Source organism: Cyrtonyx montezumae, unplaced genomic scaffold, assembly GCF_038088225.1.
Source record: "Cyrtonyx montezumae isolate F1298 unplaced genomic scaffold, pur_monq_1.0 scaffold_25, whole genome shotgun sequence".
Classification (NCBI taxonomy): Eukaryota; Metazoa; Chordata; class Aves; order Galliformes; family Odontophoridae; genus Cyrtonyx; species Cyrtonyx montezumae.
Window position 1 is genome coordinate 10,280,371 of NW_027071992.1, and position 62,535 is coordinate 10,342,905.

The 62,535-nt window shown below is 42.5% G+C and overlaps 3 protein-coding genes across 5 annotated transcripts; 1 reads left to right on the plus strand and 2 right to left on the minus strand.

The window, feature by feature from the left end:
• Positions 1 to 1,675: 1,675 nt before the first annotated feature.
• HMGCS1 (3-hydroxy-3-methylglutaryl-CoA synthase 1) lies at positions 1,676 to 9,468 on the plus strand. Its single transcript, XM_065739945.1, has 10 exons — positions 1,676 to 1,759; positions 4,130 to 4,587; positions 4,968 to 5,093; positions 5,618 to 5,782; positions 6,427 to 6,595; positions 6,722 to 6,892; positions 7,607 to 7,713; positions 8,052 to 8,177; positions 8,488 to 8,651; positions 9,053 to 9,468. The coding sequence occupies exons 2-10, from the start codon at positions 4,140 to 4,142 to the stop codon at positions 9,143 to 9,145; spliced, it is 1,569 nt and encodes a 522-aa protein (XP_065596017.1). The 5' UTR covers positions 1,676 to 1,759; positions 4,130 to 4,139; the 3' UTR covers positions 9,146 to 9,468.
• Positions 9,469 to 12,412: 2,944 nt separating this feature from the next.
• Positions 12,413 to 20,551, minus strand: NIM1K (NIM1 serine/threonine protein kinase). Its single transcript, XM_065739962.1, has 3 exons — positions 20,207 to 20,551; positions 15,041 to 15,309; positions 12,413 to 13,216 (listed from the first exon to the last, which is right to left on the minus strand). The coding sequence occupies exons 1-3, from the start codon at positions 20,493 to 20,495 to the stop codon at positions 12,467 to 12,469; spliced, it is 1,308 nt and encodes a 435-aa protein (XP_065596034.1). The 5' UTR covers positions 20,496 to 20,551; the 3' UTR covers positions 12,413 to 12,466.
• Positions 20,552 to 40,170: 19,619 nt separating this feature from the next.
• Positions 40,171 to 58,415, minus strand: ZNF131 (zinc finger protein 131). 3 transcript variants are annotated; one of them, XM_065739941.1, is made up of 8 exons: positions 58,326 to 58,391; positions 54,699 to 54,837; positions 52,002 to 52,103; positions 51,041 to 51,185; positions 48,728 to 49,091; positions 48,403 to 48,625; positions 44,505 to 44,635; positions 40,171 to 42,393 (listed from the first exon to the last, which is right to left on the minus strand). In XM_065739941.1, exons 2-8 carry the CDS (start codon positions 54,820 to 54,822, stop codon positions 41,731 to 41,733), a joined length of 1,752 nt encoding a protein of 583 aa, XP_065596013.1. In that variant the 5' UTR covers positions 54,823 to 54,837; positions 58,326 to 58,391; the 3' UTR covers positions 40,171 to 41,730. The 3 variants fall into 3 exon arrangements, with proteins under 3 accessions (XP_065596013.1, XP_065596014.1, XP_065596016.1); XM_065739942.1 differs by having other exon boundaries at positions 48,403 to 49,091; positions 58,326 to 58,415; XM_065739944.1 differs by lacking the exons at positions 51,041 to 51,185; positions 52,002 to 52,103; positions 54,699 to 54,837; positions 58,326 to 58,391 and having other exon boundaries at positions 48,721 to 48,809.
• Positions 58,416 to 62,535: the final 4,120 nt, after the last annotated feature.

A 62,535-nucleotide genomic window follows, 5' to 3' on the forward strand; every position in this document is an offset into this window, starting at 1 on the left:
GTTAAATTTACGTTTCAGCTTTCCTTCATCATTTGCAGGATGTAATTTTGAAATGTGCTTTTCTATAGGCACAGTAGAAAAACATAGTTACAATTTTGTTGGTTTCAGGTGGTTGATTTTTTTTCTTTTTTCAAGTACATTATTTTAGATCAATAGCAATGATGTCATGCAAGTCTGTATCATACTATCTTTTACAACATGAAAAGTAAATATGAAAGGTGGTGGAAAGTCATTCATAATCCTGCGCCACAGAAAAAATGGCAGTAGTATGGATTATCTCATCAAACTAGCTTAGTCATTTTGGCACTTTTTCTTGATCTGATAAGTAAAGATTTAATAAAATTCGGAAGACTGCTATTTTCATCTGTGTATGTTGTTGACAACACATACAAACAATTAAAAAAAACCCACCAGCCATTCTGCTTCTACCATTTTGAAAGCATATACAACATTTATCAAATAAAAAGTAATAATAATAAAAAAGCCCCATGCAACAACAAGCTTACAGGTGTGCACAGTTACACTGTCAGGAAGCAGCGGGGACAGGCTGCCCCAAAAGGGCAGGAGAGCACAGAGCTGAGCACAAGAGAAGCAGGCCAGTGGCCTTGCTTGCAGGGGCACTCTCTCACAGCACCCAAACAGAAGAGGAGGGCAAAGCCAATGGCAGCAGGGAGGTCAGGAGTCCAGATTTCCAGATGAGCCCGCTGTGGTGTGGTAGGTGTAAGGGCCAGCTGGGAAGCAAAGCCAAGGGACCAGGAGCAGCAGGGGATGTAGCAGCTCTGAAATGAAGGAGAAAGGTGTCTGAGGAGGCTTTTCACGGCTTCCCGCCACACACCTCTTCTCTTGGCAGTGCCATCCAGGTTACGAGGGCATACTCTGTTGGAGCTGGCCTTGCACGGACAGCTAAACTAAGGTGGTGAGGAAGGGTTTGCCAAGGTCCTGGGTGTGCTTGCAGTCTTGACATGCAATCCTGCCAATTCAACAATACGGCCAGCTCCATCACTCCCAGAATGGCTCCATATGAAGAAGCATTCTGACACTGAAGGCACACGGCAGACTGACATTAGCAGCCCATTTTAAACAAGGAAACATTTAGTTTCCTAACAGGGAGTCTGTTTGCTCTGCAGGCATGAAAGGTACACTGTGTTTACGTGACGTAATTACATCATGGCCTACCGAGTTTGCATTTTGTCACCGTGTTCTTCCAGATGTGCAGATGGCACTGGACTGTGCACCGTGCCACAGGGCCATGCTCCGCGGCCTTCCTGAGGCTCCGGCCGCACGGGGACAGGCGACAAACACGACGCGAGCGGGCGAGCCGCGGTCGCCGGGCCCGGCCGGCCTCGCCCCGTTGCCAGGCAACGGGCTCCTCGCCTCGCCGGGGCCGAGCAGCCGTCCTACTCTCACCCGCGGTCGGCAGCGCTCTCCCATTGGCTGCCCGCGCGCTGCGCTCGGATTCCATTGGGCGCCCGCTGCCTCTGCCGTGTGCTGATTGGCGCGCTGCCCTCTGGCCACGCCGCGTCACTTTCTCACACCATTCCCCCCGCCCTCTCCCGCGGCCGCAGGCAGGACGGAGGGCGGGACCTGTGCGGCGCCAGTCGTGATTGGTCAACGGAGCTGCCGCTCAGGCCGCGGGCGGGAGCCCGGGCGGCGGGGCAGTTTAAAGGCGCCGCGTGCCGGGTACCCGTGTCTGCTTCTCCTCTTGAGTGTGTGTGAGCGCGCCCAGCGATAGCGGAGCCGGAGCCATCGCCTTGTGCAGGTGAGAGCCGCGGGGCCGGGAGCCGGTCAGTGTAGCTGGGACGGGCACTGTACGGCGTCCGGAGCGGAGCCCGGGGCGGGGGGTGGTTGGAGGGGAGGAGGGAGTTGCCGGGTGCGGGGCTGATGGGGAGCAGGCTTGCGTTCTGGTTTTCTATCTTTCATAGTGCTTCCTGCCTTTTAGAAAGTTTGTAGGAAATGCGAACGGCGAATTATAGATGGAATGTTACTCATAAAGCCACTAACAGCAGCGGGAAGCTGTATTTCTGTGTCTGGCTACGCCAGCAGAAAGTTATAGCTTTTCATGCTGCTTGCTCCCTATGCGGTCTTCGTGGGATGTAAAACAAACCAAAACCAACCTTTGTATTCCTTTATATTAAAGCATCTTAGTTTCTATTTTTTTTTTAAATGGTTCTTTGGCCTTTTCAACATCCAGTGAACAGCGGTGACTCAGATTTTGTGTAAGGTTTGTCCATGAGGACAAAAAACTGTTTGACTTAGATCTTGTACGCTGTTTTTCTTAAAAGCACTGACTTGCTGAAGATGCCGTGCATCCTGCTTTCAGAGCGAGAACACAAAGCAAGGTTTTCACATTGCGGTGCCTCCTGATGGCCCCGGCTGTCTCTTTGTTGCGTGTGTTTGGTGAGCTGCTGCAAGGACCCGGCAGCTTTAGCCTCTGTTTAGTTCTTCTGCAAAAAGCCTTTGGATGAGAGAACTGCAGAAGGTGTTTGGGATTAAATGCCGCTTCTCATCTGTGATGTCTGCAGAGGGCAAGCATAGCGACGGTGCTTTCTTCAGCTCTCAACAGTGATGTAAACTTTTCTGGTATACTGAACTTTTGAGGATCATCTGCCTGTATCACAGGCTGTGTTGTACAGCTGTGACATACCTAGTCCATTACATGCTGTTATCGCTTTCTCAATCAATGTAACTTCAGTGAAGATGTCCCCTGGGAACTGAGGGCAGGATGGGACTGGTGCGGAGCTGCTGGGGTGGTCATGCTGGGCAGCGGGGTCCATCTGTGTGCTGTGAGGTGGCCAGACGCAGCACGGGCTGGCTGGGCAGGGCGTGATGCCCGGTGCCCGTCAGTGCTCAAAGGCATTTGTGCAGTGCCCTCAGTGGCAGGCTGTGACCTGCGCCGAGCCCAGAGGTGGTCAGGCAGCTGCACTCAATGCTCTGAGTGGGTGCCTTCCATCTGAGCCGCTCCGTTCCGTCCCGAAAGGCAGCACGGAAGCGCACCGGCTCCTCCTGGCTCTGGGGCTGCAATTCAGCCCGGCCTCACCTAGGCAGCGCAGACCTCGCGTCTGCTCGTTCACAGCTCCTCACCGCTGCCAGCGCCTGGAGCAGGCACTGGAGACAGCAGCGCTCGAGCCCAATAAATCTGACTTTTGAACAGCTCTGCGTGCGGTGAGCGATCCCGGGTGAGCATGCCCGTTCCCCGCTCACAGGGTGCGCTACCCCCGGCCGCAGCAGGCGGGGCGCGCCAGCCCCGCTCCTCCCGAGCGGCGCGCTCCCGTTCTATCGCAGGGGCCGCGCAGCCGCAGCTCCGCGCATGCGCGCGTCTCCCGTTGGCAGGAGCCGCGCATGCGCCCGCGCTGGCAGCCGGCCATGGGCTTCCGCAGTGTGTAGGTACTGGGGCCGCGGGGCACCGTCTGCTTGTGGGGAGCGGGGCACGGCCCGGCCGCGGCAGGAGCGGAGCAGACGCGCGCGGCTCTCTCCGCCCGGCGGCGGCGGCGGCCGCCGCCCGCGGCCGGGTCCCAGTAACCTTGAGGCCGTGGGGTCGGGTCGGGGCGGCGCGTGTCGCGTTCCGTCACGGGCTCGGCGCGGCGCGGTGATGGCAGCGGGGCGCTCGCTCATCTGTTGCGCCGTGGGGACGTGGCGTGTCGCGGCGCCCCGGCCCCGGGAAACAAAAGCAAAAGCCGACGGGCTGCTGCGGGCAGCGGCAGGGGGACGGCCCGCATCGCTCGGCGTAGAGCGGCGTGCGCGAGGACTAACGGTGATTCCGTTGTGTATTTCGCTGCCGTGCGGTATCACGGAACCGTAGAGGCTGGAAGGGACCTCTGGAGGTCATCCAGTCCAGCCCCCCTGGCAAAGCAGGCTCGCGAAGAATATCTAGCTCTAGTGCTGAAACTGTATTGTCAAAAAAAAAAAAAAAACCAAGAAAACTTCTTAATGTAAGATGTTATAAAATGCACGATGATGTTTACTGTATGCTCAGACAGAAATCTCTGAGGCTTGCCTTTGACAAATGAACTTGCAGAATACCTAAAACTTTGCCTTTCCTGTAAACCTACAGAAGGATGAAGCGTATGGAGTAGGTCGCTGGGAATGGATGCAGGTAAATGAGCTGTTTGTGTTTCTTCTTTGCTTACAGATCTGCCACGATGCCTGGGTCTCTTCCAGTGAACGCTGAATCCTGCTGGCCCAAAGATGTGGGTATCGTCGCACTGGAAATCTATTTTCCCTCTCAGTATGTCGACCAGACAGAGCTGGAGAAATATGACGGTGTGGATGCAGGCAAATACACCATTGGGTTAGGCCAGTCAAAGATGGGCTTCTGCTCTGACCGAGAGGATATCAATTCCCTCTGCTTGACTGTGGTTCAGAAGCTTATGGAGAGGAACAGCCTTTCCTATGACTGCATTGGGAGACTGGAAGTTGGAACGGAGACAATAATTGATAAGTCAAAATCGGTGAAGACTGTCCTGATGCAGCTGTTTGAAGAATCTGGTAATACAGACGTAGAAGGAATTGACACAACCAATGCGTGCTACGGGGGCACTGCTGCTCTTTTTAATGCTATTAATTGGATCGAGTCCAGCTCTTGGGATGGTAAGTTCAGGGTATTTTCTTTAAAAGTTGCATCATTCTCTATTACAGAGCAGTCTGCCTGTAATTACAGCATCTATGCTTAGATGTATAAGAACCCAGAGGGCAAACTATTGTAATTCTTCTGGAGTCTTAATTGTTCTGGATGTTTGCCACTAATTAATTACATACAAGAGATAACAACATGGGTAATCACCAGATAATCACTTTTTCCTATATGTTTTCCTTCACTTTTACTGCCAGTAAAGTGAAAGGAGTGAAAGGATTGAAGAGAACCTTAATCCTGGAGTCATATCCTCCATAATCAAAGGCTCACAATCCCTGATGAATGTTAAAGCCTAGATCCTTGGCTAATTTTCTCTCTTATTTCTGTGTTTTTACAGGACGCTATGCACTGGTTGTTGCTGGAGACATTGCTGTGTATGCCACTGGAAATGCCAGGCCAACAGGTGGCGCTGGTGCTGTTGCTATGCTAGTTGGTCCAAATGCTCCTTTAATTTTTGAGAGAGGTTAGTCCTGTGAAAAAATAAATACTTCTTCACCAGATACTGGAATCATTCTAAAGCCTGTTCTGTTCTTTTATCTGGGTTGTTTGAGGGCTGGATTAACTCCCACTAATGTCAGAAATTGCACTTAGTCTCCTCTTGATTTTGCTCACTTGGCAAATATGAGAATTCTCACTTCTTAATGTGAGAAGCAGCAAGAACCAATCAAAGGTGCTTCTATCTGTTTTTAACTTGGGGAATCTTCAGTTAAGATTGAGGGAGAATGGGCTAGAGTTGAATAACAGAGCACCCTATTTTCAAAAAGAAATGATTTGTTATCCTTTTGTCGTGTTCAATTGTACTGTGCTTGAGTAGCAGACAACTGAAATCTGTTTCTGAAATATTACCTAGAAGGGTCTGAAGTGCTAAGAAAACCTGTTTATTTGGGGCCAGATAGTACTTGCTTTTCATATTTGTTAAGGTATGTATTCAAACTGACTCCAAGATTAATCAAGTAACCTTTGGCTTTGTCAAATTGTCTCCATCAGGATTGCGTGGAACCCACATGCAGCATGCTTATGACTTCTATAAACCAGATATGGTCTCTGAATATCCTGTAGTTGATGGCAAACTGTCTATACAGTGCTACCTCAGTGCTTTAGACCGCTGCTACAGCGTTTATCGCAATAAAATCAATGCCCAGTGGCAGAAAGGTACGTCACCTCTGAAGGCGTTATTGTAATTACATGGGTAATGTTTTCAAATCTTAGCATTCTGTCTTGACTGTTGTCCCCCAATGTGGTTGAAATGCATGCCTTTCACCTAAGAAAATATTATTTCTATTCCAATATACTAGGCTTGCTAATAGACAATGAAGAGTAGTCTCTTCAGCCTTTTGTTGTTGTATATGTAAAAACACTTCTTAAGGACATGTTATTTTACCCAATCCTCTTAAATTTCTGATGTTAATATTTAAATGTCAAATAATGATGATTATTGTTCTTATTCAGGTGCATTTAGTAGTTGCTTCACCCATACTAAGTAGCATAGATTTTAAATTAGATGAAGCAGAGTATTTCTTACTTTCAAAACGCTTTGCTGAAATACTGAGTTTCTTAAAAGCTTATAGCTTTTTCTTCTAAAAGGCCAAATGTTTGTTGGTGCATGAGATCAGTGAGAGTTAGATTTTTAAACATAAGTTTTGGCAGTGTTTTAAATGAGCCTGCCAGCAAGAGTTGGAGTTTTGCCTTTTGTATGTTGACTTATTTTTGATGATTGGATTGTGCCATCCAGCTTTTTTATTTTAATAGTTGAGTGCATAAAATAAGTTGTAACACAAATTTCCTGCCACTTCCAGAGGGGACAGACAGACGTTTCACCTTGAATGACTTTGGATTCATGATCTTTCATTCTCCCTACTGTAAACTGGTACAGAAGTCTGTGGCAAGACTATTGCTGAATGACTTTCTTAGTGACCAGAATGCAGAAACGGCTAATGGTGTTTTCAGTGGTCTGGAAGCTTTCAGGTGAGAATGGCTGCTGTGCTCCTTCTTCAGATGGTGTTAACTTGCAGAGGTGTTTTTCCTTTCTGTTGTTTGTTTTAATAACAGTTTCTGACCTCTCTCTCTTTTTTTTTTTTTTCCCCCAAATAGGGATGTAAAGCTTGAAGATACGTATTTTGACAGGGATGTGGAAAAAGCCTTTATGAAAGCTAGTGCAGAGCTCTTCAATCAGAAAACCAAAGCTTCATTACTCGTGTCCAATCAGAATGGAAATATGTACACGCCTTCAGTCTACGGTTGCCTTGCTTCTCTTCTAGCCCAGTAAGCATAACCTTGGAAAACCAAGTCATAGCTTTCTGTATGTAGGCATTTTTGTTTAGGAAAACCCTTTGTAGAAGTACCACGTAGCAAATTTTTCCAATAAGACTGCATTCATTGTCAAGACTGTGTTACAAAATTATTCTACACTATTAGTTCATGTGACAAGTACAGTCAAAATTTCTGTCAGAAGCCAGTCTAAAGCACTGCTTACTGCTTTTCTAAGTAGGATCTCATTTTTTAATGTGGCATACCTTTTCCTAGCCTTCCTTCCTGCCCTGCTCCAAGCAACCCAGTACCATGTTTGTTTGTTTGTTTGTTTAATCACTGAAACTCAGTTTATATGTAACATTATTTTCTAAACCTCTCATTTTGTATCCTCTTTTCTTTTTTTTTTTTTTTTTTTTTTGCTACTTTGCATTGCAAGATGTGATGGTTCCTTTTAGGGTGTATGTCACTTATGAGTGAAAACTGATTGCCTTCTAGATAATCACATTCTGAGCATTTCTTTGCTCTTTTTGCTTAGGCAGCTTTGAAAATCATGTTGAAATTCTCCTTTAAGAAGTTAGATAAATGTATGCTGACTCCCCAGATTTTGTATTGTAGAGGATACAATCTGCTGACTGCTTTTTCTAAGTCAACTGTACATCCTGGTAATTTTAAAACTGGCACCTTGGACTTAACTCTCACTTTGACCAACTGTTGTTTGATTTACAGGTACTCTCCAGAGCACCTTGCAGGACAAAGAATCAGCGTGTTCTCATATGGCTCTGGTTTTGCTGCTACACTGTATTCCATCAGAGTTACACAGGATGCCACTCCTGGTGAGTGAAAGGAGATGCAGATTAACTCCTTTGCACAGCTCACCTTAGGCTGCTTTGTAGTGTAACCCACCAGCCTAAGTAAACCTTTCAAACAGTGCTTAATGACAGTAACGTAAAATATTCTGTAGAGCAGGGTCACCTTTAAAGTGTGTCCTTAGGCAAATAGACAGCATTTTCAGACGCTAAAAGTGTTTTGCTCAAGTCTTTGTGAATATTTCTAACTAACTAGAAGTTCAGCTTCTATAATGCAAAATATCTTGAATGGTTGTGCAGTGCTAATGTGCTAGTGTGCAGCACTTAGCGTTGGTGCTACCATACATTATAGGTTTATGTTGTAGGTTCTGCACTGGACAAAATAACTGCCAGCCTTTCTGATCTTAAAGCAAGACTTGACTCAAGAAAATGTATTGCACCTGATGTCTTTGCTGAAAACATGAAGATTAGACAGGAGACACATCACTTGGGTAAGAACTTCATAAATATAAATCATTACTAATCCTACAACAAAATACTTACTACATAATTTGCATGCCTTTAATTCTGCACTTTGTGTGTAGAATGAAGCAGATGTCAAAGTCTTTCTGTAGAAAGCTTATAGTTATTTTCAGTAGTTTTTATTACAACCACATCAGGCAAATAAATACAGATGTAAACTTGGTTTTCCTGTCATTCTACTTCCAAACTGCAGCACCTAATGGCCTGTGTTGTATAAAACACTCAACAGGAGCCAGCAGTATGTCATCGGCTTTTTTGTTTTGTTTTGTTTTTTTACAGCCAACTATATTCCACAGTGTTCAGTAGAAGATCTCTTTGAGGGAACATGGTATCTTGTGCGTGTGGATGAAAAACACAGAAGAACGTATGCACGACGCCCAATTATGGGTGATGGACCCCTGGAGGCAGGAGTTGAAGTTGTCCACCCAGGCATTGTTCATGAGGTGAACACTGAGCGCTCTTTTTAAGTTTGATATAAGTGGTTTATATGTTTGTCTCAGCATGTGCACATACCTGAAAGAGAAAGGGGTTTAAAAAGTTCTTTCAAATACTTTGTACAAATATGTAACATAGAAACCAGAATTGTAAAAAAACAAACAAACAAAAAAAAACATTTGAACATTTTAAAAAGCACTTTTCTTCCTAACATGAATGAAACTGCACGAGAATGAAACAAGAAGAAACAGACTCTATTCACACACTCATTTGCATGACCGATTTGAATGACTTAAGACCAAGCCATCAAGCATAGCATGAATGTTTTTTGGAAGTTGGACTAGCCATGAAGTATGAATGTATGTGAACTAGAAAACTGTATTTAATGCTTTTTTTCCCTTCTTCTTAGCACATCCCAAGCCCTGCTAAGAAAGTGCCAAGAATCCCTGCAACAACAGAATCTGAAGGCGTTACTGTTGCCATTTCCAATGGGGAGCATTAAGATACCTCTGTGAGGTGGGAAATGGAAAAGGGTGTGAGGGTAGGATGAAAGAGAGAACAGATTGCAGTAGTACTGAAGTTTCATTATGCAGTAGTACTTAATTGGAGCATGAAAAAACTGTTTAAACTCCTTGAAAGGATTTGTCATAATACTGTGTGCTGATATTTATAGTATTTTCAGAACACTAAAATCATTAATATACTGGGGATAGAGTGACTTGCTAGGGGCTTTGTGGATTCCTTAACATGTCTGAATTTTTTAATTGCTGAGTAGTAGTTGTAGTCTATTACAAGGTCTTTGTATGTAGGAAAAAAAAAAAAGAATCTTCTGCTTGCTTTTCCCATGTCAAATGACTTGAAACCTACGCTGTTAATTTCTACTTGTACTCAAGTGTGGCAAAAGTCTGAGCTTTTAATGTTAGGGTTCTCAGTGCCTTGACAGTAAGAAGTCAGTCTTCTGAAATACTGCACTTCTCTTTCCCTTGATCACCTTCCCTTTCTTCTCCCAGTCTACCTCTCCTCGCACCATTGCTTTGGAAAAGGTATAGAACCAACGTTACTGGAATAAAATTACTCTTCCCCCCGTCAATATGACTGGTTCAAAAACTACTAGGCTGATGGTTTCACCGCAAGAAACTCTGTAACTGACTGTGTTAGTTACTTTGTAATTCCACCTGCTATCCATTTTGTGTGTTTTTTGCCTGCGTTATGAGTCACAGCAGCCTGCAGGGAAAGAGGAATTACAAGGGAGACTAGACAGTTGTTCTTCACAAGAAAGAGCATATTTCTTCAACAGTCAGATTTGGCACTTTTTCAGGACTATCAAACTGCAATAGAAATATTTTAAGGAAGCAGATTTTTAAAATGAATCTTCTAGATACTATTAAAGCTGCTTTAATTGGTAAACTAAAAAAAAGATCATTTTGGATGACCTGAACCTGGAACTCTGACCTCTTGCTGTTCTTTATATAATATCTTTCTAAGAGACAATTTCTAATTTTGAATTTGGCATTGTACTTTGAAGTTCTTCTCACTGTTGGTGGTGTCGTAGATGTGGGGTCTTTTTTTTTCTTTTCTTTCCCAATATGCACGCTAGAAACTATCCATATTGCAAGTGGTAGATACACATTACTTATGGGGATTATATTCTGGTAGCTTTTTAAAGCCCAGATAAGAAATAAACTATGACATGAGCCTTGTAAGCTTGTAATATATATTTAATTGAGCTAATGTACAGAATGAAGTTTTGTTGAACTTTATTTCTTTGCTAATTCTACAGAGCTACATTATCTGAAAGTAGCAAAAGGAAAAAAAATCATCTGTTTAAATCACAATCTTTTTTGTGTAACAAAGTATTTGTATTATCTGTCACTCACTAGGATTTGGTAACTTGCTGTATTTGTACAGTCAAGCCTTGGTAAAATAGATGTTTATAATTTGATGGATACTAATCTGTTTGTTCTGCTGAAAGTGATGGAACAATGATGCATGACAATAGTGTTTGCAAGTATTTTGGTTTAGGTTGCCCACATGAAACTTGTCCTGGCACCAGAAAATAAAAATGCTATGGAACAAAAAGTCCATTGCTGGCAGTGGACAAGCCAAGAATTGAGCTGCTACTGGCACAAAGATAAGTTAACCACAGGGACCTCACTGTGAGGCAGATCCTTTATTAAAATAAAGTTTGAGATATTTGAAACGTGTTGGAGTAGTGCTGACTTGTTGGGTTTTCAGGATGTGCTTTTTCTCTAACAGGCAAGAAAGAGGAAACTGGCCTTACGAACATTTTGAAGTGATGGGGCCACAGTCTTTGTGGACCTCCTGGATCCTTGTCTTTAGTATTCTGTTACAATGGAAAGAGAGTTGCTGAGGCTGGGGGAAAATCATTGCTTCAAGGCTATGTTTCAAGATAAATTAAACACTTTCAAGTGGCATCCGTTCGTAGTGGAGAAATTAATTCCCAGCATATGACATAAAATAAATCTCGTTACTGTATTTTGAAAGATAGTATTGTTTTATCTTCTCATAAAAACTGTGAAAGGGAATTGGTTCTTGCTTTGTGCTGAATCTGGTTGAACCTAGTTTCCCACAGGTGGCTTTTCAGAGTCATCTTGTTGCTCCATTTACATTATTCACTTTTTTTAAGGTCAACAGAAAATCAAATCGGTCCTGATAATAGATAAGGGATCCTGCTTTTACATTCGAGAGCGCTAGCTGTACCTCTCTAAACCTTCAATTTACTTGCCTTAACTAAAATCATTTAGACTCTGCCTTAGTGTAGGCATTTCAGTTGTGCCAGTTCAGAGGAAAGCTATTGCACTTTTCCAGTCTTGCATTTGGGCTGGTTGATTGAAGCATAAAATACCTGATGAAAGATGAAGGCAGACTGGGACATGGCATCATCTGAGTGACACTCGGGAAAAATCAGAATTGTCAGGGTGTCCAACTTTCAACTTGTGGTGATCCGGGATGTCAAAATCAGTTTTGTACCAGCCTCCTTGCCAAAGTAGGATGACAGAAGGCTAGTCCAGCCTGTATCCAGATTTTGGTATTAACAGCACTCAATTTACTTCGCGATAACTAGTGCTAAAGCAAGAATTTCAGGGTTTAGGAGTTTGCTTATATCTGTTTCTTTGCCTGAGTGCAGCTGGATTCCAAGCATTCTGAGGCTGTGAGAATTGTACAGATGGTGGAAGGTGTCAGAAGATTAAATGTTGGTAACCCAGCCAGTCAGGCACTAAAAATTGTGACCACACATGGAGGGTTAAAGTAGCATATCTGAATTTGCAATTTTCCTCTGAATTTTGACAAATCGAGAACTGTAGTCCACAACAGCACTGCTTTTTCTTTAATTAAAATGCAATGAGAGTTGATTTTTAATTTAGCGTGTTTAATTTGCTTAAGATGTTCAGAATTTGCAATCTGTTTTTTGCTTAAATTTAATTATCTGCAAAAACTGTCCTGTTTGCAGTGGTACAGTTGCGTCAAGCTAAGGTAAAACTTGTCAAGAAGTTATCTGTTATATGGCTGTACTGAGAGATCTGCAAAGTGTGTTATGTGCAACACTATTAGATGGTTATTAAAAGATCACTTCTGCTGATAATTTCTTACTGTTTTACTTGAGTTCTTGCACTAATTACACCATGTTTCTGAAGCAAGAGACAAACACAAGTGCACTAGAGCTCTGCATTTCAGCAAATCGAGCTGAAAAATGCAAAGGAGTTGAGGCATATTTGGTTTATTTAAAAATTACAAAAAATGTAACCCATGAGCAGTGAATAAAACACTTTAAGTGTGCCGAGTATAAAGCCTGTAATGTGGTTTACAAAATACAGCACAGCTTGGATGTGTGCTTTATACCGTCACAGGAGCTGATTCCTTTCCTCGTATCTTGTTCATTGGGGTCGGGATGGGACATTATAGGGACGCATTCGAGTGCCCTTTTCTTTTGTACTTTGTGTAAAACGATTCTGTAGACACCTGTTATTGAGCTGCGTGCATCTCTTCCCCGGTTATTCTGAATGTGTTCTTCTGTGATTCCCAGATCTTTCAGAGCATTTTTCACTTCAATTTCCTCCTCTTTGAGTGTGTTGATCTCTGATAAGTACTTGGGATCCAGTTTAAATGGCTGTAAAGGTCTTGGGTACTGTATCCCCTGCATCCACTCACTGTTCATAATAAGTTTGACAGAGTATCGTTCTGTTGGTACTGGCTGAAGGACTCCTTTAATCAGTTTCTGGCAAGCTTCTGAGAGGCAGGGAGGCAAGCTGTATGTCCCCTCAAGAATGCACTTTTTCAGTTTGGCCACCGTGTCTGCCCGAAATGGCATGATCCCCGTTATCATGAAGTATAATAATATTCCTAGTGCCCAGATGTCTACGTAAATGCCAACATAGTTTTCATCTCGGAAGAGTTCAGGGGCAGCATAAGGAGGAGACCCACAGAAAGTATTTAAAGTTTCATCTCTCTTACTGATTGTGCTGAATCCAAAGTCTCCCACCTTAACGCAGGTGTTACTGGTGTAGAAAACATTCTCTGCTTTCAGGTCTCGATGAATGATATTATTGTCATGCTATAAAAGAAGAAGGTTAGGTATTAGCAAGTGCTTAAGTGACCACTCCTTGTCATAGATTAATTACTGCATGGGGAAGGGAATTATTTACCTCAAAGAAATGAGCATGCCATAGGTTACAAGTCCATCTTAATTGTCTCCTGGCAAGAAAATGTGACTGAGTAGGTGCAGAAATATGCTGTGTTTTTTTTTTTTTTTCTTTTCTTTTTTTAAGGATAGCAATATCTTGTCAATGAGCAATTACTATTTGTATTAAGCAGATGTGATGACATTATGGCTAATCCTACGTGACCATGTATCTTCACATGCTGAGCATATTGTATCTTTCAGGATTCAGAGCACTTGCTTTTGATATTACTACATTTCTGTATTGATGTAACAATGTTTTTTTGTTTGTTTTTTCATTTTTTTAAGTAAAGCCATTTTTGCATGTGTTCTGAGCATGCAGGCTTACAAACTGAAAGCTTCTAGTTCACTGACGCCATAAAGTGAATGTGATAACCAGGTGAGAGAACTGTAGCAACTGTCCTAGTTTGTGATCCAATATCCTAATATCTAATACTAGTAGGAGAAAAGGATCTCAAACCTGAGCCTAGTGATATTTTACATCCTTGCAGGATGGTCAGTATTCTTCCAGTTTTAGAAATCTGAAGTAAATAGGCTACAAAATGTACCTTTTTTTTAACCTCAGAAACAGAAGTACTCAATCTGATGTGATCTGCTGAGTAGACGTGTAACTGTATTAAGGGTTTAATTTCATCTTTGAAATAACTAGCAAGAAGGAAGGCGAGCACTCTCTGCCCTTACCCTTTTAAGTAAGAGAGTGCACATAGAGACACTAGGGAAATCCTGCATCCTCTGATCTTTTAACTCATCAAAAACGAGCATATTTGGTCCTCTTGTGGGCTGGCAACAGTGAGATATGGGATATAAGTGACCCGATTTTAATCAGCAAAAATAAAGAATTTTGGAGGGGACTGTGCATGAGTTGATGAGCTTGGAGTTCTGGGTTTAATGCAAAGAAATACATGCAATCTTTTAAGATCCAGTAGATCCTGAATACTGTCCCTGATGTTTAAGCTAGTTCATTTAAAGATATCTGATTGCTCTGTCAAAATACATTAATATGGGTTTTGTATATGTTATTTGCCATGCATTTCTAGGTGTGTGACCTGGAAATACCCTTGCTTCCTGCCTTTCAGAGTCTACCGCATGGCAGGAGAGTACGAGCCACCAGAGGGCACACTAAACCAACTTTAACAATTACTAGTTTTAAGTCAAATGCAGAGCAGACTTCTCTGGGCTTTTGTGAGGTTGTTTTAAGCAGCTGTAGTTAGTAAGCAAGGTTCAGAGGAGGTTGTGCTGGAAGTAGTTAATTGCTCTTTTCTGCCTTTATAGAATGCTTTGGGTTCTACGAATTGCAAGCTGGATATCTGCAATGTATAACACACCTCTGGAACACTTTCTTTTAGCAGAAGAATGAGTGATACTGTGCTTTGAAATAGCTAAGGGATGAAATTAAGCTTTGCTACCTGGTCCCTATGTCAACTTAAAGTGGTCAGGAGGAATGCTGTTACTGAATGGATGGTTCCACCCACCACGTGCTCACAATTCAGCCTCCTCCCCAAACATGTCAGCATAGAGGCAGTGAGTTGAAAGCTCTCTTAGGTATCTTTAAGGCCACATTTCTCAAGTTGTTTCACTCTTCAGAGACGTGGGCCTGAAATCCTGATAACAGCAAACTTTCTAATTGGGAAAACAAGATATATCCTCAAAATCAGCTGGAGCAGTGAGAAGCAATGTGCCCATGGAGGAGCAACTTACCATGTGCTTCACAGCAGAAACAATCTGGGAGAAGATTATTTTGCACTCTGTTTCTACTAGCTTTCCTTCTGTGGTGATTTTAGTGAAGAGTTCCCCACCTCCTGCATACTCCATTACCAGGTGCAGTTTTGAGAGTGTCTCCACCACTTCATATAGCCTGATGATGTTTGGGTGGTGGAGTTTCTCCATGCTGGATATCTCACGCGATAGCAAACGTTGCGTCTTCTGGTCTAGTTTTGTCTTGTCCAAAATCTTAATAGCTACTTTCTCTGAAAAGAGAATGCTTTTCCATGTTAATTCAATAAGTGCAAATGATAATACTGTTTATGTACAATGCTTGGTTATATAACTGCAATGATGAATATAAGATAAGCTAGAGAGGCCTACTGAGCCCTGTCATCTTTCACTTGCACCCATGTTCCTTACTGCCTCCATCCTCCTACTCGCTGCTGATAAAGCTAAAAAGCTAAAGGCTGATAGAGTATTACAGGTGCTAATCAAATCATGTAATGTGTTTTTAGGCTGTCAAGCATGTCAATACATATCTGATGGCAACAATTATCTGTGTTAGGTGTCTAACTCAGGCACTGCAACTTTCAAAACAGAAATCTGGCCCCAGTCTGAGTGAAAGTTAGTGTTCCTGCTCTCTGTTGTTGAGAAGGAAGTGGGCAAATGAAAGCCTCAGCATGACAAAATCCAGTGGCTGTACTCCATTCTGAGGATACAGGCTGTTCCTGTGAAGCCCCTAAGCCAGGGCTGCAGGCCTTTCTCCCTTCTCAACCTGCCGTTCACTGTGCTGTTGAACTCTCTGACTGTGTGCTGTGTTTTGTTAAAGGAACTCTGTGCTTTTGTTACTAGCTCAGTGCTGTTCAGGTGAATGAATTACATGCAACAGCCTGGTGCTTACAGATTAATGGAGGTGTTGAATTTAGGTAATCTGTTTCAGAGCAGGCAGACTAACTTGGAGGTAGCATAAGGATTTTGGAAATAACCCTGCCAGCCTATAGCAGATGTGTTTACATTTATGTGACTTACAGAAATGTTGCCTAATGGCTTATCCCGTATCCCCACAAATTCTCAGTTACCAAAATCAGTGTTGCAGAGGTTTGTCTTTCTCAGGATAGCTGTGCCAGTTTTTCCAACGTGTTCATGCATGAGTGGTTCTTGGTACTGCACAGAATACAGGAAAAGTACAATTTTATGTCTGTGCCACAGTGGGCCGTGAATTCACACCACAGATTTTAAACCAAGGAAAGAAAGAAAACAGTGACATAGAATAAGTTGCAGGGATCCTGTAAAACAGCTAATCTGTTTTACACTGTCCTGGTAATGCAAAGCCATGATTAAATTCTGCTTATTTCTGTAACACATTTATAGTAAAACAAGGGCTCTGAAATAGTAATATACCTATGCAGCTTCACCATATTAACAGGGTAGCTCAAAAAGATCAGTGAGAAGTGCTCTTAAGGTTCTGTATGAAAACTGGTAGGTCATGGCTTTTGTCTTGAATACAGCTGGTATTGGAGGGATTAGTCTGGTTAAAATAGGCTTACCGTGCCTTTGTATAACTTAGTAAGACAGCAAAATTAAACTGGAACATGGTAGTTGAAACAACTATTTATTCTTGGGGAAAAAACACTATTTCCACATGTGTCTTTGCAATTCATCATTCTTACCATTTTATTTCTAAGAAAAACTTCAGCTTCTAGCAGACAAGATTAAATTATTAATTAAAAAAACCCACATTAGTTTAAAAGAAGCATGACGAGGCCATTGTATGTTTACATTTGGTAGAAAAACATTCAAGGTGCTTTCACTTATACCATTATAGGTTTTTACCTCAAATTCGGTGTTTCATTGCGCCTGAAGTGTTATTGATATATGTGCATTTATGCCTGTATGAATTAAGAAAACTCCATGTTTGGTATATTTACATTTCTTAGTAACATAAATGCATGAATTGATTCCCCTGCTACATTGCAGGAGAATCTCTAAGGAAATGAGATTCTGAGAGGCACTGACTTCTCCCTTGAATGGTCCTGTTTTCAGGCAGCATCTGAACTGAGGAGAAGGCAGTGTTCCCTGCTTTGTGCTGCCTACTGAGGCTGTTAGGAATGATTGCACCTACTGCACAGTAGTGACACCTGGCATGGTGAGTCAGAAGGGAATGGGCTGTTTAATGGGAACAGCACTCAGCAGGTCCTAGCAGAGCTCTGGCTGCTGACCTAGGGGTGAAAGACTGTAAAACCCCTGTCACGTTGGTAGTATACCGAGTCCCTGAACCAAGAATAAAAAGCATTAGCTCACTGCAGGTTTGCACATCTAGGTGTTTAGATGCTACAGGGAAAACAATTCTTGTACCCTTAGCATTGTTACATCTTGATTTATAAAAGTTGTGAGCAATTGGACTTTAAACAAGCAAAAAAAAAAAAAAAAAAAAAAGGAGAAATCCATTTTATTTTTCCAGAATTTATGTAGAGCAACAGAATGGCTTGGGCTGGAAGGGACCTTAAATTTCAACTGTTCCTGTCCTTCTGACATGTCATCTGTTTTCTCAGTAAGTTTTTAAAAGGAAAGGAAACAAAAAAGCAAAAAGGGTTTCAAAATGAAGGGCCTGATCTCATTCACACAGCACCGTGTCAGGACCAAGCTCATTAAAATCTGCATTTCTGCAGTTGTATATGCATGCAGTAAATAGAAAACCAGCCAACCTGCAGTGTAAGAAAAGGCCTTTGGTTTGTTTCAAAACTGTTTCAGAAAAGAAAGAAAAGACAAAGATGGAGCCTGGTTTCTAAGCCCTGTATTTCTCTTGTATAGCAGGAAAAAAAAAAAAAAAGCAAAACTGGTGTCTGGATGTTCCTGCTTAACTGTAGGCTGATTTTTCATCAGCTTTACATTTTGAGTGCTCTTAATTGCATCCATGCAGCTCTGCTCTTGTGCTATATTTTCGATACAGTGGAAAGTTTGTAAACTATGGGTTACACGATGCTATGGGTTACACAGAGCTTAGGAACCAAACAGTTTTTAGCAAGCACCTGGAGAAAATCTGTGCAAAAATGCAAGCTACTAAACGGGCCAATGCATCTGAATAACGCAGCACACATCATGCCACCAAAGATCTTCCTGCAGCTGCTGAACAACCAAGGCACTCTTTGTGAGAGAAGCAAGGTTCTTCATCCACTATGATGCAGGTTTGTTTTTTTTTTCCCTTATCAGCCTCTTACAAACCTTTCTCAGGTGTTCTGCTGCAACAGATCACAAGGGCTACAGAACAGCATGCACCTGTAATGGCTACAGAAACTGATTCTGGTGAAGAACAAAATTGTTTCCTTTTTCAAGATAGGATGAAATGTCAGCAGAAGGACAATGTTTAGAACTTATGACAATAACAGAAGAGATGAATATATGCAAGATATACACATACCTTCCCCTGCCCCAAGGGAAGCCTTTTTATTTACACCTTTGCCAAAAAAAGACTTACTCATTAGCATTGTGCAGACACATCAGTTCATTAACAACACAACAGCGTACGTCTATTGGAAGAAAGAGATTCCTCTTTGGAAGGGTGTGTGTATATGTGTGTGCTTATGCAAGGGAGGATGCATCCATGCTTGTTCCTCTCCTTCCATCCCAACTGCATATTTTATGAGGCCAGGCAAGGTCACAAGCAGAAACAAGAAAGAAGGTGTTCTCCCCTCAGCTTTCCTTCCTCATAACACTTGCTAACTTAGCATCAAAAAGTTGACCAGTGAAAGTTTTAGCCCCTGAAGACAATAAATAACAATAATTTTTGAGATTTCTGGTGAATAAGAAGCTTTTCCATGAATAAAAATGTCTTTGGTTTTGGCATTTAATCTGTTCAAATTTACCATACTTGCCAAAGTCTAAAAGTTTTCAATCAATCAGCCCTATTCAAATGCTAAAGCAACCTGTCTCCAAAGGAACTTCAACAGGTAAAAGCTTCATCCAGCTCAAATTTATCTTCCCATCAGTATTCCTCCTGTTCCCAGCATGAGAGCAGCATTTCTGCCAATTGTAAACACACGACAGTTTTCTCTGAAATGAAGAAAATCACTTAATAGATATAAAAAACATTTTGCTGTGGGCCAAAGAGGACAGGGGTGCCTTCCTGAAACAAAGAAGCAGAAAAGAAAAACCCTCACTTCCCAGTGCAATGGCTGCACCATAGCTGGGCTCAACATGAGCTTTCAGACCTCTGCAGTCAGGGCTGAAGGAGGTGGTCAGGGAAAAGTAGCAGCAGCAGACTGCAGGGAATTAAAGTTTTGGGGAATATCTGGTCTTCTCACTTTAAGGTGGTGAAAGGAATGAGAATCAATACAATTATAACGGAGAGACAGCGAGAAAAACTGTAGATAGTAATGTACAAAGATGTGGAAAACTAGCCACCCCCAATGGAAATCAAGAACAGTTTCCATTATTGTCCAGACAGCAGAGGAAACAGGGTAGATGAAAGCAACTCTGTAGTTACAGCTGTAACCAAAGAGTTTGCTGCAGTTGCCTAGCTTTTCTAGCTCTCCATACGAGCAGTATATGCAGTGCACTTCTGTACTTACAAAAAGAAAAATACTGGCAGTTCAGCACAACCCTCTTCCCAGGTTTGGCTGTACCAAAGCTCGTTTTCTCGCATCTGCTCAGCCCACACCTTATTTCCGTGTCCCAGCTTTTTACCTTAGTGTGTTACTGTACTAACACCACCTGTGTGCCACAACAGCAAATTTCTCAACAAAATTACTAAAATTAGCCATTAAGCAAGGAAAGCCTTGCTCCCCTCGGCTGCGGCAGTCCTGTGCCTAGCCAGGCTGCCCTGGAAGTTTAGTACCCGTGAGCCTGCAGGCCCTGAGCTGGGCAGGGGAGACAACAGGTGCAATGTTCACAACATTATTTTCAAAGTGTGGGGTGTCAAGCTGCAGCGTGAGAAGTGCCACCCGAATAAAGTGTTTCTAGCTGCTTGTCACAGGGGAAGGCTGCTGCAAACATAAGCTTTTATCTGTGTACCTGCCTAAAGATTCATGCAACAAAAGAGGCACGTGCAGCTGGTTTGTGTGTTGAGGGCTCAGGCAGTGTTTTTCTTCCCAAAGAGGTCCATTTGTGTACACACAGAACTACGGTGATCAGAAACCAGGTGACCCACACAGCAGTGCCTACCTTTCGTCAGGGAATGAATTCCAAGTTTCACTTGCGAGAAGTTCCCACTTCCTATTTCTCCTCTGACTCGATAGAAGCCAATTCTCTTTCCCAGGGTTAATTCTTTCACCACTTTCTCATTGTGGGACATATCCTGCATTAGTTTCTCAAATGGGGTCAGCCTCTGCTGCCTGCCCTCTTCATCTCCACAGCACTCCTCACGCCCATAGTCTTCTCCACTGTCCTCACGATTCCACCTGGCATAGCGGTGCTTTCCAAGACCTCCTCCATTCACAAATCCTGTTGTCATAGTCTGTAGGTAATCACTTCCCCATCGAACAAAATGTCCCAACAAGGAGTTGAATGAAATGAAGTACTCCTCTGTTAGTGTACAATCCCGCATGTAACGGTCTCTGTGCAAACAGCAACAAAACAGCTTACTGAAGAAGTCCACATACTAGTTAAGAAGTCACCTCAAAAACAGATCTGTTGGTATTTACACACTGCAGTTCTGTCCAAATTTGGAGATGGAATTTGATTATATTTTTGTCCATTTCTCACTGACAGATTTAGTATGTCGGTATACTCATTTACAAGGTAAAAGAGGCTTTGCACTTAAAACAGTAAGCTTTGTGCAGAAAAGCACTGAATTGCTCACATCCTACGTAGAACATTTGATACAAATGCAAAATATTTGACACAAATTTTCAGGTTTTAGCTCGCTGCTCTGAAAACTAACTTGACAGAAAAAATTCAAACACATAGCTGATTATCTGCTCTGCATAAATCCAGATGCTTCCAGTTCGAGTAGCTGACCTTAAGAATGTGGCTCCTGATTCTGGTACCAGTCCAAAAGCTGAACACAGGGTTTTTTCTCTGATTCATTCCTCAGCCTGGGAGCTCGTCACCGTACCTTGGAAGTGACTGCCTCGAAGCCTTGCTGTAAATAGTCTGTTACCCTTCTGTCTCCTTCCCATTCCTGCTTTGACGGAGCAACTGATCCTGGAAGATGACAGGAAAAGCATAATCTGTGCACCAGCCAAAAGAAACGCAGCGCCTCAGTATCACTGAAGTCACATGGCAGGACAATACAGGATTAAGTAACTGCAATGTCACTTTAACCCGCCTTTATTTAGATGAGCTTTCTTTAACGCCTTGAGCCTTCTCAAATTTTTGCCAGACGCACGGTGTTCCTAAGCAGACAGATGAAGAAAGTCATTAATACCTTTATGTAACAGCCAAGCACTTCACTTAGAAACAGCGCACCAGGCATCATTTTACCAGTTTAACTCAATTTGTTTGGCACCATGTGCAAAGAAGCCCTTTCTCTGAATACATAACTAATGACTAACATTAAAACAGTACATTGTATGACAGTGGCCTCTAAACCCCAGCAGCCCCACTGAGAGGAAGAGGAGAGACTCAGGGCACCACAAGCACTCCTTGCGGCTCAGAGCACGCGCTGCCAGGTCAGCATCCCTGCTGCTCTCCTCGCCGTGCCTTCAGCCCTGACACTGCTGCAACTGCAGCCAGGCAGAGACTGCCTGTTCCGCGATGTGCCTTTGAACTCCTCTTTCTCTCCTCCGGAGATTTTACTCCTGTTTGAGCTCTGCATGTCACACAGCTGCACAGAAAAAGGCTGCTTTCTTGTCTGATAGAAAACAGTATCATTCAATCAGATCGACGTTGGATCTGGAATGCTGTCAAATCACCAGAAAGAAAGAATGAAAAGGAGTGGGAAGTAAACAACTGGTAAACATTGCCCAGACTTTAAGACAGAGTATTCAAATATATTTTATAGTGTTCTATGAATCCAAGTAGAGTCAGCCCCTTGGCCGTGTTTGCAACCATCCCTGGCCAAACCCTGAAACTGTTAGTGGAGGAAAGACTGAGTGGAAATGGGACAAAGCCTGCAGGATCCACCCATCAGCCCAGCCTGAGGAGCACCGCATGCTGCTTCTGTCCCCATTATTTGATACCAGGGAAGAAATACTTAGGATGTGGAGTATCCTCAGCAAAAAATACAAGCTAAACAAACAAGCAAAATCCACCCAAACCCAAACTCACATTCTGTATTTGCTCTCCTTCTCCGTAAGTGAAACGGACAATTTCTTGCAGGATTGCTCGAATTCTGTCCCACAGTTGTTTTCTAGTTTAACCTGCTTCATAGCATGATTTTAAGAATATTTTAGGTAATAAAACATTGTTAGATGAAAGCCTTGCAAAGATGCTGCTGTGTCAGAAGCAAAACTGCATTAGGGCATTAGCACATAACTCATCCTGAATCTGCTCCTGCCAAATACGTACTGGGGCCCAACTTCTCCTTCTAGAGCATTAGATTTTAAACCATTAATCTACCAGCAAGGCTTCCTGCAACTTGTGAGCCTGGCAATCTGCTGGCCCATGGCCAACTGGCTAGGTTTCCCCCATCTTTTAAGATGAGCTATTTCAGTATTCTTGGAGTTAGCAGAAAATATGCCATCTATTTCTGGCAAAGGTTCCTTCCTGTAACCTAAATCAGTAAAATCCACCATGATGGCATCTAAAAGGGCACTGTCTGTAAAAGAAAACAGTAATTCCAAGCAGGAAGGAAGAAACTACAAAATCAGTAATAATCCAAATCCGACAATGGAGGACAGTGTCCATATGTATCTGTTTGTTCCCAGTGTGGCTGGTTATTGATCTAAAAACCCCAGGAGAAAGTACTGGCCGAATTATTACTTCATAAAACAAAATGATCAGGCAAAATACCTAACTAAATAAACACTACAGGAAACAACATAAGACAGGGTGAACAGACGTAAGACATTTAAGACATGTCCCAGCCCACCACTGCTCTTGTTTGACCTCGCTGTTCGTGAATTTCCAGGTACTGATGTTCTAGTCGTATTCTAGGAAGCATTAAATGCCTTCAGGCTACTGCTGAAGGCACACTTTAAAGCCTGCAACACAGGTGTGAGGAAATATGTAACAAAAGGCAAATGCAGGAAACAAACAGAAAAGCAATGACTGGATATACAGACTTTGGTTCCTGAAGTCCTTGGTTGGCCCATAAATGAAAGTGGCCTGGCCTCAAGGACCTGTGATGAGACATGGAAAAGTAGCAGCAGCTAGAACAGGTCTAGCAGCACAGTTCTTTGCAGCTTGTTCTCTTTCACTAAGTCTGTCTCTTACAGAAGCAACAAAAATTTGGTTTGCAAATATAAACCACTGCAGTTCCTGTTTGAATTAATATAAAAGAAGTTGCAATTGTAGTCTCCTGCTGCTCAAATCCTCAGAGTAACAGTCTGTTCTTTTTATACAGATGCCACTGCTCATTGCAATAAATGCAGCAGGGCTCCCTTTTCAGCCCTACTGCTGTGTGCTCTGAGGAGAGTGAGATTTTGGAGGTACTTCCTTAGGGCAGGGGATTAGCTCGGTTTGCTTGACTTCTCCTGAAGAACTGCTTGTCTCTATCCTAGTACATGTAATGCAAGCCAGCTCTGGAATTGAACAGAATTGAAAGTAGCAGGGCTTTTTTAAGTCAGTGGTAAGAAAATATTGATCCTTCTTCACTATAGCTTTGAAAGTCCAGTTATGTCAAGAAAATACCAGCAATCCAACACATTCCTATGTTTTGAAGACCTACCTCTCTAAAAGAGGAGAGTGCCCAGTAGGACAGTCGATAAGAGCTGTATCACAAACACACCACCACATAACAGTGCAGCCAGACAGCAGTTTCATTTACACAAGGAATGCTGTGGCCCAGTCCTGTGCTTTTGCTCAGGTAACAGGGCTGTTGTGGCCAAAGGAAATCAAGTTTAGTTCAAGGTTTGTCCTTTTTAAATCTGAATAAGCAGCACTCTCAGTGTTATTTCTGTGAGTGTCAGAGAGAAGAGCTTCAGAACGTGCAATGCAGCACAGTTACAGACTGAACTCCAATTTGTATGTTCCCAGCTCAGGTGGGAAGACATACTGACAGTACTCAGTGCTGACTGTGGAGAGCCTTCAGGAACAACCAGCTTTTACTGCCTAGTCTCACATGCCAGTTTCAGTACACCCCAGAATTACTACTGCTCCTGAGCACATCACTCAGTTCACCACTTGGTTCAAGCAAAACCAGACCACAGCAGCTTATTTTTCAACCTTACATATGCCACTACCCAAGGCTCTGCTGTTTCTCCAGCCGATGAGCATGCATAGCAGCCCTGGGTAAGGCAATATCAAATAATGCTGTAAGCACTTGTAAAAATACTAAAGTACATGCGCATGTGTTACAAAAGGCTGAAGAAAGAGCTATTTATGTTGAAATGGGAGATATGCCCTTAGCAGAATGTGCAGCTCTATTCACTTTTTCACTTAATATGATACATACGCCAGAGTATTTTAAAACAATGACTGCAGTGTGAACTGTAGTGAGCTCCTTCCCTCATCTGGCATGTTCTAGGCTGCAAGAAGAAACAAAGGTACCAAGGACCAAGTGACTACTTTGAAGCAGCCCCTCCAGCAGTGTGGTAAAGCCCGGAGCAAGCAGCTGCCTTCGCTCCATTATCTCCCAGGGCTGGCATGCAGCACCTTGCAGGCACAGAGCAGCCAGAACCACCACCATGAGCAGCACAGCACATCAGCCTGATATCAGCTGATAGCAACCTGCTGCACCTGTGCATGTCTCAGACACAGCATAGCCATGAGACTACTTTCAAGATGGTGAAGGGAAAGGGAAAGTTAACAACAATTATGAAGACTGTGGATTATTATTTTTACTACTGCATATTGATTGATGGATCAGAATACTAACACCTTCAGTGGTTTCCCTGCAAAATGCAGGAAGAGATAACAAAAGGTGGAACTGCACCGACTCCTTCCCCACAACAAAGTCCTCTTCAATACAACGACACCAAACCAAGCAAATTAGAAGTCCTGCTGCCAAAATTAAAAATGAAAAATTGAAAAGGTACTTCTAGGAACTCATCAACTCTACTGTATATCTTTCTCTCTAAGTGTTACTAAGAGGAGAAGAAAACACACTTTGCATTCAGGCCTGGATTAGGGAGCCTGCTTCGGCAGGGAGGTTAGACTAGATGATCTCTAGAGGTCCCTTCCAACCCCTACAATTCTGTGATTAAATTAACAAGCCTGAGTCCTGTATACCTAAAGCAGGAGTCTCGGGGCTGGAGGGTGCAGACTGCCAGCCCCTGTGATACAGATGTGAGAGCAGGGGCATTACTTGGGTGTTTCTGCAAAAAGCCAGGGTGGTGAAATCTAACTTGGTTGATATTGCTGTGCTGTGATCTGGCACTGCTGTACCAGCTACAAACACTGCAAAACACTTTTGTCTAAGTGGACAAAAAGGAGAAAAAGCAGAAAGAAAGGGACAGAAAATGTAACACCCAGGAGATAATTCTTAGGATATAGCTGCTCACTGGCAGAATAAGATTCGAAAACACTTTACAATGTTATCAGTTTCTTCAGTTATCATTTCCAAACACAGGGCTCAGAACACTGCCACACATGCAGACATGGGTGGCTGCCTCAGTACGACCTCACACAGAGCCTGAGGCTCTTGGGGGATTCAGACCACCCAGCCTCAGAAAGGCACTGTGCAGTGCGGCCTGAGCTCTAAAACTGAGTCCCTCTAGTCCTTGCTACTAATGAGCACTGCTATGAAAAGATCACTGCCCCACTCAGAGGCACTCTCAGCCCCGTGGAGGAAAACACAGTGCTTGTGGGAACGCAGTAAGCAAAGAATTGCTGAAGAAGGAATTGTGGCTTTGTTTCTGACTGACATACAGGAAAAGCTGCGGTGAAGATCGGGCATATCTTTTCAATTCCTGTGAGGCTTGACTTTATGAAATAAAATGTTTCAGAACAACATAAATGTTTGTTGTCATACAATAACAAGTCTATTCCATACACACTCCCAGTCCTGCAGGTCGATGCATGCCCACAGGCCCTGCATGCTCCATGGCCTCTCTCTCTCAGAGGACCCTCCTCTGTTTCCCGCATGCCCTCTCACTCTGTGGGTACATGTGCTGGTTGGGTGCCCTCTGGCTCATCAGAAAGACTGAAAACCTGACCTTTTGGCTCTGTTCCACATTCATGGGATGAGCACTGAAAGAAGAACATTTTTCTCAAGGTGCTTCCTTGTCAGAACCTGAGCTGTCTCTCAACGAGCTTACCAACTAGCCTGAAGACAGACCCACCCAAAGATCTCACTATGACCCCTACCACTACTGGCTGTCCAGGAGTGCCACAGGGTGGCTGTCGGCAAGACGCTGAGCCACTGCCATCAGGTATGCCCTGCAGGAGCACAGTGATGCACAGCAGGATCTATGCTGCACCTGCATCACAGCAATAGCAGGGTTCCATCTCAGGATGCTGCAGTACCAGGCTGGTGTACACTCACCTTTCCACCTTCCACGCATTACCGTCATGGGTCAGAATGAGTTCTTGCAGCCGGGCAGTGAGGAAGAGAGCCCTCAGGCTGGGGTATCCTCAGGTCCCAGGCACTGATTGCATCAAGCCCACAGCCTGCCAGCTGCCTGCACCATGCTGAAAAGAAGGCACATGCACAGCAGTCAGTGTCATATGAACTGCACTAAGTTAATTAAGACTCGTGAAGTAGAAATTAAAACACAGGGAAAAATCCCTTTTATCCCTTTGTAGCACTGCATGATAAAAGCTACAGACAGAATTAACTAATCTTTGTGTTGTGAATAAACTTGCATTAAAAGCAAAGACCAAAAGGAATGCTTGTGTAGAACTCATTGATTTCCCAGGTCTTTGAAGCAAATGGGAGGAATTAATTTGAAATCTGTCTGTACTTTGAAATAAAATTTAACTTGGTCAGTCTCTCCTACTTCCTTCCCTGATGTACAATGCTAATTGGTCAGCTGTTCATGGAAATGCTCTTCCAAGGGAAAAAAAACAGCTTCAACTAAACATGTTTTCTGACTCTATGAACCTATGTTTTCTGTGGCAACTGATGCAACATAAGTCTTCACTGGGCTTATAAATTGCAGGACGACGTTTTCATCTAATTCAATTGCATCATTAAAAATGAATTTGACTCATAGGCTTTCACTGAAAAAAAAATTGGGGAAAAAGAAAAGGGATAGTAACACAAGTAGGATGCAGACAATTATTTGAGTACCATTCAGATTACTGTAGAAATCAGCCTGTATTTATTCCAATAAAATGATGATATATTCAAGCAGACAGACACTGCTAAGCAGACAGTCTGCAATAGATTTGTACTGCAGCTGGTTGCAGGAAAGAGAAGCACAGAATGTGCTTCCAAATGGAGGAAATGCTCTATTTATTATTACATACCAGATATATTTTTTTCATGATGTCCTGAGCACATACCAGATGGCCCTACAAATACAAATAACTCTGGCTGTCTCCTCTAAAGTAATCAAACTTATTTGCTTCAATATATACTCACTTCTTATACTGAGCAGATGATTAAACATTCAGATAGTCCATTTTAAATTACTCTGGGAAGAAGATATGTTCCACGAACCTATTTGGACAGATACAAATTCTTTGCTGAATTTCCACGTTTCAGAGTCAGGGGATGTGGCTTAGTTGGCATTAGCAAGCCACTGCACTACTGAGCCTGACTCCAGGAATGTGTAAATGTACACGTGCAGTACTCACACAGAACTGACAGATACTGAGGAGAAGCAGGTCCCTGCTATAAAAGACTATCTGCTGTTTATCAGTACAGAGGAACCTGAGAGTATCTTCACAACTACTCCATTACTGACAGTTTTTAATGTCTCAAAGTGACAGCAGGACTCAGAACTTCTAGAACATTTGCAGATAAAATAAATCTATCAAGGAAGATGCACATTTGTACTTTTTACATAACTAATGGTTAGATTTAAAGTGTTTAGAATTTTGTTACACCTAAATCCTGTAAACTGCTTAATGTACGATTATATTTGGCCCTGGTGAGGCCCCACCTCAAACGCTGTGCTCAGTTAAGACAGGGAGGCCCGAGAGCGTGTCCAGAAAAGGGCAATGAAGCTGGTGAGGGGTCTGGAGCACAAGTCTTACGAGGAGTGGCTGGGACTGTTCAGTCTGGAGAAAAGGAGGCTCCAAGGAGACCTTATCACACACTAGGTTCATAGGTTCATAAGGTTGGAAAAGACCTACAAGATCATCTAGTCCAACAATCCTCCTATCACTATCCCTACCCAACTACTAAATCAAATCCCTTAGCACCTCATCTAAACGCTTCTTGAACAGCACTAGGGATGGTGCCTCAACCACCTCCCTAGGCAGGCCATTCCAGTGCCTGACCACTCTTTCAGAAAAAAATGTTTCCTCAGGTCTAATCTAAATTTTCCCTGGAAGGTTGTGGTGAGTGGAGGTTGACCTCTTCTCCCATGTAACTAGCAATAGGACTAGAGGGAACAACCTCAGTCTGAGCCAGGGGAGATCCAGGTTGTATATTATGAAAATTTTATTCACTAAGAAAGAAAGTATTCAGATGCTGGAATAATCTGGCCAGGGGGGTGGTGTTGGAGTCACTGTCCCTGGAGGTGTTCAAAAAACATCTGGATGTTGTTTTGATGAACATGGCTTAGTAGGGAAATATTGGTAGTAGGTGGACAGTTGGACTGGATGGTCTTGAAGGTCTTTTCCAACCTTGGTGATTCTATGATTCTGTGATTCAAAGCACTGAAGACTCAACAAGAAGTGTAGCAGGATGTGGTTTGATCTTATTTCACATATTACAAGTCTTTGCTACTAACCTCTAACCATCAAAAAAACCCAAAACAAAACAACAACAAAAAAAAAACACAACACAAAAGAAAACCCGAAAACATTGCCCATTAGAGATCCTCTTGTACTTGAATTGAAAATGGAATTGAAATCAGGCTGGGTGCTTTTAAACTGGGATCTAGTAAACCATTCTCAGTGCACTCAGCAATGCTCAAGAGTTGCCACCTCCAAATGAACTGCTGTCTTGGCTCCAGCTGCCATGATGCACGTTAAGGATCCTTGGTAAGGGATGTTAACCAAACACAATCATAGAATCATAGGAAGGTTTGGGTTGGAAAGGATCTCAAAGATCATCTAGTTCCAACCCCCTTAGATAGAGCACAATTCCAGATTTTATTTTTTTGCAACCATGGTTTCTGTGTTGCAACTAAATGCCTAGACATGCATTCCTGCAAACACTAAGATAAATAAGTTCTTTTGTTTTGGTTCTGCCTTTAAGCTTGTCTGTTTTTTGAGCTCTGAAAAATCTATATTGTCTTCTGAAGCAACATAACAAAGAAAAAAAGCAGTGCATGCAGAGGATTGGGAACCCACACCTTGAGGCACCTGTCCTGTCCTGCTAGAGAAGCGTGAGAGAAGCCACACCCTGAGGGCAGGCACAGACCCACACCTCTGGCTAGGAAGAGGCAGAAGAGGGTCTCCTCAGATGTCCCAGCAATCCACAGCTTCCTACTGAACCTCTGTCAGAGCCACGTGCAAAAGTTTCTACATCTCAAATCCCCAAGACTATGCAATATTCCACCCTTCATTAACAGACAGAGCTTTTCTGACTTGAATTAAATAATGTTAATGTTAATAAACTTGGCTATATTTAATTTAATTATGTAATCTTGTTGAGATTAGTTGTATATCTACGTTGTGACTCAGATGATTATTTTTGTCAAAATGAAGACGTACATAAAGTTGGGGTCTGTAGGAAAGAGTAGCTCAAGTCTTGGCAGACAGCAGCATCAGGAAACCAATTCTTTCTGTTTAGTTTTTCTAATTAACTCCACCAGCACATGAACTGGTGTTCCAAAGATGTCTGGAACCAATAAATATGTATCAGGTGGCGTCTGAACAGACATACAAAAGTTCATAACATTTACCACACAGAGGAGTATAAAACATCTCCAAAAGTTAGGGCAGATGATACTTATTAACCTTTTAATAAACTAACATTTTCTGTGCTTAAGTCTGGAGACCAGGTTTTGAAACACTTGTAAAAATGGAAGCTAGGAATAATGCCAGCTCTAGAACAACTTTAAAAAAATTATTTCCTGCAAACATTTGTTCCCCCAGTGCACACACCCACCTGACTTCTACATTTTCAAAACTGTCATTCACAACACATGATCCAAAATCCAAGGTATGGTGAAAGTATATAGCTGATAGTACAATTCTGCACCTGCCCTTGCTTTTCTCCCTGAAGAAATCCACAGGAAAATTGTGGAAAAGCATATATAAGAGAATCCAAGAATAGAGGCACAGTAGTACAAATGCAGAATAATATATTCCTATTTGACTGAGGTTCTGAAATGGCATCTGTATTAAAATAGGTAATACAGCGCTTCTACCATTTCATTCACTGTCTTGGACCTGATTAGTACACTTCCCCTCTATCAAAACAAGAAAAAGCAGCTGCCTGAGTGCAGCAGAACTCAATGAAAGGGGACAAAAACCCTCTGGTTTTGTTTTGTGTTGTAAAGGGAGAAAAACAATAGGAAAACAAGCAGTGGAACTACCTACCAATAGGTGTTTTAAAAAAAGGAAAAGAAAGAAAATATACAAAGTCAAAATATTATAGGAGTCTGCTACTTCAAAGGTGCTGGCTGATTGAGCAGAACATTTTTTTAATTTATTTATCATTATAATTAAACAAGGAAATAAATAAAATCTATCAGATGAGATTTTTGTCAAGATGTTTATGAATGAATATTTTGCTTAAATGATACGTGTATATGTGTGGAATTACATATTCACAAGAAAACATACTGAGAAAAATAAAAATTAATTTAAAATCTTAACTATACTCTGCACTAATGGAGAGCTGTATTTACAGCCAGCAGGAGACTGTGAGTTGGTTTCTATGTATAGAAGGGTATAGCCAGCTCAAACATTAAGAGTCCAAAACCCTTCAGGAGACAGAAACTCCTGGATATGTATTACACATCACCTATTGACTCCTGAAGAGTACGCTAGGAGCACTTCTCCAGCTGGCTGCTTGCTGTAGACAAAACACCAAGCTAATCTGCCTGATCGCATAAGACATGTCAACAGTCAACTCTGTCTTCAGCCAGAACTGTGCTGTTTTTGTTTCGTTTTGTTTTTTTGCTTGCTAGTGTAAACATCAGTAATGTATTCTGGCTGCTGCAAAGTTTGGTCTTGAACTGAATCCTCATCAACAATATTTACATTTATCTTTCTTCAAGGCAGAAGCATTTCTCAGTGCCACAATACTAGCTCGGAGAGAAAACGCATGCCTCTTGCATCGTCTCATAAAATTAGCCCTTAAATCCAGCTAATCACACCACTTAATCTGGTGGCAACACACAGAGCTCAACAGAATAGCAAACAGATTATTCTCATAACCGCTCAGTCACGAGCCAGGCATGAGCAAACATTTCTCACTGTTTTTTACTGGTTCCAGATTTTTTTTTTCTTTTTTGTCACTGATTTTTCAAACCTGTCAGTACCATTAAGGTAAAAGGCAAAGACACGGTGATTTATCACAATAATTATGGCAGTATTGAACATCAGAACTAGAGACCACTGTGCTGAAAATCTGCTCCAGCCTCAGAGCCAGCACCAAGCCCACATCTTATTGCCCTGTACTCTCTACAGAGAGCTCCAGAATTTTGCTTGGATGTGCTACAGAATTAGATGTACACATATTATCCAAACGCTATTAAGTTAATAGACACCAACCCTGCAGGTGTTCAAGAAATCTGTAGATGTGATACTTAAGGACGTGGTTTAGTGGGCAACATTGGTGGTAGGTAGACAGTTGGACTGGATGAACTTGGAGGTCTTTTCCCACCTTAATTCTATGATTCTATAATTGCAAGTTCTATAACACTATTAAAAGAGACAAATATCAGAACATTTATACCAAGACTTCTAACGTGGTCAAATGAAGCTGAGTTCTTTTCCTTCAGCCTACAGGAATGTTCAAGTTCCAGAAAAGTTTTCTTTCAATTATCATTTTAGAGCAGCTTAGATTTTTTAATTCTTGTTTATGGAATACCAATTGAAGGAAGAAAAGGAAAATAATGTAAATAGAGGCACTGTTCTTCAAACAGTGTCACCAGGTCACCTAGTAACTGCATATCAAGATTCAGATTAAATATAGATTTATTTTGAGCATGTTTGTATCCATTCTGTACTGAAACAAATTTGCCAGTCCCTGAACTAACACAACACACAGGAAAGCTCTGACAGCACAGATAAAATTTACAATCAAATATAAACAGAATCAAGAGTTCATATCAAATTTATATTTCAGGAGGCTCTGGCAGACATCATGTGTTCAAAGCACTGAAATTCCATACATATATCATGTTATTTTCACTCCTGAGAGAACAGGAGAAAGCAAAGACAAAAATGAGATCCCAGTGCAAAACATGACCATGTTAAGGAGTCCTCAGGCAGGACTTGTGAAGGATGAAACTTTTGTAGAACTAATGTTACAGCTAATCATTGTATCAGTATTTACCCACTGAAGCTCGGTAGAAAATGACTTTGAAGAGAGCAAGCAGTTGGTTGTCATCTTCACACGGCAGCAGCCAGAAACCAGACTCTTCTGCAGCACCATGCTGTGTAGATGGGCACTGACAGACTGCCAGTCACACAGGCAGACAGACTGCCACGAAGCACAGATGTATTCACAGAGTGCTTTCTGCAAAACTAGTCCTGACTTTCTCAACATTTCTCCTTATATTTGCAGAGCACTACACTTGTGTCCTGAATAGTAACAGCAAAAAGACAGAAGAAAGCCTCTTCCACTGTGAGGACAAACACATTAGAGAAATGCATGTTCTCCACAGTAGCAACAGGCATCAGTGAAACAAAGTGATAGGCCAGCCACGAGTGTGGGGCACCAGGGGTTCTGACTCAGTTTTCCCTATTCCACAGCTTTGGATGCTGTGTTTCTATCTGATACTCATTGAGATCCGAATCATACCACACCTTGCAATGTACCCGTCACATGGACACTGGCAGCCCCCACAAGCGCACGAGTCCACAAGTTCGGGAAAGCTGCAGGAGAACCGGGGCCTGCATTCCCCTTCCCATGCAAGCTCTGACCACAGCTGCTGACACACGAATTTCCACTCCTGACAGGCGTCAATGCTGGCTGCTCACTGTCCTGAAGAGGACGAAGGATGGAGTGGAGGTCAGAGACAGCTGTTCCCACTTCACATGTGGCTCTGCAAAGCCAATAATCATAAAGCTTTCCAGTTAAATATTGCTGCCACCGTGGGCAGCACAGCATGTCTGAATTCATTTCAGGTATTCAACCACCCAAGCAAACACCTTTATTGACAAAGTCCTCAGCTTAGATGAAGCATGTGGGATAGGAGCCAACAAGAAAACAAAACAAGGACACTGCCAAGATAGGCTTTTTTCTGAATGAACCAATTTCTCAAACAACACATCTGCCAGGGCAGCTCTGTTCTCAAGGCAGTTTAGAAATGTGTTTGCTCTACTTTCAGCTTTCAATGATAGCAGTGTTTTTCAAGAGACAATGAATGCTCCCAGACACCCAATTCTTTGCAGATGTCCCACATTGCCTCAGATGTGTGTTACATGGAGCTCATAAAAATAATTCAGTTTCTTTAAAGACATTGTCCCACATCTGGACAAAACCTACTTCCATTCTTTTTAAAACAAAACGAAACCAAGAGAAACCTGATCAGGCCTTCTATGAAGCAGCTTTGTTACTGGAGCACCAAAGCAGCCAGCACTCAGACTGTTGGTGCATGTGTGAAACCCTCAATAAAGTTCTCCTGTTCAGGAATTCTGTGGTGCAGGAGAATACTGTAACCACATAGCTATCCTGTAGGCACACCTTGCAAATCTTACGACTAATTAAAGCTAGTTTTTTATGGTGTGGGATGAGGCATGTTGACACCCACTGACTGCAGTGCAATCCGCATAGCATTTCTTCGATGGGACAGATGTGCCAGATTGTCTCACAGAAACAAAAGTCAAAAACATGTTTCTCAGCATCAGGCTCATGGGGATGGCTCTGCACAAGGTACCCAGTGAGATAATGTGATGTTCGTTAAGAATGACACCTCAGTTCCTGTGTAATTCTTTGGCCACACAGATTGTAAAGTTTTGGTTACTCCCTTCTGACATATATTCAATATATGTCACTCAATGACTGCACTTTCCTGTGAAGTGTAAGATGTTCTGGGTATCTCCTGACTTCAGAGATTTCCTTTTTTTCTGCCAAATGCATCCTCAGGAGGTCATCAAATCCTGGGTCACCAGAGAGCAAGAGCGCTAAAGAGGATGATACAATCTGCACCTGGGAATCAGGCCAAACCCAGCTTGTGCTGCTGCTCCAGCACTCTGATTCTGATAGGAACCTGCACCTTCTCTTTCCACTTAGCAGGACATTAGCCATTTCCAGTGGCACTGAGTAGCCAAAATGTGACTGGGACAGAAGAGAACATGGGGATGGGGAACAAGAAAGAATAAGCAGGAAGACTTTGAAATAAACTAATTTTAAAAAATTTTCATTACTGACGCAGGAAGTTGATTACCACTGAACTGCTGTCAAGAGAAATCTCCTCCTCCAAATGGAACTGATTGATTACTCTTCAAATTAAGACAAAAATCAGTCATTTGTATACTGCAGAAGAGTGCACTCTTTACATTATAATAATTCTAGAATGCTTTTTTTTTTTTAATTTTATGTTTAAATACAGTCCTGCTAAAATCTGAGCATTTTTCAAGATGCCATGAACATCCCTGGCCTAAGGAGTGCTCTCCATGTGTCTTCCTTGGCCTATAGGTGACACCTACTTAAATACTATTCCAGTGATAAATATGATTGCCAAATCATATTTAAGGCCAAGAATGCAGATGTGATCTCTCCTCACCACAGGAGCACAGGTAAAGGGAGCCCATAGGGATTGGCTCCTCCCAAGCAAGAGAATACAATAAATACAGCCACAGAGGTTTGCAATGGTTGTGTTTAAGGTGGTAGTGTAGCTGTGCAATGTACCTGCATGTAAACAAGATGCCAACTGTGAATCTAATGGAAACTTGTTGTCCCTTACAGCTCAGCTGTACCATCCACCTGGGTGGATACCAGCATATGAGTGATGCTCCTCAGGGACTGATACTGGGACTTGTTATTTAACATCACTATCAGCAACACAGACAGAGCGGTTGAGTGGACTTCAGGAAGTCTGCATATGATATCAGGCTCCATGGTGCAGTTGATAAGACAGAAAGAAGGGTTGCCCTTCAGAAGTACCTAGACAGACTTGAGAAGTGGGCCCACATGAACCTAATGAGGTGAGGCACTGAAATCAGAGCAATCCCAGACATGAATGAGGCACTGAGGTCAGAGCAATCCCAGACATGAATACAGGATGGGCAGAAAATGGATTGAGAGCAGTGCTGCAGAGGAGGACTTACGGGTTCACAAGGACAAAAAGCTGGACATGTGCTTGCCGCCTGAGAGGCCAACTGTATCCTGATCTGTATCAGAAAACAGGCAGCCAGCAGGAAGATGGAGGGGACTGACCCCCTCTGTTCTCCCCTTGTGAGGCCTCACCTGAAGTTCTGCATCCAGATCTGGGGACCCCAGCAAAAGAGAGATGTGGAGCTGTTTAAGTGGGTCCAGAGAAGGACCAAGAAGATGATCAGAGTGCTGGAGCACCTCTCCATTGGAGAAAGGCTGAGGGAGCTGTGCTTGTTCAGCCTGGGGAAGAGGGGGCTGAGGGGAGACCTCAATTGTGGCCTTCCAGTTAGTGGGGCTTCAGGACAGATGGAAAGGGACTCTTTTACAGGGAGTGCAGTGATAGGATAAGAACCAGGGCAATAACTTCCTGCCAAACTCAGAAAAAAAAAAATTATTTTAAGGGTGCTGTACAGAAAACAGCTTTACACATGGACCTGCTGGCAAGGAGAGCATTGCCATTTCACATAAATGCAGTGTCTCTACCAAGTTACCATGTGCATATGAGCTGCACCTGGTTACCTGCCTACGCAGTAGATTAACACAAACGCTGTCAAGAAACCACATGTATATCACAGTGAACTATAGCAAAAACTCTGGAACTGATACTGCATTAATTTCAGAATGACAAATGAGGGTAATGTAACTGAAGATCAATTCAAACTAGGGTAACTCTAAACTCTTCAGTGCCAGATCAGTTTCCAAGGATGCTCTATTTGCTTTGCAGGGAATACTCAAGTTTTCTTATTTCCTTCAGAGTAAATACTTATTTATTTTGCACTCCAGAAATCATGACAGCATCAGTACCTGTTGTGCAGTTTATCTTAATAAGGGATTAAAGACTTCTGATCCAATCTCTAAATCATAGATGACATAATGACTTAGAGAACAAATATTTATTGTAAACATCTGTCAATTGCAGGCTTTGGACAGTGAGTCAACTCGGATACTTCTGTTGCAGCAACAGATTGCTCCCTGCCTTATAGCTGCATCTCTCCTAGAGGACTGCATGTGTGTCACTTTGACTCTGGCTCATTTGATAGAAGGGAATGAAGACCATTGGAACCAGCTGTTATCTAGAGCTCAGTATTGATGATCTAATTTGGAAACTGGACTAATCTTGACGGATTAGCATGCTGCTGTACAGCTGCATGGATTTATGGTTGTCATGACAACCAGCAGAAAATGTATCCTACTAATCCTCCCTGAGCAGATCTGTCTCCATGAGCATTAACAAGATTTTTCACCAGGACAGATATACTCACAGTTATATTATTGCAGAGATCCACACTGGTGTAATCTCTTACTCTCTACAGTTTAGAATACTAACTCTCAACTGTACTCACAAGATATTGGGTTGGGTCACGAACAAATTCTGGGGACAGTGAAATACCCCTTGATGGTATCTGGAATATCTCAAAAAAGTTTGCATTTTCCAGCTCATATCCAAGGGTATGGAGTGTGCAAATAAGTGCTTATGTTACAGATTTAATAAAGTGACTGTTATTCCATGCTTCTTACATTATGTGGAGTTCTCTCATATTTTAAGCTATCAGGAGACATGTTGAGCCTGTTTCAAGGTTATCTTCTCAATATCTTGTTTCCCCTGCTATGGAGAGAAAGCTCTTTGGTTTCATGCTGCATGAAAGAAAGCAAAGAGCTAGACAGTACCTTCCAGTTCCACTGCTGCCTGCTTGCAGAATCATTTTGTGCCACTACGATAAAGAACAAAGGATAGAAAATGGAAAATGAAAGCCAGTTACCCATTTTAAGGAGCAGTCAGAGGCCGCGCTTGGTTAACATTTGCCCAGGGTCCTAGAGGAATGGGGTACTACCTGCAGACATCATGCTTTCCCAAACACACAGAAGAGCTCAGGAGCGCAGCTCCAGCCCACTTCACAGCACAACTGAGCATTCAGGAATAACACTGGAGGCCAGCACTGCCCATGTGAGAGCTGTGTGTTTCCCTCCATCCATGGGAAGGTAATTAATCTCTTGTCAGCATGGTTCAAATTCATCTGCCCTCTTGTTATTTTCCCCACCCCAGTGTAACTTCACCTCCAAAAGAAAGCCAAAAAGAAGGGGGAAAAAAAAAAAAGGAACCCAACTGAAATCATTGCCAAAGAGCACATTTTGTACATGTATCTTGCAGTGACTTCTTATCTGCACTTCCCATAGGCAAAGTGCTACAGCAGGTGTGATGCATCTGCTCAGGTCAGTGCTCTGTCTCAAAGAGGGGGAACTTGCACTCCCTTGCTCCAAAGAGCCTCTGATTCCCCCAGTGATGAAGGACAGAAAATCCAACAAAGAATTTCCTTCAGGGACCAAAGTAAAATCCTTTTTAGCACGCGTCTAGCTGATCAGTTCATCACAGTGTTGATATGCTACAAGGACAAATTCTTTTCCAACACCACTTAATTGCTTGCAAAAAAGAACTGACACATCAAAAAGTATTACAATAAGTTACGTATACTTGTAGTAATGAGGAACCTGCTTGGAGATCTGCTGCATGAGTTTACAATGTCACTGATTATTTTTGTAGGACAAAGCAAAGGACTTCATAACTTCAGAACATTTACTGAAATACCTCAGAAGCTGCAATCTTTAAGGCAGCAATCTCAAAATATCCTCAACGAGAAAGTGTAAGGGTAAAAATCAGTACATGCAGGATTATTTGTGGCACACGTCAGAAAAGAGACACTTCAGGATGGATGATAACATTTAATGACCAAGAAAAATAAATGGAACACAACTATTCTCTCTCTCTCTGACAGCCATGGGATTGCTTTCCCTGGGTAACTGTTTTATGTCTGAGAAAACATTACACAGTGCAAGGAAAAAATGTTATAAAGAAATGGCAGAATGTACAGAAAAAAGTCTTCTTGTTGGCAATGTTATTAGCAGAGATGCAGTAGGAATGATGATACAAGGACACATTTTGATAGAACAATACTTGCTTTTATTCCTTTTTTTTTTTTAATACTTGCACACCCTTTTCTCCCTGAAAACAAGCATGTTTATGACAGGTATTTTCCTCCATAGCTGTGGAGGGCACAATCCAAGCACAGCCATCACAACATCAGCAAATCTAATTCCGAGGAGCCAGCTTCAGCACCAGCCCACAACTCTAACAGAGGCAGTCCCAAAACTACAAAGGCTGCTCTGAAAGTAATGCTCCCCGCTTCAGGATGCTGCCCACACCATCAGAGGTGGATGTTGGCAATCTGGCAGTCGGGGCTGAACCTTCCCGCGCATCTCCTGTTACATCTTCTTGTCCTATGACAGCTGGCAGCAGAGGGGCACTGACAAAATGGTGTCTGATGTAGGGGTGTGCATGGAACAACAGTGCCGATGTGCATCACTGATGAAAGAATGTCGCACACTGGTGGTCACTGATGCTGAACGTTTATGGAGCCCAGCCAGTGGAGGTGAGCAACGTGAGGCGGTGGGCGGTGCGTGTCAGTGACAGTTTCACCTCCGCTGCTGCAGATTGTTATGTTATTGGCACGCGGCTCCTGTTTGTGGCTGGTGAAAACGCACAGCTGGCAGTTTAGAAAACAGCGTTTTGCAGCCGAGAATTTGCTCTGTCAAACAGCATGGCTGTGCTCTTTGTTGCTGTTGCAGTTCCCATGGAAATAAACAGGAGGCACAGACTCAGCAACTTGCACCCGTGAACTACCAGCGACGCCCGCTGCCCGTGCCTGGCAGCCGCCGGGCCTGCCGCCCTGCCGCTGTACGAGCACACGGCGGTCACGGCACCAGCACCACACCAGAGCACGCGCCCGGTCCCGGCGCCGCCGCCGCCATTTCCTCCCGTCAGGCGGCTCGCCATTTCCCGCCCCTCGCAGCGAGGGCGCCCCGCCCGCCTGCAGCAGGCAGCTCTCAGCCTTTGAAAGGACCGGGAGGCGGGCTCACGCAGAAATGTCTTATAGATGGCAAGGCTCCGGTTGGGGAAGGAGAACAGAATACAAAAGCTGACAGACAAAACGTAACAATCAGACGAAATATTTTTCTTTTAATAAACGCAATATCGAAGCTTTGACATAATAGCAAATAACAACATTCCAGGGGCAGTTCCGTATCCTGCACAAGCTGGCTGCAAGTTCTGCCCAGGCAGATAAAACAGAGCAGGGGATGCAAATCCTACTCCAGTAACTGCTCTGCGAAGGAATGACATCAGACTGTAACCCCATGAGCCTTCAGCTTGGGAAAACTGCTTTCCAAAACAGCAGCTAATCCTTTCTTATGGCGTCTGAATAATTCAGCAGCTCTCAAACTATCCATCCCTCCTTTTCCTTCCCCCTGTCCTACTTTCAGAAAGTTTTGGCTTCTAGTGGATATTGCAAATAAATCCAGAATTCTGCTCCTATCCGCAGTCTGTTTTCGTGTTCACACTGCAAAATCCAGCCATGCCTCGTGTGTTTCTGTTCGTTCCCTCCCTCCTTTACAGACCCTACTGCTTTATTCTGATCAGCATTATTTTGCATACACTCGTCCATTCACGCCACAAGCCGAGATAAAGAAGCAAGTTACATTAATCAAATCGTTGGGAATTTTAATTGAGACCCATGTTTATTTTGCAACAGTTTCTCAATGGATAAGATAAAACACAACCATCATTTTGAATGACACTAAATAAAAGCACAATTTTCAGGAAATAATCCTGCCTTTGGAGAAGTCAGAATTGAAAAGCTTGTTTTTAACTAAGAGCTACAGGATTACTAAGTGCATTAGAGAACTTCCTCTGAAAGCCATTCACTTAACGTTTTGCAAAGAAAGTTCTTCAGAAGCATGGAACTCTAATCTCAAGGCAGTAGTTGAGAATTAGGAGTCCCTACACGGCTGAACACAGAACTAGACAAATACTTACTAAACAAACATAACTTTTTAAATTAAATTAATAGCCCATTATTGTAATGAGATTGATTGTTAACACTGAGATCTGACACTGTAATTGCCAGTCACTCCACTGCTCCTGCTTTATCGGATGTGATAAATAGTGCAACGTTTCATGGTTGGTTTTACTGTGTAATATTGAGTAAGATGCTTATACTCCTCCTTTTCGATCCCCAGTTTAGCACTCATACCTATGGCTTTTTATTTTTATTTTTAGCACAATGTCTTTGTGTCAAGTGTCAGAACTTCATTTCAAGAAAACTAAGCCATCAAGAATCTGATACTGTATAGACAAGTTTGTTTAAACATATTCAATTTCAAAAATGAATATTTATAAAAGGGAAGTCTACTGGTAGCTTTCCCCCAGCTCATGTTTAACACAGGCTCTGATGAGCTTTTCCTGTTATAACTGTCCCTTTTAGAGTGTTCTATTATCCCCATATTATTTGGTTCCTCCCCCAACACTCCTCATAATAAGTTTAATGCAAAAAAATAAAAAAAAATCAGTAGATGATGATTTCAAGCAAAAATATAAAGCATTATAACATTACCTACATTGCCTTTTACTGAACTAGGTTCCCAAACACTTCAAGGGCTTTGTGGAAATTCCACCAGTCAGTGTTGAAAAGGCACAGAATTTTTGTGCTCCGAGATCTCCAGCAAAAATGGTTTTTGCCCAGAACAAAAGTTCAGAAGTTCCAGCTTGATATAAAGAAATGCAGGGACTGGTGCTAGATAGAACACTGTGGGTGGATGGCAAGCAGTCTTCCCAGAAAACTCAGAGGCACCTGATGGATCGTCTGTATGAGAAGCCACCAGATTCTACTAATTCTTCTGTCACTGGCACCCTGCAAATCTAGAACAACAGTTTGCTTCTACGGCAAGAAGAGGTGAAGTTACTCTTACATATACCCAGTGATGGTATAACAGTAATACAAGCGATTCATTGTTAAAATTCTTGCAAAGCTGCCCATTCTTGAGGCAGTTTATGTTCTGTGGTATTACCTGAATGACTTATTTTTCATGTATGACAGAAATTCATTTGTATATGAGGAACGCTAACTTTGGTCCACTTGTCCAGCTTCCAAAGGACAGCATATTTGAAAGACGACCACAGACAGTTCAAAAATCAGCGTAAAAGTTAACAAAAAATAATTTGGTATTATTATCCTAAACCTGCACAGTGTGGTTTATTGTCCTAGTTGTCCACCTTTGCATTTTTTATATCCACTAACTGTTGAGTTTTTAAGTCTTCAGCCTGCTCACGAACTTCCTTACCTGCATCATCTGTGTGACTAGCTTCCTTTCCTCCTGGCTCTCCTTGGTCAACACTTTCGTATTCTACTTGTTCGAGATCAGTGCCATCTATAAGTTCTGCCTGTACTTCTTCCATCTGTATTTGATTTACATGCTCAACGTGCAACTGCTCCACGTGAACTTCAGCACCTTGTTCAGTTTGAATGTGCTCAACTTCCAGGTAACTTATTTGCACCTGTTCTTGCAGTTCATCCATCTGAGTGCCTTTCACTTGATTGTCCTGTATGAGATCCTGGTGCATCTGTTCCACAGTTACCTGTGCAGGATCCACTTGTACCTGAATTACTGGTAGGACATGAACTTGCTCCACTTGTTCTATTATAGTCATTGATGTTACTGGTTCGCCTTCCACAGCTTCCACTGGGAGAACCTCTTCGGTCACTAGTCGTTCTGAAATATTATGCATGTCTTTTAGATGCCTTCTCAGCTCACTGCCTTGCATAAACCACAGATCACACAAAGTACAGTGGTTAGGTTTGTCGCCGGTGTGGATTACCAAGTGATCTTTAAACTGATCCCAGCTGTTAAACACACTGTTACAAACCTGAAACAAAAGACAAGAGTGAGTAAAACGGTACCGAAAGAGACATGTCAAAGTATAATGTCTATTTCAGTCCACGGCTTCACAGTGTAGCTTCTTGAGACACAAATTAAAAGAAAAAAAACACATGTTAAAAGTAAAAGCTTAGAAGTCAGCTTCAGATTAACAGACTAGCTATTTATTATTAAGAAGCATGTAATTTTGAGTTGGTACCAATTTATCAGTCAGTACAGCACTTAAAATTTTGCGTATTTAAACTCTGTGAAATTTACATAAAGAAGCATGTGCCAGAAATGTCTGGTACTAGAATTCTGGGCAGTAAGTCTTAGTGAAGTTCTAGATGCTGGACTTCTAGCCAATTTTGATCACAGCACTGTGAGGTTTAACTAGCTAGACTAAACTCTTGCATTTCGTAATTTCAAAAAAAAAAATCTCTGTAGATGAAAATCTCTTAAAACTGCATCCATGTTAGTCTTGTCCAGCTAAAAGTATCACCTAGGCTGCAGACGTGTTATTTTCACAGAGCTCTTGAGCGTACTTCCTTCCCTTCATGTGGCACAGAGAAAAGTATCCTGAAAATGATACTAGAAGACACAGCAGAAATGAGTGAGGCGCCAGAGAGAGAACAGTTGAAGATGCCTGTAAAGAAACAGGCTCTGGAATCTTTGTCCATTCAAGCATTCTCAGCTGCAGAAAGAAGCAAAGAGCATGTTTCAACACTTCTTTACTGTCGGCAAGTATTTCTGAAACAGAATCTTCCTTCTCCTCTTAATTTTCAGCAAGCGCACAGAAGGGTGATGGAACATCTGAACGGATAACTCAAGAAACAGGTTTGTGTATTAGATCTGATTTGTGATGTTAGTGCTATAATTTCTTCCCCTGAGCTCATGCTTTAGAAAGAAAGAAGCTGTACCACATGTAACATAATAAATATATAAATAAGCACTCAACATTACTTAGTCACACATGAAGGGAGTAACTATCAGTAATGCCCAAGCACTACCTGCTGGCCTAATTCACACCTCAAGACATACACTGAAAAGTATCAGAAGTGTTCATCATATGAGTGCACTTTTGGCTTTTCCTTTCTTCAAGATTTTATTTATTGGAGATTGAGACAAGATTTTATTTATTGGACAGTGTCAAAATTTAATTCTAAAGAGATAATTCAAGAAAAAATGTATTCAGGAACTCCTGTACCCATTGTAGGATGAAGTAACACTAAATTCACATTCACAACATCTGTGAGAGGACAACATAGCAGAACTTCCAATTAATTGATGTCTAAGAAAGACACATAATTCATTTGTTCATCTCCTCGAATATTCACTGCTTTCTGTAAATAAGATCTATTTCTTTTGTAACAAATAAAACCCATGTCCAACAGTTTTCTTCACCACAAAACCACATCTAATTTCAAACCACTGCATTTCTGTCAACAGAATAGGGTGAGAGCCTTAAGTGTGTGTGGAAGGGAACTGTATTCTTATTTGAGATTGGAGCAGCACTGGAACAGCAAAATGCCAAAACAAACAAACAAACAAACAAAAAAACAACAATAAAACTTCTACAACCAACCTCAGTTCTCATATTTTCTAGCTTCTAAAAAGCTGATTCTCAAAAAGTTACTTATCATTCTTCTCAACGACTTTTCAAACATTAATTACAGAGTGACCAATTACCTCCGGTATCTTTCTACAGCTTTTGTATTTGCTTAAAATATACTATGGGTTGATGACTTTACAGATAAAGTCAACAGACTGAGTATCAAACAGAAAAATAATAAAATAAGAAATGAGATAGTACTTTGTATTTTGGACTTAGGTGAAGCATGCACACAAGTGGGAAAGGGCTCGTTCTTTGTGTCAAGAACCTTGAAAAGATTGCAGAAATATGAAGAAAATGCTATGAAACATCGTATGCATTTTAAAGAGAACTATCTAGATATAAGAATTTATCTGCATGTTGTTGAACGTGATTCTTATATTTATTGTTATTAAAGTAGTTCTTGTTGACATAAGCCTACTCCCATTGCCTTCCCTGCTTAGTACACCCACACTCCCAGTACAGGATGGAGATGTTCAGCCTCAGACTCTGCAACACTCATTACCCACCTGACATTCATACAGCTTCTTCCTTCCCTTTTTGGCTCCAGCTCCAGACTGACAGGCTGTCAAGTGACATTTGAGTGTGCTATTCCTGGCGAAACGTTCGTGGCAGTTTGGACATTCAAATGGTTTTTCACCTATGAAGGCAGATACAAAGAATTATAAGTGAATAGAAACAACCAGTCCTCTGTCAGCCTTCCCTTTTTCTCTCACTTTCGCAGAAAATGATAAATATGCTGTGGAGACTTGGCCAACTAGACTACTCTAAAGAATAAGTGAAAGACTTTCCGTGTAAACTTTGCTTATGTAAATAAAAGGGCAAAAGCCTAAGGTGAAATTGTGACTTTCGTTTAGAAAAAACCCAACATAATTGCTGGTACTGTTTAAAGCACATCTTAGCTTTATATGAAAGAGACTGCTTTTCTGTCAAAATATCTTAATGAAATAGCAGCTATTTCTGTCTTTTCACCAATATTTGACTCAGTGTTAGAAATTATACTGACATATTAAAGGAGTTATTAAAAAAAAACAACAATCCATGAGGTTGTATTTTTAACAACATTAACAGCTGAAGCAGGCAGGAAATCATTCATCAAATAACAATGGATCAGCTTTAAAAAGAAAAGGAAAAAAGAAGGGAAACAAGAGAAATCAGAGGAGGACATAGACAGAACAAGTGAGATAAAAATTCCTTTCTCTTTGGTCACTTTGTTTCCAATCCAGTATCAAAAACCAGGAGCATTTTCTGCTGGGAAGCCAGCTAAAAGCAGCAGGAAGAGCTGAAAACAGGTCTGGTTTGCTCTTCTCCATCAAAAGTAGTATATTGCTATTTCTGCCATCAAGCAGCAACAAACAAGTGCTATGTTTACTAACTTCATCATGCGCAAACGCAATGAAGTTCAAGGAAATGAAAGCATTAAAAATCAGGAACAGTATGCTTCTTCTCCAGGTCTGCTGATTAAGCTGGCATCGATGTAACTACAGAAACAAACTAGTTAATGAGGCTGAGGCATTTCGGAGAACGTAAGAACCTGTGTTAGCTAAAATAAGTTTAAAAGCCTGCAGTTTGAGAAAGGTCATCAACACCAACTGGGGGAGAAAGCCAACAAATCTGTAACTTTGGAAATAAAGAAACAAAGAAACGCCTACATAGCTTTACAACAGAAATCTAGAAGTAGCCTGTAATTCTAGCTCACGCAGCTGGGGACTACAGAAAAAGTAAAATCCCTGTAATGATTACAAAATGCTACGTTTTTGGAGTGTATCGTGTAAGTAATGCAGAGCGTGCTGACTGCCATCAGTCTGCCACACCAAAGATCACAGACTTCACACAAGCAGCCACACACATGGATAAGCCAAGAAGATGACAGAACAGCATAAAACTCACAGCACAGAATTACACTTGGTCTGTGATCTGGCCACATTTAAATAGTTCCTTGCTGCAAGCCACTGCCCAGCCACGGGCAGATTTATTCCACTTTTACTTAAATTTCGCAGTAATCTCCAACACATTCTGACAAATGTACAAATGAGTGACAATTCAGTGATAACAGTGGCAATATCCAAGAGCCAAGGTGAATGACTGCACAGTGCCAATCAGCACCACAACCCAAGCTGTTCTGCAGAGGGATAGTGGGGAGCACGGGAAACTCCTCCACTTCCATCTTCACTCATGAGCACTAAAGTTAAAAACAAAACAAAACAAAACAAAAAACTATAAAAACTAGATGTTTAACTTTGAGAAATATTCAACAGACAGAATTCTCAGTAAAATCAAAGCAAGCAGAAGTTCTTCTCTCTCTTTCAGCTTGGGGATATAAGCTTTGCAAAATCCCAGGATTAGACAAGCATATTGAGAGTGGCAGCTCTCTAGGACTGACTTCTGTATGAAGAAATTGCCCTTCTTGTTAAAGTCAAATTACATCTACTGACTTCAATTGATATATATCTGTATGGGAACTGCTGAGCCACAGCCTGAACCACTGAATGAGTACCTGAAGGAAAGACCCTGTCAGCATAGAGGAAGGCAATTCTCTTAGACCTCATTTAAGGGCTGAACACCACTGAGGAATAATCTCTTGTTAGAGATCCATCCTCGGTGGAGTTTGAGCCTAGATCTTTGGAGATGGGTGAGCATTCATTTTCCTTATTTTTGTAACACCTCCTTGTGTGTGCTGATCTCTTTGCCTTTACAACCCTTACAATGTCATGTATATGCAACCTTGCAGAACTTCTGTCCTGAGAGTTACTTTTGACTGGCAAGTGAAATCTCATTCATTCTCACAGAGGGGGAAAAAAAATCATTACACCACACCAAGAAAATTTCTATGTTTATGAATTCCGGAGGTGACTTTATCAGTACTTCCAGAGGTTTGTGACATGCAGATCAATCTTGAGGGTTTTTTTTATTTTTTAAGAGAATTCTCCAAGCAGTGTATGTGTGTGTTAGAGAAAAGCACCATGGCTGACCTTTCTTTTACTAAGATGAGAACAGCTTTTGTTAATGTCAAATTCCTACACTAGAATTAACAAAATTAATAAATATCTTATTTCTTCTGCACCTGCTACCTGAATGTTATTGCTGGTGCTGCAATATGAAAAGCACCAGGATGGGGAAATTTGTAGGACACTTTCTCCCTGAACATTTAATTTCATTGTATATGATATTCAACCAGTTCCATACAGAATCCAGTTTAGAATGCCTTTTGCATAAGCACGATTTTTCCCTTAGGAGACTACAGTTAAGTGGTATAATAAGATGTGATTTTTAAGGTCAATACTTCCAAAACATTTAACCAGAAGTAATTACATTCTGTGTGTTATAGTTGTGGCAATAAGTGTTGATAAAGATTTCTGTATTGCTTGAGTTCTCTGCTAAATTGCTTTGTCCTGAAATCCTGCCACATCTGCTACCACCTGAAGGAAATATTTAAGTTACTGTTAATCTGAAAATACCTTTGTTATACAGCCTGTAGTAGTTTAGTCATATTGAAGAAACAGTTCCTACCTTATAGGAAATATGAATTTTCAAAGAACTTTCTACAAATGTATAATTTAAGGGGTTACTGGGAGTAGACTAAATAGAATGTCATAGGTAAGATTCAGGTGTCCCATACATAGCTTTGAAGTTCCAGATAAAAGGCTTTTGCAACAACAGAATGTGAAGAAATACAACTGCTGCCCTCCATCAAATTCTAAGTGACATATTAAACAAACTCATCTGGAAGATGAGTTTACATTCAAAGAGTTATCTACATAATGCTTAATATCCACTCTGACATTTCAATGACATGAAGTAGTATGTTAATCTCCCATGCTATACGGAAGAAAGAAGGAGCATAAGTCATCCTTGTAGTCAGAAGACATTATTCAGATTTCAAAAAGGTAGACTTTACAACAAGAGTACTGCCATCACTTTTACCAACAGTAAAAATGTTTAATTAACAAACAAAATCCAACTGCAGATGACAAAACTGTAATTGCAGAATATTTCACACTGACATGCTCAAAGTTTGGATACTATCTGAGCGGAAGAATATATCAGTAGAATTGTAAAAATAAAAGCAGCTACTCAGTTTAGTACTTTCAAAGAAGTACATATGCCTCACAAAATCATTAATAACAATGTTTAATACACTCAAGAAGCTTCATTAGGTCTTTATGCTTTGGGTCTGTATTTTGAATAATTAAAAAAAAATCTCATTCCTCAGAAAAAAAAACACCACGATCAGCACAGAATCATAAATATAATTCTACGATTCTTTGATTTCAGTGTTAACTAGATGACCAATATCTCCAGCACTCATGTGCTCTCTTCATCATATTCTCAGCTTCCTCAAAATAAGAAGAAACACAAAGTGCTGGAGCCAAAGCCGCAACTACATGACTACAGCAGTGTTCTTACCTGTGTGCTTCCGGAGGTGCTCTTTAAAATGTCCAAAGTGGTCAAACTGCTTATCACAGTACTGGCATATATGTATTTTTTTGCCAGGTCTTTGCTTCTTAGGGGCACCACCTTCATCAAGGTGGTAACAGGTGAGGTGCTGTTTCAGAGCATTCTCTCGTAGGTACCTTTTATTGCATATGTCACACTTGTAACTCTCAGTAGAGTGTGTTTTCATGTGTTCCTTAAAATGGTAAAACAATTTAAATGAACGGTTACATTTCTCACAGTGGAATAAATTGTTCACGTGTGACAGTTGAAGTTCCACAATTTCAATACCTTCTACCTGTTTGCATGAAGGATCAGCTGCACTGTCAACTTTTTCTTGGATCTGGCATTTTCGCTCTCCCTGACGATACTTGCTAGTGATATCTGCCAAAAGGGCCAAAGCAGATTCATCAGATGTACCCGTTGTCTGTATGTACTTTATGGACTGCTCTGCAGAAGCTACTTCCTCAAGTGTCTCGATGCTATCTTCTTCTACTTCAATTGTTCCCTCTGCAATCTCAACTTCAATTTCAACAGGGTCTGATTCTGCAGACGGTAGTGATTCTGTGATAACATTAGATGTTTCAGCTATCTTCCTCTTTTTCAGTTTAGTTTTACCTTCAGTTTGATTTGATTCTAAAGGTGACGCATTTTCTTTGTTCCTGCAAAGCAGATGCATGAACATGGTTAAGATCCACAAGCACGTACACCACACCTCCTGCCTGATACCAAGCTTCTGCATTAAACGCCTTCTAGGTGCTTCTCAATGACGCTGAATGATGGTTGACCACATAACATGAGTGCATTGTATCAGGTTTTCTCCTTATACTGTGCTCCTTAGAGCTGTAAAATGCTGTTGAGCTTTTTACATAAGGTTACCACAGTCAAGTGTTTTACAGAGCTCTGCTTGAATACTATGAAACACATCAGTAAGAAAGACCAGTTAGCCTAATGGCATAAGCTATCAGAGAAACTTGTGAAATTTTGTACCTTTTTGTTATCAGAAATAAGATCCAAGTTCTTTCTATGTTATTGATCTCTTAAGCTCTGGAGAGTATGCTATTGCCTGCGGCACTTTTAAGTTAGAAAACACTGAAACTCTACACAATGATCATTGCTAATATCTTGTACTTCAGGAAAGAACACAAGGTAACAGCAGAGGAAAAAAAAATGGAGAAGGCAGTGAGAGGTGTAAAGAATATTCTCATTTAAGTTTCTGGTCTTACTGGCCAGTTCTGTTTCTCTTTTCCCTGCATCACACATACATACAATGTTCTTTGTCCAAGATGTCAGGAATACCATCCCATGCCAACCTCAGACAGAAATGAGTGAGATTCTTTTAGAGTCTGACTTACAAGATTACCCACAGCACTGAAGTTTTAATCCCAGATTTTCAGATAAGAAAATGGGCAGATATCATCTCAAATCAGATTGATAAGATTAATCTAATGCTTTTGCCTTCCTCTGCAGTCTGATGAATTCTTTCATGAAATCTAGTACCTATAGCTTTTAGCTTTCCTAGTAATAGATAAGGCTTCCCTTCCAACGTTTTTATTCCTGCATGTCATGTGTCAGAAATATGCAGCTAATGACACAATGCAGGATATAGCTTATCAAATAACACCTTACAGTATTCAGATACAGGAATACAGCACATATAAACTTATCTGTTGTGGATTTCTGAAGTCTAGAAATTCTAGAGACAAGTTTCTTTGCATATTACTGCAAGGAGTTCCAGGATCGTAAACCAAGTACTCTTGAGAGCAGCCCTGCAGAGGACTTGGGATCCTGGTGAACAAAAAGCTGGACATGACGCAGCAGTGTGCATCTGCAGCCCAGATAGCCAAATGTATCCTGGACTTTAAGCAGTCAGCTCTGGTACAGATGTGTTCTGCAGCAGAGCAGCAGATCATGGTGTGAGAAGGCAGACCTGAAACTGAGGAGACCCCAGGGCAAATAACAAGAAGCACTGACTACCAGAGTGGGCAAAAAGGGCAAAGCAGTTTGCAGGGCAGTTCATGCAGAAGGGTGGGCAGCAGCCTTCAGAGAACAGCAGGGAGCTGTGCTCTGTTGAAACAAACATGGTGACCACCAGCTGCAATGGTTGAGCTCAGGCACAAACACAAGATGGAGGGCCACAGCTGTTCTGGGCTGACATATGCATCTAGACAGAGCTCCCAAGGAGGGACAGAGCCTTTGGTTGTGACGAACTTCAGAACCTGTAAGTCCTTCCAGGGCCCAAGGGCAGAAGGGTGTGTCACGGCTTAAAGTGCACCCAGCTCAATGAACTTTCTGAGCAGGTGATGAAGTTGTGTGAGCAAATCACCAGCCTGAGAATTATCCAGAAGTCTGAAAGATACTGATGCATGTTATTGTGCAGTGACATGGGCAGACTAAGTTTTGGCAAATCGAAGAAGCTAAGTTAGGTATATAATACTGACCCAGTTATTGTAGAAGAGGGCAGGGCCCCACACAAGAAGCAGGTTCTCTGAGCCTTCTTAGAGGTTCTCTGACAAGGAACAGCACTTCAAAATACTAGCAGATGGCTCTAGTAAGAAGACTCTTAAGACTAAATTTCAGTGTTTTAAGAGAAAGAAGTTTACATATTTACCTGATTTCAAGAGCTTTGATTGCTTCTAACATCTGTAGATATTCAGCTGCTTTCCAAACATCATTTGCTTCTTCCTCACCTTGGACCATTAGTTTTGCTGTATAGGTGAATTCTATTAGGTGACGAAACGCCATGTTACTTACACCTGTTAAAGAAAAAGAAAAGCAAATTACCAAAGCCTTTATCTTATGAATCTTGCACACTTGCCTGCTCAGAATTTTGCTCACAATTCTCTAGCTGCCAGTTTCATAAACTGATACCATGATGGTGTCATTTTGGAATAACAAGTCTGGTACAGAAACATGGACATTTGAAACAACTACAGAATAATAGCATGGCAAAGATAAAAGCATGGGAAAAATAAGATGAATAAAGACCTCTTTATGCAATCAATTAAATAAATCAGTTATATTTGTGTATATATACACAAAAAAATAATCTCTCTCTCAGATGACTTCTGACCAACAAGTTACTAGAAATATAAGGATGGCTTCATGAAATTGCTCCCTGCCTGCAAGGGAAGTAGTGCTCCGTGTCTGGCCTGTTCTTGCACTACAACTAAGGCATCCACCACTAGCCATCACTGGGAGCCTTTTCTACGAAGGGAATGGCTTTTATCAAGCAAAAGGCCAGGCTGTATGTCCTAAAAAGTTACAGGAACTGTGGTCTCATTAAGCACATACTGGGGAAAAAAAAGCACACAAAAAAAACCCAACAACTCAGGATCTCTGACTCTCCATTCCAAAATGTTTAATTCATGACTGTTCTTTGTCTTCATAATTGTATTTAAAGGGAAGCTTTTTCCAGTGGCAACAGCTACCTCAGAGCAACTCATGAGCTGAAACCTTAAAAATTAACTGATATCATCAGGCGTGGATGTCAGCCTATATTAAGGATACTACGTTAATTACCAGCTCCAGTAGACAACTCTGAAAGCTTTAATTGACTGTAATCAGATTACCTTCAATCTCCACCAATGGCTCCTGAGTGAAATCTTGGAAGAATCTGTAGAAGAACTGGCTACAGGCAGCAAGAACAGCCTTATGAGCTTTGAAATGGTGGCCTGCCAAGAGAGAGAAAAATTTATGATAACACCTTCCTGATTTATACTGCACAGTAAGTGCAGATGAACAAAAGAAAACGTATTTTACAAATCTGCCCTAGCAACATACAGCCAGCAATACTCATCAGCAGACAAGGGAAGCGCCACTTATGTTTCCTATCTGGACTTCAGTGAGGCCTTTGACAGTCCCCCTTAACATTCCTCTCTAGAAATTGCTAAGATATGGATTTGAAGGGCAGACTGTTCAATGAAAGAAAAATTAGCTGCAAGATGGTATCCAGAGAGTGGTGGTCAATGGCTTAATGTCTGGATGGAGATCAGTGACAAGAAGTGCTCCTCAGAATTCAGTACTGGGACTGATGCTTTTAAAAATCTTAAACAGAGACATCAGCAGTGGAACTGAGTTCACTCTCAGCAAGTTTACTGATGACACTGAGCTGTGTGGTGCAGTCAATATGCCTGATGGATGGTATGCCATCCAGAAGGACGTAGACAGGCTCAGCAGTGGGCCTAAGTGAGCCTCATGAGGTTCACTACATTTAAGTGCAAGGTCTTGCACCTGGGTCATGGCAACCTCCACTATTAGTACAAGCTGGGGGGGGTGGAGCACAGCCCTGATGAAAAAGATCAGGTGGATACTGGTAGGTATCAAGCTGGACATGAGCCAGTAATGCACCCTCACAGTGCAGAGACAACCCTATCTTGGGCTGCACCAAAAGAATTGTGGTCAGCAGGTCGAGGGAAGTGATCCTGCCCCTCTGCACTGGTGAGACTTCACCTGGATTGCCGTGTCCAGATGCAGAGCTCTCAGTACAGGAGGACCTGTTGGAGCCTGTCCAGAGAAGGGCCATAAAAATGACCCAAGGGATGAAACACTTCTCCTACAAGGACAGGCTGAGAGCTGGAGCTGGAGCCTAGAGAAGACAAGGCTCCTGGGAGACGTGAGAGTGGCTCCTCAGTACCAAAAAAAGTGCTATAAGTAGGAAGGGGGCAGACCCATTATCAGGATCTGTTTGTCAGAACAAGAGGTAATGGTTTCAAACAAAAGGACACGAGACTTAGATTGGATATGAGGAAGAAGCTTATTACAATACGGGTGACGAGGCACTGGAACAGGCTGCACAGAGACATGGAAGCCAAGTCACTGGAGATTCAGGGGCAGGCTGTATAGGGCTCTGTGCAATCTGATCTAGCTGGGGATGTCCCTGTTCATTGCAGGGGAGTTGGACATCTGACCTTTAAGGCTTCCTTCCAACACAAAGGTTCTATGATTTAATGGATCTCCTTGTAATGTGGGATAGTACTGCAGTTGGCCTTTCTCACTTCATGCACACACTTGCTGATATCACTGGACTGGCCCTGCTAAAGTTCTGCAATTCAATAATCCGGAGTACTTTTCTTCCACAGTTCATCTTTTCAAATATTTATGGCAAATCCCTGTGAAAACCTTTTGCCTGTGTGTCTTGGAACCAGCTCTCAGATTTTATCCAAGATAGCCGTGCTTTTTACCACTCTTATGTACTGATCTCATTATTTAATCACTTCAGCAAGTGTAAACAATCCTTTAGAACAGAAGCAGTTCTGCTCTGTTTTCCAGGCTGCTCACATCCCATCACTGTATCACCTTGGTGCAGGCACCAACACTTAAAAGGCTTCATGGGATAGAGATAAGAAATGCATAGATTATAAGAGATGGCATAGACTACAAAGGCAGAAACATACAAGGAAACAGTTTTGAGGCCAGTATGCAGGACGTGATAATACTAGAGCACAAACAAACAGTACAGCTAAGTTTTGTGCAAGTACTCGCAATGAAACCCCAGCAAATGCAGAATACTAAACTCTTCCTCATTTGCTTTCTTTTTTCTAAGACAAATTGTCAACTGGATACACAGGTTCCACATGACCCTTTTCCTTCAAGTGAGCTATGGTGACCCTTTCAAGGATCAGGCAGTATTTCTTTAGCTGAGGCTGTCCTACTGGATAATGGCTATCTTCCTTGAAGTACTCATCCATTATAAGACATGTCTAGTGTAAAAAGAAATCTCAGGCAGTCTATCAGACATCACCATTTCCGATGAGATAAGAAACACTTATATCTCCATCTCCCCCTTAGACTAATACTTATGTCTCTAGTACACACAAGAAAGAAAAAGTGAGTTTTTCCACCTTATTTTAGCAACATATTAAAAATAGTATGCAGATACTACAGAAGCAAGGAAGCAATCTTCAAGCTGTTTTTAAGCAGTATATATACAAGTTCTCAGCACACAAGAGTCAGCTTAAGTTAGAGAAAAATATTTTAGCATAGTTTAGAAATACTTAACATTAAATACAGTACAGAAGTTACAAGTGCAATTCTATCTGAAAATATTCAGCCACTTATTTGGAAAAACTGAAGCACAATTACTAATGATTGCTGGAAACTCTGTTCACCCTAAGAGTTAAAATGAAAACCCACATGCAATTTGTAGCCCACTACATAACCAAGAATTTGTTAGCAACCCAGTTTGACAGCTTACAATGACAAACCCAAGTGTCCCAGCAGCTATCAGAGTTCTCTGTATGCCAACTGGTCCACATGCCCATACATACCATCCACAATTAGAGTGATGTCTGTGAACTGGTCCTGTTCACGTTGTTCGTTCAGTCTATCCAGAATAACTTTATAGTGTTCTGGAAATTCCTGGATGCATTCCATTTTTTCCTCAGCTTCCATGGCAGAAGGACTAGCCTGTGAAATATGCATTAGCAGAATATGAATACCATGCCACTCAGTAAATGCCACACAGTCAGCTTAGTTTACAAACATGAACCAACTGGCACTTTTCAGGGACAACCAAGCCAAGAGGTACACTAAAATGTCATGATAACAGGTTTCCCACATTTTAGCTAGAAAGTAGAAAATACTAGAGTTAATTTAGTATTATATACTTATTTATATACTTATTTATACTTATTTAGTATTATACCTTATTTATATATATCAAACAGCAGTTAACCTATATTCCTTTATTCTCCAGACTCAGTGAGGACTCACCTCTCTCAAAGCAAGTAAGGAATGGATATAACACGTCTGTAACTAACTACTTAACAATGCCTCATTGCTACAGTGACAGGATCTTGACAGTCCCTTCCTGCAATTCTATCAACGTAGCACAGTTGCTAACACTTCTCTGTTTAAGTTACATCCTATATCTAGTGAATATCAGATATTTACTCCATGTAAGTATAAATGTCATAAGGTAGCACTTCTCAACTTCTGAGCAGGTAGGAGCTGCCAGGGATTTAAAGAGTTGCCACACTCAAGAACAAAAAGATTCTCATTCACACATCTTCTCCCCTGCTGGGTGAAATATTTGTTGCCAACCTTTTGAAAGAGATATGTGTACCTGTAATTCTACGGCCCTTCTTCCCTTACTGATAAAATAAACATAGCTGGGAGTAGAAGGAAGGTTCTCAGACCTGAGGAGGGTTAGCATAACTGTCTGCGGAGACACAGAGATGCACCTCTGCTGCTTATGCAAAAGAACCTTCGGAGAAATTCCAAGCACTGCAGAGAAAGCATTTCATAAATTAACTACAGGAAAAATGACTTCAGATCTATGCAGCAGCACTCATCTTCAGCACCCACACTCATATGGCCCTCATGCTGAGAACACTCCAGAAAAAAAATTAAGACATTTCAGTCACATTAGCACAGAAACTTCAGTTTGCTTTCACAGTCTAACTCACTTTGAAGAACACACAGCTTCTGAGAGAAGACAGTGAGTAGGCTTTGAAGGAGACTTAAAGGGATTTGAGAAATACCCTTCTCTTGCACTCAGTATTGTACTCTCTTGTTACACTCAGTATAGACGAAAGGAAGAAAGCAGAATAGTTAGTATTACTGAACACAGAAATGGAAAAGCATGGCAAAAAAAGCAGCTGTTTTCAGGATGCTAGAAGAAACTACATGAGAAGTGCCCCATGTCTCCCAGTGCAGACTTTTTTTTTTGTATGTGTAATTGGAACCTGACAGTCCAGAGGGTAAACCTGTCCTGCGTATACTCACTGCAGCTGTGCTGCTGCCAGCATGCATTCCAGCTCCCTCATGTGGCTGCATAAGTTCTGTTTTACTTACAAGTGCATATACCAGTGTAAAGGACAGAAAAAGAGAGGAAAGGAATTACCTGGTAACTATGAAAACAAAGTTATTTTCTTACTACTAACATCAAGGAAAGGAAAATGTCAAATTTGTATTTTAATCACAAGCCCTTCCTTGCATCTCATACAAGCTGTCCCTTGGAGAAGGCAGAAGGGGAAAAGGGACAAAAAAACCCAATTGCTTATAGAAGTCAGTTTCTGCCTGCTACCAGTGCTTTCACAAGTGGGCTCCAGAATTCGAATGAGACTCTTAAAGGGGAGGATAGACCAGCCTGTGAGAGGTTGGTGAGTTGGAAGCAACGGATACTACTGCCTTCACTCATCTATTCCAACAAGCCTCAGACAGATGACTGCAGTCATGTGGGGCTCCACATCAAGTCTCATGTAGGAAGTTGTCAGCCATTTACTTCACTGGTTAATTCTTTCTGCTCTTTTCTGAGAAATCATACAAGGGTAGATGATATTAAGTTACAAAACATCACAGTATCTCAGGGGTTGGAAGGGACCTCAAGAGATAACTGAGTCCAGTCCCTCTGCTAAAGTAGGAACCCTACAATAGATCGCACAGATAGGTGTCCAGCCAGGACTTGAGTATCTCCACAGAAAGATACTCCACAACCTCTCTGGGCAGACTGTTCCAGTGCTGTTTCCCTTAAGATAAATTAGTCCTTTTACATGTTAGCACAGGACTTCCTATGTTCAAGTTTTAGGCCATTACTCCTTGTCCTACCACTATGCACTACCAATAACAGCCTGGCCTCATCCATCTGCCTCCCACCTCCATTTAGATATTTCTAAACACTTGTCAGATCCCCTCTCACTCTTCTTTTTCCCAGGCTGAACAGACCCAGGTCTCTCAGCCTTTCCTTAAAAGTGAGATGCTCCAGGCCCTTTATTATCTTTGTAGACTTCTGCTGGACTCCTTCTGGGAGATCCCTGCCTTTTTTGAACTGTGGAACCTCTAGATCTGGATGCAAAATAATATCCTAAAAGTACAACTAAAGCAACTTCTGGCCCTCGAACAGCATGATTTCCACCTATCCAAATGTAATTTGGAACTAAATTGCATGTTTTTGGGGGTATGTTACAAACACCCCAAACTGACCTCAAAATAATAATCAACAGCTCCCTACCAAACAGATTAACTTCTACTTCTTCTTTTTTTTTTTTTTTTTTTTTTATCAGTTCAATCTTTCTCAGAAGATTAAAAATGAAAAAAAAAATGGGGGGGAGGAGGGGGAGCACACAGGCCTGTACAATTTATGGGTAATTTATCACCCTGAGCTAGAGCAGAACTCAGTCACATTGCAGAAATTAAAAAAAATAGCCCTTATAAGAGTAAGGTTGACTGAGAACATCTGTGCTCCAGCGCAGTTAGGGAGGAAGCTCCCTCAGGGGTTACAGCACAGTGAGCCGGGCCGTTGTTAGCACTGATAGTTCTTCCGGGAGCACACTGCCACTTGGGTAATTTCTCCACCCTTTGTCAAACATCTTATGGAACGGGATGTGCCTGACCCGACAACGTGCACACCGATCCCTACACATCTACCTCAACAGACTGCCGTTACCTGCCGTGCCAGACTCGCACGACAACACCACACAACGCTTAACGGTCCCACAGAAAAAACAAAATGGCGGTTGGCACGGGCACACCCCAGAAGCAGAGCCACCGCCCTCCTCTATTGGTGGCAGCCGCTGCCAATCATCGCGAGTCTCCACCAATAGTAGTGCGGCAGCGAGGCCCGCCTCTCACGGGGCAGCCAATGAGGGCCCGCCCAGTCCCAGGAGCGGGAGAAGCCGGAAGGCCTATTTGGGGCCGGGGGCCCGCGGGGCACGGGCGCCCAGGGAGCGCCGCGGGCTGCCGCGGGTAGCGCGAGTGTCCCGCGAGCACGCCCAGGGTGGGCCCCGAGTCAGCGCCGGGTCGAGCGTTGCGCCCGGCGGCGCCGCTGCCTCGTTAGTCCTTATTACGTCATCAAAGCGCGCATTAAATCGATCTTTTTTCGGATCGCGGGCGGGCCGCGGCCCGGCGCCGCGCGTGCCGCGCGGGGCGAGGTGAAGGTTCTGCCCGGTACTCACCGCCAGGAGCCCTTCGCCCCGCCGCGCTCGCGCTGTTCTCGCTTCCTGCTGCCCGGCACGCTGCAAAGCGGGGCGGGCGCCGGCCAATCGCGACTCGCATTCCCGGCCTGCCCCGCGCGGCGGAAAAGAGAGTTGCGTCACCTCTCGGGCGGCGGGAGCGGGCGGTGGGAGCGGGAGCGGGGCGGACCGGGGCGTGCTGGGAGCTGTAGTGCGGGTAGTGCCGCCTTGCGGCGGTGCCGCGGCCTGGCCGACAGGGCTCATCCTCGCGCTCGTTGGCACAGCACGGCACCGGGAGAGCCGCGCGCTGCGCCGCGTCGCTCCGAGCCCACGCCCGGTGTTCGATGTTAAGCCAAGAGGGGCCCGTTGTGTATGCCCACTCGAAACGCGCGGTGGGGAAGCTTTGAAGTGCCGCCGGGCAGACAGAGACCGGGCACGCTCCCCAGGCCGCAGAAGAGCCACGCTGGGTCTGCTGCACCGCGCCGCAGCATGTTCCCCTGCACAGTGCAGCAACGCAGAGCAGCACTCCACCTGCCTCTTTCTCTGTTGGAAGTGCTGCAACTACGTGCTCTGACAGTGTTGCCTACAAAACTCCAGTCTACCAACTTGTTGCTGATGTCTCCAACGCTTCTCCCTAGTGTCAAATCCACGTGATGTGCTTTACTGTATTCCTTCTCCACCAGAAATTTGTTAGGGCACTGGGCATAGAGAACCTGGTGTCAAACAAAGTGTCGGCAGCAGCCAACTAGTTCAAGGCAGTCTGTTTTAGTACAGAAAGTCCCAGGCATCTGTGCACCATTATAATATAACTGTATAGAGGGAGTGTCAGCTTTATCAGTATGGATTGTTTGTAATGTAAAAAACATTGAGGACAAATGCATGTCCCTTTTGTTTCCTCATGTTATTACCTTCTGGTAATAACATGAGGAAACAAAAGACCAGTCAGCCTCACCTCTGTCCCTGGGAAGGTGCTGGAACAGCTTGTTCTGGATACCATCTCCAGACAAATGGAAGAAAAGGAGGTTATCAGGAGTAGCCAGCATAGGTTCACCAAGGGGAGGTCATGCTCGACCAACCTGGTGGCCTTCTATGATGTTGTCACTGGCTGGTTGGATGGGGGAAGAGCAGTGGATGTAGTCTACCTTGATCTCAGCAAGGCATTTGATACTGTCCCCCATGACATCCTTATAACAAAGCTAAGGAAGTGTGGGATAGACAAGTGGACAGTGAAGTGGGTTGAGAACTGTCTGACTGGCAGAGCACAGAGGGTCATTGTGGGCGGTGCAGAGTCCAGTTGGAGGCCTGTAACCAGCGGTGTCCCCCAGGGGTCCGTGCTGGGTCCAGTCTTGTTCAGCATCTTCATCAGTGACCTTGATGAGGGGATAGTGGCCACCCTCAGCAAGTTTGCTGATGATATGAAGTTGGGAGGATTGGCTGACATGCCTGAAGGCTGTGCTGCCTCTCAGCAAGACCTGGACAGGCTGGAGAGCTGGGCAGTCAGAAACCGGATGAAATTTAACAAAAGCAAGCGTAGTCTTGCACCTAGGGAGAAACAATTGCATGCACCAGTACAGGCTGGGGGATGAGCTGCTGGAGAGGAGCTCTATAGAGAGGAACCTGGGTGTCCTGATGGACGACAGGTTGACCATGAGCCAGCAGTGTGCCCTCGTGGCCAAGAGGGCCAATGGCATTCTGGGATGCATTAAAAAGAGCGTGGCCAGCAGGTCAAGGGAGGTGATCGTCCCCCTCTACTCTGCCCTGGTGAGGCCTCATCTGGAGTACTGTGTCCAGTTCTGGGCACCCCAGTATAAAAAAGACAGGGATCTCTTGGAAAGAGTCCAGCAGAGGGCCACAAAGATGGTGAAGGGCCTGGAGGATCTCCCCTATGAAGAAAGGCTGAGTGAACTGGGTCTGCTCAGCCTTGAGAAAAGAAGACTGAGTGGACCTGATCCAGGTTTATAAATATTTGAGGTGTGGGGGACAAAGTGGTGAGGCCAGACTCTTTTCAGCAGTGTGTGGAGACAGGACAAGGGGGATCGGACAGAAACTGCAGCACAGGAGGTTCTGCACGAATGTGCGCAAGAACTTCTTTACGGTGAGGGTGATGGAGCAGTGGCACAGCTGCACAGGGGGGTGGTGGAGTCTCCTTCTCTGGAGATATTCAAGACCTACCTGGACGCCTACCTGTGTGACCTGGTGTAGGGAACTGCTTTGGCAGGGAGGTTGGACTTGATAATCTCTTGAGGTCCCTTCCAACCCCTACGATTCTATGATTCTGGCTTTAATGCTGTCGTAATACATACATTCTCAGTTAGATGGCCTGTACAGACCATTGTCTTGATCTAGAAGAAATTTCATTGTATCAGAAAGCCACAGCATTTCTTTTCTGATGCAAACAATTATTTTAGGAATGTTGATGTCTCCTGCATTCAGATTTTCACTTTAAACCTAATTTTTGGTGTCAGCACAGTACCTCCAGTAGCTTCTGGTTTAAAGGAGAAAAACTGCTGAAGGTACCACTGTAGGACCGAAATACTGCACATTAATTTAATTCTTTTTCTTCAGTACCAATACATTCTGCTTAAACCATGAAGGAGGTGGTTTGAACTTTTCTTATTTCTTTTTTTCTTTTCTTTTTCTTATTTTTCACATGGCTTTGATTTTTTTTTTTACTTATTTTCCCTGTTTATGTTAAATGAACAGTTTATCATTTGTCTTGTTACCTTTTAAAATATAAAATCGGGCTTAGCTGTAACTGTTCAGGTTCTCTTTTTCACATTTAGGAAATCCCTTGGGATTTTGGAGCATTATGCTATGGACCAGTGTAATTCAGCTGTGTGACCAGCACTCCCTGCTCCTGACACCTGTCAATGCAGCTGGCCTAGCAGGTGGCCTAGGTGATGAGGAGAGTATCCTTAATGTGTGAGTGGGTGTGAATGTATTTCCCTGCCCAGGTGCTGAAATTCCAGAAGATGGTGATGCCTATCCTGCAACAAGGAAGCACAACAGCACAGGGAGCACTATCTGTTAATCAGGCAGCAACAACACCTAAGGGGGACAGACTGAAAAGCAGTTGGATGGCAAAACAGGGTGAGCCCTGGTAGCCAGTGACATCTCCACCATTGTCTTTCTCTTCTGAAGACTGAATGATAGATTTGTGTTCCTTTCTGTGGAGCCTCAGACTGTGTTACGACTGTGCTGTGTGCTCGTTGATGAGACTTTAACCTGATCTGAAAGAGGGTTTAGCCAGGTGACCAGAATGCCTTTGTAGAAATTCCATGCAACTATTAGCAATGCTAAGTGAAAAAAATGTAGGTAATAAACTGCACTCATTGATAATTGGTTCTCAGATAACAGCAAATCTCTAATTCTAACCACAACCACATGGCCAGTTGTCATTGTGCCAAGAACCTGCCTGTCCTTTGTGGTGTTGAGTGACAAGCTTTTAGTCTCAAAATAATCTTGTTTATAGTATGCTTTACTTATGTGAGGAAAAACATGTCAAGCAAACATGAAAATGACCTTTATGCCTATCTCCATTCAATCAGTATTAGCCATTTCTACTAGTAAAAGCTCTCTGCTTTTTCTTTTCCTAGAAACACCTCAGTGACACTCAGGAGAGATCTGTGTTCATTAAGATAACCTGATGAGCCTTCTGGTCACAACATTTGGCTGAGTTTGGGAATAATATTGACCCCCCTGCTCTGTGCTTTTTGGTGCGGTGCTGAAGAAGGCAGAGAACACTCAGCCAATTCAGGAGCGTTGGCAGCCTTCCCTAGAGAAGGGAACCTGTAAGAAGCAGACAGAGAAAAATGAACACTAAATTAATTACGGAAATCTTTTTTTCTTCTTTCTTTAAGGGAAAAATGCCAGTCATGGAGTTCCTTTATTTAACTAAAAAACTCTCTCATTTGAAGAAATGAACGAATTAATGAACTGCAGATGTAAAAAACAAGAATTCACAAGATGTGCTGATGGCATGATTGAGTAAATAATTATTTTTGAAGATGGTTAATTCAGATTATAAATGAAAACCAACAGATACCATCAAATCACGTAGTCCAAAGCTGTCCACTTAGCAGCCTAACTTGCACACAGCTTGCTGCAGGTCCTGTTTGACTCCCCAGGAGGTTTTGAAAGCTGTGTTGTGTACTCGTACACATACAGATATCTCACCACATAGTCTGAAATCATGACTGAATGATTCACCTGG

Bases quoted from the DNA above. Each gene is read 5' to 3' on its own strand.
- HMGCS1 (XM_065739945.1), top strand. From the start codon at position 4,140: ATGCCTGGGTCTCTTCCAGTGAACGCTGAATCCTGCTGGCCCAAAGAT. The intron at 8,178-8,487 runs GTAAGAACTTCA...GTTTTTTTACAG, and splicing joins ACAGGAGACACATCACTTGG to CCAACTATATTCCACAGTGT. The intron at 8,652-9,052 runs GTGAACACTGAG...CCTTCTTCTTAG, and splicing joins ACCCAGGCATTGTTCATGAG to CACATCCCAAGCCCTGCTAA.
- NIM1K (XM_065739962.1), bottom strand. From the start codon at position 20,495: ATGACAACAGGATTTGTGAATGGAGGAGGTCTTGGAAAGCACCGCTAT. The intron at 15,310-20,206 runs GTAGGCACTGCT...TTCTCTTTTCAG, and splicing joins AATTCATTCCCTGACGAAAG to AGAAAGTAGCTATTAAGATT. The intron at 13,217-15,040 runs GTAAGTTGCTCC...CTTCTTTTATAG, and splicing joins TTTCTGCTGTGAAGCACATG to CATGACAATAATATCATTCA.
- ZNF131 (XM_065739942.1), bottom strand. From the start codon at position 54,822: ATGGAAGCTGAGGAAAAAATGGAATGCATCCAGGAATTTCCAGAACAC. The intron at 51,186-52,001 runs GTAATCTGATTA...TTTCTTTAACAG, and splicing joins GCCATTGGTGGAGATTGAAG to GTGTAAGTAACATGGCGTTT. The intron at 42,394-44,504 runs GTGGGTAATGAG...CTTTTGTTTCAG, and splicing joins AGAAGCTGTATGAATGTCAG to GTTTGTAACAGTGTGTTTAA.